The sequence below is a fragment of the Dromaius novaehollandiae genome, chromosome 2 (genome assembly GCF_036370855.1).
Source record: "Dromaius novaehollandiae isolate bDroNov1 chromosome 2, bDroNov1.hap1, whole genome shotgun sequence".
NCBI classification, from domain to species: domain Eukaryota; kingdom Metazoa; phylum Chordata; class Aves; order Casuariiformes; family Dromaiidae; genus Dromaius; species Dromaius novaehollandiae.
Genome location: NC_088099.1, coordinates 42,459,273 through 42,520,220, shown reverse-complemented (window position 1 = coordinate 42,520,220; position 60,948 = coordinate 42,459,273). Strand labels below are relative to the sequence as shown.

Below are 60,948 nucleotides of genomic sequence, written 5' to 3'. Positions count from 1 at the left end.
ATGCCAGCTTTCAAAGTCAAGTTTCTTATCTTGAAAGAGAGTTTATGAAATGTGAATCCCTAATCTTCGTATGAGTGTGCAAAGAAAGCTCTCCTTCATCAGGTTATTCTTTTTATACTTGAAAAGTTCAGAACATAGGAGGTATCTGTGAATGGATGTGTATTTTCCTTCAGCAAAGAACTCTGAACTCCTGTAACAACTTCTTTCTGAGTTAGGCCCTGTCCTTTCATGCTTTTGTCAAAACAGATTTGAAAATAGAAAAACTATTTTGAAATACTTTAAAATATAAATAAAGTACACAAATGTTAAAATATGTTTACTATAAATAATATGTTTAATGTAGATAATATGTAATTTTATTTACAAATAAACATGACTAATCTGCATATTATTTATGTATTATCTTTACATATTTAAAATATCTTTAAAATAAATAATACATAGATATACATAAAATATTTTCTAAAATAAAAAATTATTTTTGAAAAACTGGACTAGGAAAAATCACTACACTGGTACAAGATATGTGCAGAATACTAAGGGAAAGATAATTAGTTACAAATATTTTGACTACAACTCAGTTTTAGTCCATGAACTGTTTAAATCTAACTGAGTAAACTAGTATGTAACTTTTGGAACACATTTTAGTTTTGTTGAGAGCATTAGTAACTTAACTCAATTACTTTATTTTGAGAAATGCACAGAAAACCAGAACACCTGAATTTTGAAGCATTGCTTATAAGTGGGTAATGCTTTTAGCCTGAGTGCAATCAATTTCTTGGAATTTACCCTACTCTTTACTGCTAATGGAGATGACTAAGAAGTGATTCAGCCTTCTTCCTTAATCTGCTGTAAGAAATGGTTGGACATTTCTTACTTTACGAAGACTTACATACTTGATCGTCTAGCTGTTAAAATAGCTTTTGGTTTCCTTTCTTCTAAGTTGCTGTTGGAGCTATGCATTATTTTAGCTCTGCAGCTGTTTGAATTAGAAGATTTGAAGGCTATTAAAAATCTCTTAAAAGATCAATTCTGACCTTGAGTATAACTCAGGATATGTTATTTATTAAAAACTATATTAGTAATATAGTAATGCCTTGGAACCTGAGTCATGGCCCAGGAACAATTTGTGCTATGTGCTGTATAGAAACACATATGTGCAAGAGAATTTTCTACTCTATTACTTCTGTCTGAAGCTTGAGGAAGACTCCTGTTCTTGATTAAAAGATACAAGGTAGCGGTTTCTTTTATGTGTTACCTAGCCACAATCCTGGGTACAACTTTAAAGCACCAAACATTTCATGCCTATCCTTTGGCCTATAAATGGAGAGCTGGGCACATGAACAGGGACAAGTGAGAAATTTTCATCATCAGTTTCCAACTCTTGACAGCAGACAAAAAGGGGCTAGCAAGCTGAAGTGCAAATACAACACATGATGTAATGTTAAAAGCATAAAATATGCTAAAAATAATGCCAAAACAGAACCCCTCCAAGTTCTCAGCAGTACCCCTCCAGTGCTTACCACAGCTTCTTTAAGAAAAACACAGTCCTTGGCAAGAGTCGGGGAGGCTGGGTCATAAACAGCCTCCTCTTTATTCAGCTGCTTTCACTCTCCCTGCCTTCCTGTTAGCCAGCTGCTGTGATTTTCACCATTTTGACTAAAGCCATGAGTTCCAAAAATTTTTTGCTTAAAACACCAAAGCCCTGTTGCTTCTTGAGTCATTGCTTGGTACCCACATCAAAGATTCAAGCAACAAGGAGCTGTCTTCTGTAATTTTTAAAAGTCTCCCCACAACTGAAAACATTGCAAAAGCTTCCAGCCTGCCCCTGCTCCTGTCGCTGTGGAGGGACAGGGGAGTGCAGGAGGCTCTTCCCTGCTCAGCGCAGGCTCACGGCCCAGCACAGCCCTCAGGGTCTGCCCCAGCGGGGTGCTGGCTCCCAGACTGGCGCTGCAGCTCCCAGACTGCGGTGCCTCTGCAAGGTGCTGACAAATTGTGGTGCTGCATCAGTAGCCTGAAGCGAGCTTAATGTTTGCTATTTGAGAGGTACAATTTGATTTCAAGTCAGCTTGTGCACTTAAGCAATGAAAAAACGGTACTTCAAGAGGAGCAGAGAGAGAGAGAAAATGTGGCCCAATCTCTTACTTTCCATGCTGGAAAGGGTGAGGGTTTGCTGAACTCTGGTTTCCATGTTGAACACTTGCCTCAAAATGTGAACTTTCTGAAGTGGAGGATTTAGCCCTACTGGCATGGTGGATTTAGGGAATGTTATGATTCAGCCTTGCTGAGTTTGAACTGCAAGTCAAAAAGAACAAAACTCCTCATTCTCAGAACATGCTTTTATTGAGGTGCTAATAAATTATCTGATAATTGTTTTTCTGACATCTTAAAGGATTTGCTTTAAATTGCTGTCATGTTCATGGACAAGAATAATTACCTTTAAAATCACATTTATATTTTAAAATTGAGCTTTTCGATATCTAAAATAAGGCTTATAGGTTGACTAAGATAAACCAGTCCTTCCCCAAAATGCACCACAAATAATATTACACAAGGTAATTGCAGCCAATCATTCGAATCTGGTTGAGCTGTGCTGTTTATTTTCTTACAGGAAAACAAGGAGAGATTACATAACTGTGCCTTTTCCAGAAAAGCCACCTTTTGCTTTTTCCGCAACTATCCCAGGGACAACATGGAAACAAAAAGGAAAAGCTCCAGTGTCAGCTTCTTCCACTTTTCCACCAGGCATTTGTTTCCGGGCTATGCTACTCAGGAGTCACCTCTTGCTTCTTACCGGAGAGATGGGGCCTCTGCAGCCACTTGTTGGTGGGAACAAACCTGAGGAGAGGAAAAGCAATCAGTTATGCCAGCACCTGTAGATTAGAGCAGGCAGGCAGCGCTCCCACGCTGTGCGCGTAGCCCTAACCTGGCCCCTGTGCCCAGGGCTGTTGAGCTGGGGTCTCGGATGACCTGTTCACTATTTTTCCCCTGTGGGAATCCAGTTCCTGGGCCCCATAGAGGAAGGGCTCTGGGGAATCAACTGCTGCAACTTGCGGGACCAGGAGATACGAGAGACATAGCATGTGCCCTTCTCTGTGCAGGAAGCCAGCAGCATTGCTGTGCCTCCTTTGTCCACTTCAAAGGCTCTGGGGGCCCCCCTGGCCCAGCAAGCAGCACAGGCCGGGACTGCCTGCGCCAGCGAGGAGCTTCAGCAAGCACCAAGCACGCGGGGAGCCCTGCCGAGAGCCAAAAAAACACTGCCCTGGGGAAGCTGCAGCAAAGGGCTTAGGCTGAGAAAAAGCGTGAGCCTGGGAGCATGACCCGAGGGCAGGCCCACGGGGACCGAACACTTCTCACACGATGCCAGCGCTGGAGGGAGGTGGCGGGTGCTTGCAGGATGGGCTGTGCTGACATATGGTCTCGTGCTACGCTTCCCAACAAGGGTTTTGTTTCTGAGGGCAATTACTGCTAAATAACTCTCCTGAAGAGTTCTCACACATAACACCGGTTTTGCCCAGCGTGTGTATATCTAACAGTTGTTTCTAGACTGTACCTTGGGACTACATTGTCTGCTGGATAAACCCCTGTTTCGTCATGGGGAATCACAGTAATAATTTGGGTGACCCAGACAACCGGGGGGGGGGGGGGGGGGTTACAGTATGTGCATGCTTCTCCATGCCCTCTCCTACAAGGGATGTTAAACTGCATAGTTAAAAGCAAAATGCATTTCTCAGTCTCAGCTGTCACTCAGCAATCACACAGCAGGACCACAGGGATGGCTGTGTTTTCCAGGCGTGCGTTACATGCCCATTGCCACTGCAGAGGTGTTGGGGACTGTGGATCCCAGTATCCACCATCAGCTCCCAGTCAGCAGCAGCTCAGAGGTTCGTGCTGGGACATCCTACGCGACGTGGCTTTACACCGAGAGGCGACATTTGCTACTTGGATCTGTCACTCCCCCAGCTCCTGGCTGCCAGCAACTTGATTCCTCAATCCAAGTAGCTCATTTAACACTTCAACATTAATGATTGCCGCTGAAGCCTATACTCAGCACTAGCACTTACAAGACTTGAGTGCCTGTTTCCATAGTGTCCTGGCTCCCATTGCTCCAGCACCTTTCACCCTACAGGATTGCAAAGGAGCTTTGCAAACTGAGGCCCTGCTCCAGAACTCTGCTCACCAGGAGAATACACCTGTGAACACTGTATTTCTCTGATTTATGAGCACACAGGGATAAAAAAAAAAAAAAAAGAGGGCAGATTCAACCCAGAATGAACAAATGACTGTACTGTACCATGGCAACTTCATTTTGACACATGCATTTGTGTTGGAACCTCTCCCAACGCACAGTTGCCCAAGAGATTTTTCTATTTATTTTTTTCCCTAAAGAAGTTTATGAACAGCCATGACAGATCAACATAATTCTCTCCATATCATTACTATTTGTTGCTGGGATGCATGATATTTGCATAATGTTGGCAGCCAGAGGAAGTAACAAAACAGTACTGTTGAGGTATCCAGGGATATGACCAAAACAACGTTTGTAGGCTGACATGTATTATTAGCCCAACCAGTTGAACTGGGAAAAATCAATAAGCTTTCAAGGGCATCAGTCCCTCTCCAGGTCAAAAATAAAAGCAGCAGCCTTAAAAAATACACACAAGTTCAGAACAACTGCTTTAAAATTTAGATTTGTAACAATAAGATCACCTGAAAGAAAATACAGACAGTACCTATGAAACAGAAGGTTATTGCAGAGGGACTAGGTGGGCAGAAGGAATTTACAAGGGGACTATCTCTGTGGAGATGGAGAGAGGCAGATCACTTATAGCCTGTGGAATATGAAGGACATGAAAGGTTAAAAGATGCCCCCAAATCTCCCTCTCTTACTATGCTGAAAACCTAAAGAAGTTCAAATATGAGGTAATGAGATTCAGACTTCTCCACCTTAGCCCAAGGGTTGCAGACAACGCTGCATCAGCTGGCACAAAACGAAGTCTGCCACGTGGCTGGGATCCTGGCAGCAAGTCTGTCCCTTCCTGTGGACAGACATGGCGCAGTCCATTACCTTTTTAATCCAAGCCCTTGTGGGACTGCCAATGCAAAGACGTCTTCTGAAAGAGCCTGAACATGAGACTATACTCCCACAACCAGAAGTTCCTCTCCTGTCATGAGAGGGGAGCAGTGTAGGACAGACCTGCAAGACTGAATTTTTCCCACCTTTGGAATGTAAAAACATTTTTTCCTGTGATTTTATTGAGAAAGTGGGATTCTGGGGTTGACAGAAGTAGAGTTATACTTCTTTTTGCTATCACAGATTTCATATCTTCTGCATTTTGCTTTGAGCTTCAAACATTGGTGAATCCAGAAATCTCTGAACCTGGAAAGCTGTTCGGAAAGAAACCATTAAGCCTAGTTTCAAATCAAAAGGTATCTCATCCTGTACCCAGCTGTGAGTGCCCTAAATTCTTCCTCCCCTCACAAAAGAAACATAATTCAACAAATCCAACATGGAAATGCCTTCAGCTCCCAGAGACATCCTTTCTCACTTACTGCATAACTCACCTTACTCTCCCTCACAGACTGGCCCAGGTTTCCAAAAAGGCTTTGGAGCATTTTGTCACCCGCAGCCCAAATTCTGGATCTGCTCAGGGAACGGAGGGCCAGGGGGAGCTGGATAACTTGTTTACTCCCAGGCTCCAGCAGCCTCAGTGTGGAGCATCTCGCCGTGCTCCTGTCAGTGCTGCTCCCCGCACGGCTGGTGCAGGGGCCAGCCGCAGCTCGGCTGGTGATGGGGCATTTCACCGGGCTCCCTCGGTGTCCCCTCAGCGGTGCAGGCTCCTGGCAGGGCCCAGGGCGAGCAGAGCGCAGGAACTGTGTCTCTTGGCACGCTTGCTCCATTGCTCAAGGAAATCTGCGTTGAACCCAAAAATAATCACGGCAGTCCGTCTTGTACACCCAGTCTCTGGGGATCCCAAATAGGGCAGCATCTCCTCAGGGGAAAAGTCAGCACCTGGGAAAACTGTGGGGAGAAATATTCAGTACCACTCATGAGAGAAGACAAACAATGGGAAAGAAAGTTAATTTGGAATAACTGCATAAATCACGGCCAAATGCTGTCACTTCTGCACCAAATCACACTTCCACGCTGCTCTCTCCTGCACTGCCTGCTGTTACAGTCGCACCATGGATCACTGCTACAGTGAGCAGAGGACTGCTGCACCTCCTTTGCTTTCCTTCTCTTTCAGCTTTCGACTGTGTTTTGTGCATATCCAGTTTCCTGGTTTCCTTTATGTGTTTTCTTAGTTTTGTTTGTGTGGGTGGTTTTTATTACTTTTATAACTAGTTATAGTTTAATGATTTGCTACATATATTTTACTATATTTATGTTATGATTTAATGGCTGTTACAGTATCTGAAATGACTTTTTTTTTTTTTTCTTTTTTAAGGAAACCTCCCTAGAACAGCAGCTGATGGTGCTCCCTCAACCGAAAGATTCTGAGGTCAAAATGCAGCTGGTATGATGCAGACACACATCTGGATGATTTATTTAAACTTAAATAACATGACCTTCCCTTCAAGGACAGAAAAAGCAAATGGCCACTCATGTATGCTCTGCCTGTGTGCAAACATGCCTTTAAAAATTACTAAACTTGAATAGGACAGATGAAATGCAAGAATCAGATGTAGGTAAGAAAATTCAGCATGAATAAAGTTATATGAATATATCTACCGAAGAAGTGCTAAAACAACTGGTTCTCATGACCCTAAACTCCAGATGATTTCCACACGGTCTGGGGAAAGCTGTAATTGGATACGGATAACTGACTGAACAGGGACACAGGGTGGTGCTGACATTGCAAAGCAACCCTGGAAACTCTTAACATGGAAAAGGCACTGAGGGAAAATCTGGTCTTCTTGTGAATACTAATCCTCAGACAGGAAAAAAAATGTACAAGTTCTCTGCATATCAGGGAATGAATTCACTAGGGACAACTTAAATAATGTATGTGGGAACCTAAAAGAAAATTATAGGAAAAGCATAAAAGCCTTGCCTTCTCCAAACATAAATGAGAGAGTGAGAGCAGAACAACATCCTTCCAGCTGAAATCCTGCAGCAGTGGGAGGGTCTGAACCATGCCGCCTAGATGACGTTTAAGCTGAAATTTTGTTTCCATGAGGAAATCATGCTAGCTGTTCCCACAAGATGTCACTTAAAATGACAGAAATCCAGAGATATTCTGGAATTCCCAAAGGTTCTTATTCCACCCCATAAAATGGAAAGGTTGCAAAACCAGATACTCCCCCAAGATGCAGGCATCAGAAGCAGAAGCTCCTTCCAGGTTTGGAAAGGGTAATTAAACCTGTTACTATAATCCTGACCTACCTCCCACCAGCTATCATTTATGGCTGTGCTAGCCAGTAATGAACAGAAATACATCCTTCTCCAGAGGCAAAATAACAAACAGCATGATCCAGCTCAGTAAAATACAATTACATAGATCTGATAAAGCACTGTGAAAAAAAAAACACTATTGACTAAAAACTGTCAAATAAACGTGCTCTCCAAATGTGGAGGTGTCTACATCATTTGGTTACTGCAGAGCACATTCCTTCCACACCAGTATGGTGAACAAAGCAAACATACATTTTTTAAAGAACTGTCTTAGCAGCTTCTGTAGTTAAGGATTTACAGAGTGTTTGGAGTAAAACTGTACTTTTGAGGGATCTTCTATCTCATTCTCTCAGACCTGTGACCTTCCCGTCCTTTGGCTCAGAGGTGGAGACGACACTCAGGGCAGACATCAAGATACTTGGAAATACTGCATGAATTTTGATAGTGGAGACTTCTGGGGATGAGACGGTTGGGTTTCAGTCCCAACACAGATGTAGCACTGAGAACTAGATGAAGGAGACATGACGTCCACTCCTGCTAGGTACCACAGAGGCTAACTTCTTAGCACCAGTAGTCAGAATTAAGACTGGAAACAAAAACTGACTTGCTGTTGATAGGGAGAGGGCCATAAAGTCTACCCGGCTTTTGTTAGCCTGCTTCTATGATAATATGACTTGTAATAGTGATAATGGCTATTATCACTTACAGCAGGGATCACACTGAACACCCAATGTCTCCGCGAAAAAGCACCACGGTACACTCACACGTGGTCAGTGCGCCAAAGCTGTGTCCTCCTAACATGACTGACTGCTTGCTCTATCTAAATTACATGAAGAAATATTTCCTGGGAAAAGCAGGCTTAAAGAGCAATTTCATTCAAGCATACCATTCATTTAAGATTGGATCCTTGAAAGATAGGTTGGTATTTAAAATGGCTTGCTACTGCTGAAAGGGCTTTGGTTTTTGGCAGCATCACGGTTACTACAGCTCTGTGAGCAGTTGTGTGTCTCTGAGTGGCATCAACAAGGCAAGCAGCACTATGTACGCTCCGGGCTGGCACAGCTCGGGCTGCTCCAAGGGATCTGTTCGCCATCCACAAACTCTGATACACTCCTAGAGGGAAGAGCTGCTCCTGTGGTGAAAGGCTGGCAGCTCCCAGAGCTGACATCTCTCACTCATACACAGGAGGTGGAAAGAAAATGAAAGATGGCATCGAAAAATGCTTTCTAGCTCAGACTGAGAAGTAAGCTAATTATTTTTAACTTGAAAACCCATCCATCACTTAAAATTCTCTCAAGTTTACATTTACATTTAGCCTTGTTTGGGATTCAGAGTACCTTCTGTAAAGCACACTCATTGGAGATTTTGCTCTCGTGTGGCGATTCTTCACCCATTCATTTTCTTAAAAGAACAGAAAAGAAAATAGAATGGCACAAAACCCTCTGTGTGTCCTTCCTTCATCCCTTTCTGCTTGTTTCTCTTACTCCCTCTCTCGGGTTCCTGACATATTTGAGAGTACATAATTAAATAAAGGCTGTGTTACTACACTAAGGGGACCCCCTTCTTTTTTGACTATGTAAACTGCATAGAAAGCAGATGAACAAACAGGAATTAACAACTGGATGATTCAGATCAATCCACTTCTGTCTGACGGCTGTGTTGACCAGCATTGACTAGCTACACGGGAAACTGCAGCTCGGAAGGCGTGAGCCCTAACGTGGGAATGACAGGTCATGCCAGCCGGCAAGCCAGGCAGCAGAAAGAGGCAGAGGCTCTCTGAGAGAAAATTCATTTGGTGAAGTATAAGTCATGTTCTACCATCTTTATCTTTCTTTAAGGGAAATTGTAACAAGCCAGTTTAACCGACAGAAAATTCCTGTATGCTTAAGGCATTAATTACTTATTGCAAATATCTGTATCTGACTGACAGCTTACAGAAACATCTCCCCTTCTCCCCTAGTCAGTCTTTATGCCAGACTACATTATGTAGGAGCTACATCTCCTCGGCCTCAGGTAGATGGAGAAAAAAAACAGATGTCTGGGGATTGTGTTTTTGCTCTTCTGTGCACATAAAGGGACATAGTCAGTGAGCTCCCCTGTGAAGGTTGTTTCTTCTACCACACTTGATCATGGCAGTAAATGCACCCTGCAATCCACAGTGATAGACACTGGCAGAGAAGCCAGTGTCCACGCTGGCAGTGCCAGCAGCTTGGTGGGATGCTCATTCAGGCAGGACCACTGCTACAACCGCAGCTGCCAAAATCCAGGAAACCTCTTCCACACTGAGTCTGTTCAATTTGCCAGCACTCAGGTAGAGGGATTTGGTCCTGTGTGTTTCCAGTGGCAAGATTTTCTTTTGCAACAAGACAGCTCCATTAGCCCCTTCTCTGTCCCACCCAGCCCTTTGGCAGGAGGTGACAGGAGGTGGCTGGGCCAATCTAACAGCTCAGCACTTCAGAAAGGAGGAAGTCCAGCTCCTTCCTCCAGCTCCAGCTCCTGCTCTTTGCCGCTTATTGCAGGACAGCCCAGCAGCTGGCAGCAGGATCTGATGGGTGCTTGAGCAAAGGAGGTGGTGGGATCAGAGAGCTGGAAAAGCAGGAGATGGTTGGGGTCCTTGGAGTCAGGCAAACCCTGTCCTGTTTGGCAGCTTGCAAAAAGACCTCCAGAAAATTGAGAGCTATGCTAATATATAAACATATTCCAGAACCTTCACATTGCTTTACATTTTTATGTGAGGGCTAGATACTCATTCAGTGCTTTCAAGGGAAAAGACCAAATGACAAAATTCCCAGCTTGTTCCCAGCTTGTGCACAGGTGATGATGGTGATTAAGCAGAAGAACTGGTTGGCATTGGCAGACTGTTTCGCTAACTAGAGGAAATCCAGCCATAGCTATATGCTCCTCATGCACACTCAAAAGTACTGCATTCACATCAGTATCAGTTCATGACTATAGGTCTCCTCATTGCAAGAAAAGAAGGTAGGTTGTTCTAATAAGGAAATATTTTAAGGAAGGATAAATTGCTGGGGCACAGAGCATTATTACTGAACCAGTTGCTTCAAAATTTATGTCAGGCTTCTAAATTGGTTCCGAGACTAGTTTAACATAACAGTATTAAAAAGAAAATTGGGTTCTTTTAATTTTTCTTCTGAATTCTGAGCCATTAAATGCTCGTATTTTCAAAGATTTTGTTCACAACAAAGTGTTCTTTTTCTATTTCTGAAAGATTTGCACATCATCACAGGACTGCAGCAGCTAACTTTGTTACAAATAAGCCACAGTAATGGAGCAGGGTGAACATATTGCCTGTAAATTATAGAAAATGTAGAAAGAAACAACAGATGCACTAAAATTTGGCATTCTATCTTTCTTTTTTCCCTCTGACTTCCTTTCATCTGGTGACTGCTAATTTGGACCAAATGTCTCTAATTATCTCAGTAGCAAAGCAGGAAGTCGAAGGAAGTATCAGCACATGATGACATGGGCAGAAGAAGGACTGCTCTAGCTCCTGAATGAATGATGCAGAAAGAGTTGGCGAGCAGGTCTTCCTGTGTACTCTGTCTGCTTTGCTCTCTTCTAATATTTCTGAGCTTTTTATGATAAGATAATGTGTTTTTTTCCTCAAGAAGCCCAACTAGTCAATCATTAAACACACCACATCATAAAACTTATTTGCATCTCACCGAAGACCAAGCTCTGCCCAGAACTCCATGCATACTATCTCGTTGTAATCAGTCTTGTGAAGGGATAACAGAGCTGACTTTCACTTGCACCACAACTTAAATCAGGCCCTGATTTAAAAAGCTATTTGCTGATTAGCATTAAGCTAGTGCTGTAGTGCTGGGGAAAAATACAGCATAAGTTTGCAACTCATGCCCTCAAGAAAAAACATCAGTTGGGTGTGTTTTAGAATGAGCTTGCTTATCTGAAGTATGACACAGAACAATTAAAAGAATGAGGTGAAGCTGAAATGCAACCGCTTTCTTTTCTTTTTTTAAAACCAAACACAAACTTTTCTTAGGCAAACCATTCACCCTCTTTTTTGAGCTACACTTAGTTTGTGGCACTGGCCTAGCAAAGGCTGGTGCCCCAATTTAATACAGTTTTGCAACACAGTATCCTGTAATTTTTGGATTATGAAGCAAGATAATCTCTAATTGTACTGGCTTGATACAGTAATTGAAAAGAAAGGTCTGGAAGGGATCATCTCTGAATCAAGCAATGCAGTCACCAGATTATCTTGCTTTCTGAACTAACTATACAGACTTCCCACATCCTCTTACCTACCAGGCTGCAACACATTCCCCATTGTACTGCTGAAATTTAAAAGACTAAGACTCACAGCTATGGTCTTTTGCCACAGGAAGAATAAAAGACAGAACAGGACTTCACCATGGGTGCTTTGGGTCCAGCTGGGAATTTGTCAGCTTGAAGCATTCAAGTGTTGCAAGGAAGTGGATTATGCCCCATAAGCAAGAATGGGCAATGAGTTAGCTACAGATGACTTGCCTGGGCATGGAAGAATGGCATATAGAGGGCAAAGTTAAAATCAAAGTTAAAACTGGTCAGCAACATGATAGGTAATATGACGGGCTTTTATAGGTATGTCAGCAGCAGAGGAAGACCAAGGAAAATGTGGGCCTGCTGCTGAATGGGGCAGCTGACCTAGTAACGAAGGACCTGCTTTCTTTGCCTTGGACTGTGCTGGCAAGGTCTGCTCTCAGGCCTCCCAGGCCTTTGTAACTTGTAACAAAGTTTTGGGAAAAGAAGTAATACTGTCAATAGAAGACAATCAAGCTAGGGGCTACTTAAATAACACACACAAGTCAATGGGACTAGACGGGCTTGCATGTAAGGGTGTTGTGGGAGCTGGCCACTGCCATTGCAAGGCTGCCTTCTATCATCTCTGAAAAGTTTTATTGTTCAGTGGAAGACCTCAATGCCTCAAAGAAGGCCCATCTTCAAAGGGTAAAAGAAGGATCAGGAAACCACAGACCTCAGTCCTTGGAAAAATGATGAAGTAGGTCTTCATGGAAGCTGCTTTCAAACACATGGAAAACAAGACAGGGTCTGGGGAGAGCCAGCACAGATTTATCATGGCCAAATTGTGCTTGACCACCCTGATAGCCTTCTATGATGAAATGCCCAGGTCTGAACAGAACTGTGGATGTTGCTTACAGGAACTCTACCACAACTTTTGACACAATCTCCCATAGTAACCTTGTAGCCAGACTGGAGAGATATGGGCTACAAAGGGGGTGAAAAACTGCCAGGACCATTGGGCTGAAAGGGTCAACAATTTGAACAGTCAACAGTTTGAAGTCTAACTGGCAGCCAGTCCTTCAGGGCTCAGTACTGTCTGATGCTGTAAAACATCTTCATCAATAATCTGGAAAAGGAGGCGGTAGGAGGAGGAATCCTCATCAGGTTTGGAGCTGATACCGTATTTGGGAAGCAATTGCCTTGCCAGAGGACAGAGCTCCTATTCAGAGGGACCTCGGTAAATTGGAAGAACGAGCCAACAAGAGACTCATGAAGTTCAACAAAGGTAAATGCAGAGTCCAGCACCCGGAATGGTATCACTGCAGGCTAGGAAATGACAGGCGGGGGAGCAGCTCTGAGGAAGGTCCCCCGGAAGACCTGGTGGAAAAGCCGAACACGGGTCAGCAGTGCACCCTTGTGGCAAGAGAGGCCAACCACATACTGGGCTGCATTAGCAAAAGCATGAGGAGCGATTGATTATTCTCCTTTATTTAATATCCGTGAGGCCACATCTGGAATACCAATTTTTGGGTTTGGCTCCTCAGTTCAAGAAAGTTATTCACAAATTGGAGAGTCCAGAGGACGGCCACTAGGATGGCTAAAGGGCTGAAATGTATGATGTGTGAGGACAGGCTGAGGGAGTTAAACTTACTTAATCTGGAGAAAAGAAGTCAGGGTAAGGGGGGGAGGAGGAATCTAGCTGCAGTCTTCCACTCTTTAAAAGGCATTTAGAGGGAAGATGGAGCCAAACTCTTCTCAGAGGGACACAGCAAGAAAACAAAGCAATGACCACTAGTTGCAGCAAGGGAAATTCTGGTAAGGGGAAAGCTTTCACAATGAGAGCGCTCCAGCATTGGAACGGGTTGCCTCAAGAGGCTGCAGAACCTCCATCCTTGGAGATTTTCAAAACTCAACTGGACAAGGCCCTGAGTGACCTGATCTTAGGAATTAGCCCTACTTTGAGCAGAAGGTTGGATCAGATGACCTGCAGAGGTCCCTTCCAACCTACATTTTTCTATGATCCTGTGACAGTGAAACTTCACAATGCAGTTTGTCAAAAAGCTCAGCATAAACAGTGACACAGCCAACAGACAGCCAATGATGAGCACTTAACTAAGCAGCTTACTTGAAAATCTTGGTTCTCACCAATCCCTAACTTTCTTTTGTGATGAAAAGCTCTGCTCCCCATCTTTCAGCTCCCACAGCACAAGGTCTTGCTCAGACCTTGCTCTGTTGCTCTTCTATATGATCGTAAACTTTTCAGATTTTTGCTTTTTAGAACAAAGCTGTAATATGATGCCCGATTACTTCAGGATGTCTTGGCACTCTCTCAGGGAAGCACCTGGGAAGGCATTTTGCAGATGGCACCCATCCTCCATTGGAGCCAAAACCACATGGTAATGACCTCTACCTGAGCAGGACAAACAGGAAACCTTTGGGATTTGATGGTAGTGAGAATCTGCAGCAGAGAGAGGATAAGACCAATAAAAACTGCAATTAATTTGAAAACCATTTACTCTCCCACTGTTTACATCCTACTGCTAGTGCACAAGGCGTTACCATGTCCTGTTAATCTCAGAGTCATAACTTACATTTAACTTTGAAGTTTGCTGGTTTTATGTCAGACCTGAAGAAGGGAATGTGCCCCAAAACTTTCAAACTATAGCAGCTGCTCTAATAACAGACCCCACTTCTATTTACAAAGCTTATTTTTTCTGAACATCATGGCTAGAACAACATTATCATTTCTAAATTTATATACAGTGTTTTTTGTTGTGGAAAGAGAAATACCAGATACATGAGCTAGAATCCATTATGGTGTATTATCTGAACAATGCATCATATATTCTTCCTCAGTTAAAATTTTGGCTCTGCGGATTTCATAAAACAGAGATGAAAATAAATGTAATATATGCATAAGGTTTTCTACTAGAAAAGTGGTACATACATCAGTTGCGTATAGAGATATGTAACACTCTATATTCAAAGCAAATAAAAATTCTCTCACAAGCTTCCCCTCAAGGAGTCCAAATGAGATTCTTAGTTGGACTACGGCAATCTTTGGCTTTCTCAAGCACAGCTCATTTTCCCATGTACAGTAGAAAGAACAGTATTGCCAACAGCACTGAAATGTTCTAGCACAGTAGACTGGGAAGGTTTTCATGATATCATCCTTCCTGGAGCATTTAATAAATGCTTTTGTGAGCAGTAAAATTGTTGGAAGCGATGCCCAAAGGACACACTGGCATCTAGGCAAGGACTCATTGAGTAGAGCTTGTATTTTTCCACCTTTTTGCAAATGTGATCAGATGCAGGTTACTTGGTTGTGCTTCAGTCACTTAATTCTTTTCCTTCTCACAGGACAAGAGCCCAACTTCACTTGATAAGTTTTTTTTAAAAAAAAAAAAGCACAAAGCAAGATGAGTAAAAACATGACAGCAGCTTGGGTGCTGGCACATTGCACTGATATGAATGATCCACCCACTTTCCGTTAGAACGGAGCATGATAAACGCTGTCTCTGGGAGGGTACACCTGCAGCAGTTACCTGCCTCTCCAGAGAGACATGCAAATGCCTTACCTTTAACAGCAGAAATAAGTTGGGATTTGGCTGCAGGAAGTATTAAAGACCACTTTTGCTGTTTGAGTCTTGAATACTGTCTTTTTCTCTCCCAGGCTAACTAAAATAAGACCATTCCAGGACATCCCCAGATCCTGGCCTACACAAGCAGAAGAAACGGGCTTTGGGTCAAGCCTCTGATGTGCTACTATTTAAAGTATCATTCAGTAATGTTATTTTCAGCCTCTGGTTGTTTGCTTCTTAATACGTTAGGTGAAATGAACTCTCCTTATGCTAATCCCCTCTCTGCTTAATTCAAAGTGGATTTTAAATGTATCTAAAGGCAATTCTTACAATTAGACAAGAACTTCAGAAAATCCCAAGAGCTTGCTTCTGAACCTATAAAATAATATCTTCTTGTTTTACTTTTTTTACAAGGCTGACCTGTGAAATACTAGAAAATTTCCCTTTAAAGTTAGTGTCCTAATGCTGTTTCAGTTCTTTACTTATTTTTTCCCCTTAACCTGTCTATAAACAAAACAGTAGACAAATACTAAGTATATCTTTTGTCTGGCAAGCAGTATGCATGGCATGGTTCAAAAGAAATGGGTATTAACAGAATTAACAAGTAGACACGCTATTTTTGCCCTCAAATGCTGTTTTCACCCATCGCATGGTAGATGAGGCAGGAATTTCTAACTCATGGCTTAAAAAGCTAGCCCAGACATCCAATGGCTCAGTTTGGAACAATGGTTTCATACTCGCCTGCAGCTATTTTTGCTTGATAATAGCTTCCCTTCCAGGTAGTTTTCTAACAGTGATTTAATTTTCCGGGTTTAACTGAAGTTTATGCCTTTTTGATTTCAGTCAGAAAGTTTCTCAAATACCTGCAGCACCTGTCTTTCCAAGAGCAAAGTTGCAATACACTGTTGTTTCACCACTAATCATTTTTAAGCACTTGTCAGAATTACTAAACTGAACCCTTGCTACAGCTTTGTGCCTTTGGAGGAGCTAATTTCTGACCTAGTGGTGCATTGTTCTGGCCACTGTACTTAAACAGCATATTTTCCTGCCCTAATTTCCTTCTGTCAATCTACAATGCTCCATTTTACATTAAAAAACCCCAACAATAAAAAAATGCAGGTCTTATACATGTTCTCTTCTATGCAAAGAACAACACAGGCGAGTTTATTCTGCGTGCTAGAATCGTCACTTTCTTGTGTCTGGGTTCTCATGTCCATCAACACAAGACATCATCTCACCACCTTGTGTGTCTACATCTGGCACACATAAAATGGCAAAGATCCATGCAATAAATACACTGTCCTACGCTATTTCTGGCCATCTGTTGCACGCTGCCCGAAAGAGCTCCTTTAAGACTGGGGGGTGCCTTATGGCACAAGCTTAATAGTAGTGCTGGTAAATTGACTTTGTTCCAGGAAGCGGAGAGAAATTTATGGCTGCATACAAATACTTATCATGACACAATGAATCCATTACAAAACAACCCAGTGAATAACTGGGGTATGTCCACAGGACATTTGCACTAAATTTAGTTCTTGTTAAAAAAAAATCTTGATTGTTACTGCAGGCAACACTTTTAGCATATGTTTTATTGACTCCATATATTCTACCTGCTGCTTTCCTGGTAACTAAGGTGACTAATTGACATCACTGAATAATCAAGGTGGCTCAGGTGACCAAGGTGACTCAGATTCCCCTTCACGGTGCTACAAGAAATGGCTGGATATAGGAACCTCTGCTTTCCATGGACCGGCACAGTTGATCATAAACATAATTTTTATAGATTATCATTATCATTTTTATAGATCTCTGTATAGATTATAAGCATCATTTTACTTCACAGACTTTGTTGACTGTTGACTGTAATAAGGATCTCACAGTTACTAGCAAATTTCAGGCACGCTCACTCCAAGCGCAGGAACATGCTTTACTGGCCAGCTGTCAAGGCAGGACAAGCCCTTCTGTTACTCCAAAGTAGTGAAAAACTGTCCATTTATGAATATTCACTATACACCCAACATAAAGTTTAAAAATGTCAACTGAATATTAAAAATGCTTTGAATACAATTTAGACAGACCACAGATGTTTGGCTGTTTTTTCAGGGCTGATGCAGTAAGCTTTAAAAACAGTCCTATGGGACATTTTTACAAATATAAAAGGAAAATGAGAAATTCTCTGTGCATCCTCATAGCCACAAGTACGACATCACTGATTTTAACAGTCTCATTTGTAGTTTTCCTATAGTGCCTTAAAACAAGCAAAAATACTGAAGCATGACTTTAAAAAACAGAAATACCAAGACAAATATAGCCAGAGAAGAAAACAGTGCAAGATGTATTTTAAGTTTCTTTAAAAAAAAGTATGGAATTAGCAAAGATTTTAATAAGCCTGATTGTCTTGCAACACAGTTCATATCATTTGGACTCATTATGTATATTTTTCTTATTATTACAAGTATTTTGTTTACACATTTAAGAAGAGGAAGTCAAATTAAAGTCTAACTGATAATAATTACAAAGTATAGGGATTGCAAGCAGCACTCCTACTCCTGAGAACACCTGGCTTTTTTTTTTTTTAACCCTGTCTTTCCCCTCCCTGATTTTGATGTGCATGAGGGACTTCATACAAACAACAGGGGAAGAAAAATTACAAGGCAAAGAGTGAAATATACTACCCAAAGTGCTGTCAACTGCTCATTGTAAACCTGGAAAAATAAAGTGATAAAAATTGATCTCTGCAAACAACGTTTCACTGGCAATGTTTTAGACACTCTGTAACAGTATAGAACAAGGAAAAAGGGATCACGATGTCTTAATTTTAAGACAATAGTATATACTTTATGACAATTTGTATATACTTAAGCCATCGGGTTTCAGATTTGTACCTCAGACTTGACAGAGAATCCTAGAACAGAATCAGGAACATAATTAATAAAATAAAATGGGACCATAACTGAATGTGGGATCACAGCCTACGGAAACAAAAGCAACTTTGCCTAAAAGCAGAATTTGCATTGTGAGTGCGGTAGCAGAAGGCCCCATGTTGAAAACCTTCCCAAAGTTACAACAGTTGACATGAGCTTTATATGGAAATGAGTAGTCAACTACCCAAATGGCTTCATTTGAAGCTCTTCTGAACTGTAAGAAGTGTGGTGGCCCCAAGCTCCGATATCTGCATTTTCACCACCCTGTGTGTGAGCTCATGGCTGCCCCAGCAACAGTAGCATGACGAGTGCCCCTGTGCTCTCCCACTCTCACAGTTTCCCATAAAAGAAAACTGTTCGCCCATTGCCAGCACTGCCTTGAAAGACACCAAAGAAGGGCAGGGGAACAAAGACTGTGCAAGGGAGCGGGGCACAAGCATCAGAAGAAGTGAGGGAAGAAAAGGAAAAGGCATATTCTGTTCTCGGTTATGCCAGACAACTCTGGATTAATGTAACAGGCAGGACTGCAGAATTTGTCCCCTGTAGACAGAAAGGGTGAGGAGAGAGATACTTAAGATCCTCACTTGGACCTGCTGTTTAAAAAGCTAAGCCTTAAAAAAATAATAACAATAAACACTATCTTTGCTTTTGCTACAGAGAAGGAAAGATTTCTATCCAAGTGCAAGAGAGCTAATGCAGAGTGCAAGAGAGTATAAGTAACTCTTTGAAATTATCCATTTACAAAAAATAAGACAATTTAGTTCTAGCCAGAGCCAGATTACAAGCAAAGCCCTTCAGCCTGATTTGGGATAGGAGCACAGATGTACTTCTGACCGCTACCAGAAATTATAGCAGTTAGCACAGCTGAATGTTATAACAGCAATAATTTTATGCTAAATCTAAACCAGATTGTCCCAAGTTTGTACTATAACTTGTGAATAGAACTGGAGGAAAAAAAAGACCTAGACCTCAGGTATGTTCACTTAACTGAAACTTCTGATCATTTACACTAATATTAAATATTTACATATTAATATATTTATATTTTTTTATTATATAGTTGAATTGTGCTGCACAGAGTTTGCAACTGCCAGAGGTAGGTACAAACCAAGTTGCATTAGACATGGTTAGATGAATACTTGTATATGAAGAACTAATCCTGTAATAGGTACTTCCAACCCACAAATGACTGTAGGACTAGAGTCCCTTAATAAGAAATACTAGTATTAATTAAGAAAGCAGAGGTACACCTTTTAATAATTAACAGTGAAAGATATCTTTTAGGAAGGGCAGTGGATGATAATATTGAATAATTCAGTGCTATAGCAAAAGGAACAATGGTACAGTAACTTTATAGGTGAGTATTTGCAACAGAATCCAACAAAAACACTTGATATGCGGACAGCTTCTTGTGTTCAGGAAAGGCTATACGTTCAAGATACTATTTCCTATTGAGAAGGCGTAAAACAATTTCTGAAACTGGTCTTTACAACAAAATTAAAAGCAACTGGTAAAAACTTTTGAAACAAGTGAGCTTATCCTGGGCTTATTCTGTGGCAAATTTGGGCCCAAAATTTCATGAGCATGGCCCACTAAAGGCAGTAGCTTGAGTCAGTAAATCCATAATCTCTAAAGGCTGAATTAGCCACAACATCAAGTCAGTTTAGTTAGCAAGGGAATACCCCCACCCCCTTATTTTTCACTCACTCTGTCACTTTACAAAGCTTCGGCAGCAGGGAGAGTCTATGCCTGTCAAGTTTGCAAACAAATAAACAGAAAACTTTAGCAGCTGTTGAGCATTCAGATTTAATTTGTGGTCACAAATATTGAAGAATTTTAATTTGTTGCCTGGCTAGCAGCTGAGAGGTAGATATCCATCAGCAGGAAAACTAAGAGTCTTTATTGCTGCATGAGAAAAAATGTGCATTGTATTTAATTGCAGAAGTCTGGCAAGATATCAAAGACCATAGAAAAAAAGATCTTAAAAAAAAAAAAAAAAAAAAGAAGAGGAGATTTGAGTGACAGGCCAGGAAAGACAAAGCCTGCTGCTGTTCAGCCTTTTTGTCTTACTGCTGGCAAGGATCATTAGCCTGCTGCGGCTTTCCTCAGCAGAGGCCAGCCAAATTACATAAAACAAAATGCCTTTGGAATTTCCTTCTTAAATTGTTTTGATGACAAGTTCCTATTAAGAATTGTCGTGAATTCATCGGAAAGTAGATGCAGCTTCCTCTGTGTGCTAGGACCTGATAGTCACAACTTTTTCGCTGGCACCAGACCTTGACAAAATAACGCTACGGGGCCATGCACCCTGAGCGATCACAACCAAGCAGCGCGCGATGCCTCCTCTCTCTGCGAAGCCCAGCAAAAAGATACAGAAAGATCCTGGGCGCTGATCCTGCAACACATGTACACATTGAAGTAGCTTGCACTTACTAAATCTGTTGTATTTATTGTAAAGCATTATACAATAAAGTCAAGCCTGTTGGGTCTGTAGATTCTGGAGAGGATTAGTGAACTGGGACACTATTCCAGTCAACGGTAACAAAAACTTGGTAAGACCATGAGGAAATGATACAGAGACAGATGGTTTCCTTCACTACCTGTAAGTTTAAATATTTAACTGTCAAAGTAAGGACATATGTAAAGACATAAACATGTAAAAAGATACATAAAAAGATAGGCAGAAAACCTAGCCTGTTAATAAAAATTTTTTTAAAAAGATAAGTATGGAAATGAAAAGCTGGTAGCACCATAACCATGCTTGAAATACTTAAATGCCCTGCAAAAACAAATCTCCAGGCACTTTTTGATTACACAGTGAATTTAGTCATCACTTACAGATACATGGCAACAGGGATGGGGGAAGCTGCTCCCGCTTCCTAAACAACAAAATGGCTGAGGCGATGCCAAACCTCCTCAAATTACCCTAAGCTACAGTACAGGCAATTCCCTTTTTCCTCCCCACTCACTCATTGCGCACACAGCAGACACGGCGAGGGGACACCGCTGCCCACCTCCCGCAGAAAGGGATCGGATCGGATCGGATCGGATCGGATCGGATCGGATCGGATCGGATCGGATCGGATCGGATCGGATCGGATCGGATCGGATCGGATCGGATCGGATCGGATCGGATCGGTGGTCGCCACGGCCTTCCTCATCCCTCCCCGCGCCCGCTCATTTGCGTATCTGCACCTTTGTGCCGGGGCGCAGCCAATCAGCGGGCGCGGCGGCGAGCCGCGGGCGCCGCTCACCTGCTGTGGCCGCGCCCGCGCGGTGGGGGGCCGGCGGGGGCGGGGCCGGGCGCTGGTCTGGCTGCGGCGCGGGTCCGTGGTGGCGCTGGTCTGGCTGCGGCGGTGGCGAGATGGTCTGCGGAGGCTTCGCCTGCTCCAAGAACTGCCTCTGCGCCCTCAACCTGCTCTACACGGTGCGTGGCCGCCGCCCGGCGCGCTGAGGCGAGCAAAGGAGGCCGGGGGGGGCGTTCCTTGCCGTCCGCGGCGGCCGGGGCCGGCAGAGAGGCGGGAGCTGCCGCCCCGCGGTGGTGGGGGTGGGGCGGCGCGCGGGCTCCGCCGGGCCGGGCCGGGGGGCGCCGGTCTGGGCCGGTTTGGACCGGTCCGCCCGGTCGCGGCGTCCGTCTGGGCCGGGGGCTGCGTCGCGGCCGCCGCTGCTGTTCGGCCCGTCGAGTGCTGACCGGCCCCGCCGCTTGCTCCCCAAACCCGCCCCGGTGCGAGCGACCCCTGCCCTTCCCGCGGGCGGGGCGCGGGGTCGGGTCGCCTTTTGCTGCGGGAGGCCGAGGCCGCCGGTGCCCGCGGTGTCTGGAAAGATCCTTGGGCGAGGGAGGCGGGAGCGAGGGAGGCAGCGTCGCGCTGCTCGTGCTCCTCTGCCGAAGCGCTTAGCTGGGGCTTGAAACGGGTGCTTTTTCCCTAAGAAGTGCCATATTGGTATATTTTGAGGGCATACACAAAAATCTGCCTAGGCTGGTTAGGCTCATTCAGGAAACACTTAAACTTTGGAGAGGGAGGAGTGTCAGCCGAAATGTCGGCCTGCGTTAGCGATGTGGGTCGGTGAGGCTCTGAATAATTTTGCGAGGGAGCTTCACTTCTGCTCCTTGGAAGTGCTCGAGGAGTTGCACAGTGTAGTGCCTTTGGGCAGTGCGAGCTTGGGAGGAAAAAGGAAGAAATACATTAAACTATAATAACTGACTTGCTGGAGAGATTAAACTTTAAGGCAATTATCTACCCTTATTCCTTCCTTCAGGTAAGGTTAAGGACTCATTTTCAATAGAGAACAATAAAATCTGCTATTGTATTTTTTTTCCCCCCCATTTTAAAATGACACAAAAGTAGAAAGAAACTCAGCTATGTGTAATGGCTTCCTCTCACAGCACTTCTGGAGAGGTAATATGTCCTTCAATGGTTAATGTCAACAAACGTTGCTTGGACAGCTATGTATGAGGATGACTTACAGCTGACTGAAACTGAGGTGAACCAAAGCTTGCAGGTGGCTGTATTAGTGCTTTTGTGAAAATATTGCCGAATCTTTCACTGAAAGTAAGACAGGAGAACAAACAGGTCTACTGCCGTTCATCAGAACAAACAGCTCTGATAACTACCAGTTATTGGAGACCTGATGGTAATCACCATGATGGAGCATAAATGGATGTGCCTGTGCTGAAGCTGGAGTTGTGTGTTGTTATACCACTTTGAATATGAAGTGACCCTTGTTCCCATGCCCCCCAAAAAGAGTGGGACAAGGAGAAGGAAAGAATAGAAGGAAGCAGGTAGACATCACCAAGTTTGGTATCTGTAGTTGGCAGTATGCTTAGCATAGTCACTTGCAATGAAGGTAAATTGGATAGTCCAACTCAAATTTCTCTTTAAGGAACCTTGATGTAATGCAAGACTTCCCCCCCTCCCCCTTTGAATCTCCTGTGTGTCAGGAGAGAGAGAAATCTGGAACTTTCTAGCATGATGCATGCAAAAAAAAACCCTATGGAGAACAGGTGTTTTTTCTGAAGATACCACCACTTACTCCTGTAATCAAATATTAACCAAATCTAAGGGGGCTGGATAGCTCTTGTGAACATATTTGGCCTCAACAAGGGTGGATTCAAGACCTCTATAGTTTTACTTTTAACATCTGTACTATAGACCTATGACCTTAATCTTGCTCTGATGCATCTGTGGGTAAATTTACTTTGTAGGTAGCACTTAATGTTCTTTCATCTGACTTATGCAGAACATACACTTTTCCTGAAAAGAAGGAATAACTTCATATTACAGTAACTGGAGTATCTAACTATTACTGGTTGTGTTGCCTATTAATGATAGGCAAAGTTATGAGACTAGTGCTTTTAATTTCCAAGTTGCAGAAATAATATTCAAGGTGTTTAGTTAACCTGAAGGAACTAATCTTGCAAAATGTGTGGGCATCTCTGTTCCTTGGTTAGTTAAAAAGTTGACACAAAACTTGGGTTGGAAGAGCACAATGGTTTTAGGGGTTTATTTTTTCCAAGCTGAAAAAAAATACAGAAAATAACCAGAGCGAGAACTTCATCATCCATATTTAAAAAACATTACAGTAATAATTGGTGGGAGAAGGAAGGGAAATAAAGTTAACTAAGTATCTTTTCCTGAAAGTTTTTTGAGCTAGTGTTGAAGTGTCTGTTTGTATCGTGTGCTTGGAATCACATAACCCTGAGAATTCTATATTGTATATAATTTGTGTTCTGCTTTTCTTTAAAACACTTCTAGAATACCTTAATTTTCAAAACAGCAAGGTAGAGTATTCGAGCTTGGTTTTGGTGCTGTCTTGTTTTAGTTTGTACAGCAGTACCCCAAGCAATAGTGTATGTCCTGGCAGTAGTAAATCAGTTGCTGGTTTAAAGCAAAAAAATGTGAAACTCAGTAACCAAGTTACCTTCTTTTCAGATGGTACTTTGCTGATGACTTCTGGTTCTTGTCTGGACTAAGTTAATGTTCTTAGGCCTTGATTCCATGCTGAAATTTATTGTATATGAATAATTCTGGCACCTGTGCAGAGTCTTGCCCCTTATGGGTATAGGAACAGTGGGGAAAAATAATTGAGACTATTCATTGACTTAGTATCTGTATTGGGAAGTGTATTGCTGGATTAAAGTCTTACGTGGAAGAACTGCCTGTCTGCATACCCAAAGCTAGTATTAAAAATTCTCGTATTGGCACAATTTTGTCTTTATTCATTCGTATTTACTTTTTTCCCCCGGAATGGCAAACCTGGACAAACTGAATAAAATGACATCCACAAATTTAGTTAAATTCAAGGATGTGAATCTGACTTAAGTTTTCTAATCTTCCAGGCATGAGAACCCTAGATGCCTGCTCCACCAATATTTGCTCACATGAATCAGACACTGATTTTCTTAGGTGGACAGTGTTCCTCTCAAGGAATTCCTGAGTAATCGGTTAGTGTGAGCAGCTAATATCTTTCTTTGATCAGATTTTCAGAAAGGAAAGGGAAATTCCTGAGTCCTAGCTAGTGATGAAAGACTGAAAGGGTAACTGGGCTGCCAAGATTAAATGTATGTATTAGCAACAACAACAAAAATGGCAGTCAGTTCATTTTTATGAGCTATGCTGTTTTTATCACTTGAGCAGCCACTTAAACAGTTAATGTTTGTGGCTGCAGGAATAACTGTGTATATAAATGTCTTGACTTTGTTTTGATGAGTAGGCTTTCAGATTTTCTCATGCCTAGGGTGCCATTTTAATTTAAAGGAAAGTATATGGTGTCTTTGTATCAATATTCCCATTAAATGTGTGTATTTTTTAATAGCACAGAGTTCACCACATATGAGTGTCTGCATATCTTTAAACACTAAAAAGGTCTATATTAAAATAATTTACTTTTTATAGTACTTTGCTCTCTGAACTTGTTTCTAGACTATTGTGTCCTCTTCTTTGCATTGCTGTTGAAAACATTACAGTTCATGCTCATGCAAATTTTTCTTTTCCTGCATGGTGTTCTCCTGACTGAAGTAATTATTGATAGTAGAATTAGCACATTCATGTTATCTGCCTTCTTTATCAAAATTACTTTCCCTGCATTATGTTAATATGCAAAAATGAGGACAGAACTTCTCAGATTTGAACCACAACTGTTTGTCATAGTACGGTTTTTAATAATGCTTCTGTTACTTGCAATGTGCTCATGCCTCTGTGGTGGACACTCTCCATTTTCCATGCTCATCTGGCAACTCCATCTCTCTTCTGTCAGTCTGCATAAGGGAAACCTCATCTGAGAGGCAGCGTAAACATCTGGGTTTTCCTAGGTGAAAGGGAATGTGGCTCTTGTCCATGTTTTTTCAATAATTCCTGACTGCTGTAGTGGTCACATGGAGCCAGGTCCTGGCAGGCAAAGCTCAGAGAATCCCAGTCCCTGCCATAAGGTGGAGAAAGCTGTGGCAATTTCTTTCATAGTGGTAGACCAGTCTCTGAGTACAGTTCCATTTTGGCTTGTATGAGCTTGTTTTCTTCTGTAAGAAGCAACCCATAAATAATCTGCTGTTTGCTGTGTCGTCTGGTCTTTAGGCAGCATTTAGGAGTGCAGCTGGGCAGTCTGAACTCCACTTCCTACCTGGATGCTTAACAGATGCGGTAGGTTGTTCTAGTGCCGTTTTTGCCTTCCCAAGGTATTTTGAAGGTGGCAGTATGTCTGCGCTGTCTGGTCTTGATGTGTAAAGAAAACAGGGGTATGGAAGCTCCCAAGTACATGACAGGAAAGCTTAATAATGTTGGTCATGTCAGTCCAGCCTGGATTTTCTTTGGAAAGTTTCTATGTTCATACTTGAGAATACGGAACAGTGGCTGCAGCAAAAATATAAGTGTATTTCATGACTTTTTGTCAGTGTTTGGAAATGTGCTCAGCTCAGTTTGCAGACAAAATTATAGCAGTTCTTGGTAGTAGGGCCTGAGTCTGACCTACAGAACGACCACGTGTCTAATGTAAGTGATTTTTTTTTTTTTTTTTTTTTGAAACTTACCTTGTGCAGAGTTTATAGTCACATTTAGAGATAGGAATGCAGACCATATTTAGTGAGGGAACTGGGGAATGATAGAGTACAGAGCGAGACTTTTTGGAGCCTGATGTGTTTTCGTCAGCTTCAGCCGTTATAGCAGTGCAGGTAGACACTTTAAAGACAGCACAATTTAGAGAAGCCCTTAGATTACCATTTAGGAATCCTGTAGCTTAAATCATCAATTGTTCTTTGTACTGATGCTTTCATGTGGAGAAAGGGTCTGTGAGATCATTGGTCTTCCTGAAAATGTTATGCAACTTCTTAACAAACAAACAAGAGAAACCCAACCCAAGCAACAACAAAACTAGAGCGGTCTAGTTATACAGCAAAAAGCTTGCATTTTCAAAGATCAGGAAGTATAAATATAAGTATAAATCTCTCTGCCATTTTAACATTCAAGCTTGTTATTTCATCAGAAACAATTTGATCCTGATTATTGGCCAGTAATATGAACTCTGTATTGGCCAGTAATATGAACTCTGAACTAGACCATCAAATCAAAAGGAGAATCGGCTTTCGTGATAAGAGACAGGAATGCTGCCCTGCATGTAAATTGTTTTTTCCACATCATGTGTTCAAGGCTGTTCAGTAACCAGGCTACTGATCATTCCTCATTTAAGTCAGTCACCTAAAGGTGGAAGTTTTTCTGTTACAAATTCTTTGAAGGTATCCAGAGCCTTTATTATAGTTGCTTTACATTATTTTAGATGAAGCTGAAGGAGTACTGTAAGGAAACAAAGTTGCATACCTGTTGTCTAGCTTGCAACTGTGATAGAAGTCAATTTAGCTAGCTTTATTTCACTAAAGGTGCTTAGCTGTATGCTGTCTGATGTATTGATGTGATGTTTTTAGATGATGCACAGAGAACCAGAAGAACTGTCTTCTAGATTCTCTACGTCTGCCAAGAAATGGTTGGCCAAGTTGAGAGAGAGGGCAGTAGAAGTTTCTATCTTTAAAGCATATACCATTTCAGGTTTACATTTTAAAGCCCCCTTAAAACAAATGAAGTATGAACTTATATATGGAAGGAGGGGTTAGGGAGGATGTATTTCATCATGTGTGTAATCTGTCTGCTTTTAGTTCCTGTTCCATATCCAGCCTGACAGCTGTTCTGTAAATATTTCCATTTGCTGATACCAATGTAAATGTTATTTAATCTCTTTACCCGGGAATGGTGAGAACATACTTCTTGAAACTTAAGTGCTGAAATGCAGTTTTTACCAACTCTTTTTTGGTCTGAGACTGTAAGAAACTGTTGGGAACACTAATTTTGTGTGTGTCTTTCTGCCTAGGAAGTAGCCCAAACCGAGGGAAATACTGAAGAATTGCTAGCTAGTCAAAATAAGACTTGCTTGTGCCATGCCATTGAGGAAATGAGGAAAATTGGTTTTGGAGTTTCAGTTCTCAATAGTGTTGACTAGTGAAATCATTCCTCTGTATCTTGGTTCTTTTTTGTAACATATAGTAGACGTTTGTGCAGAAATACACAAAGAGTAAATAAGAGGATCAGTGCATTTATTGAATACAGCAGGAGGGGATATGAGCAACTTAGAGAATAAAAAATAAAACAAATGGAGAAGAGGTTCTTGGGATGGGTTTTTTGTTTGGTGGTTTTGTTTTGTTTTAGCTTTTAGATGGGTTAAAAATAGAGATTTATGCAGCAGTAAGGGAAGGGGGAGAGTACTCTAAGGGCTAATGCTTTAATCATGATAACGATAAGTTAACTAGAGAACAGGACAAGCAAACATGTGATCTTCTGTAACAAATTCTTCGTTGTGTATAAATTGTTATTTTTTTTGAATACATCTCTGAAGTTCAGGTATATATATTTAGTATAACGGAAATCACTTAAAGTGGAGCCTGATTCTTTATACTGTTCTTGACCTTACGATCCCTGAAATCTTTCCTGTAGAGGTTCAGACATTAGAATAATACTTTGTCTTTTATCAATATACTTACTTTTCTGAAGTACTTTTTTCAGACTCCGTAGAAAGAGTCCTCAGCCACATAGTGAAAACTCCTTCCATAGTGAAAGCACTTAGGGCTTGTGCTACTTATAGGTTTGGTCCAGTAAAGCACTTACTTAATTTCAAATTGATGAGTATATGCATTGAATTATACTAAGACTGTGCTTGTGTATTTAAATAAGATTAATAGAGGTTGTGTTGGTAAAGAAGGTAGACTATAGTGGGTGAGCGTTAAATTTAGAACATAAGCTGTTGTGTGTGTCCCCTCTGCTCTCCTTCCCCCGACTCTGTGTTTCATTTGTTGTTCATGGATAGTATGTGCTCATAGCACCTTTCTGTGAGGCAGCTTGCTCTATTTTGAGATCCTGATAAATTTTTCTGCTTGTCTGCCTGTTTACTTGCTTTGTAAGCAAGCCTTAAATGAAAGGGGTGATGCAGAATGGGTTGTTGATCAGTGCTAAATGTGGCCCTGATCTTTCTGTTAAAATCTTTGATTTCTGGTGTGAAGAGTGGCAAAGCTACCATAGAAGGAAAAGCTGGGCATGATGTATGAGAAGTCGAAGTCGCAGGGGTGTTGGCTGGAAGGGGTTTCGGGGGTTTGCCTGCTTCACCCTCCTGTGTGGAGCAGGATTATGGCTAACACTGGATTGCCACTGGCTGTGTCTTTTTCTGCTCAAATCTTCAAGACTTCTGAGAACAGAGCTGCCATCATCTCTCTGGGCAAGAAATAGATTCCCCTTTTGGGAGCCCGCCTGCTTTGGCTCTGTACTACCTTGAAGATGTTTTTTCTAATGTCCAGTCTGAACCTCTCAAGCTGCTGCTTGCGGCTGTTGCCCCTTGTTTTATTGTTAGGCAATACTGAGAAGAGTTTGCTTCTGTTGCTTTTGTAATGCCCCTTCAGCTTTATCTGATATTTAGATCGCCCTTTTGGAGAGTCAGCCACTCCTTTATTTTTATTTCTATTTCTATTTATTTAGTGTCATCCACAAATTTTCTGGGTGTGCATTCTGTCTAATCACCTGGGTTGTGGATGAAGTTACTGAGTATTATTGGCCCCAGTATCAACCTCAGTGGTACTCCTTACCTGCTACCAGTTGGATGTTGGGCCGTTGATTACTACCCTTTGAGTCCAGTAGTCCAGCTAGTTTTCAATCTACAGTCCATTTCTCTAATCCATGCTTTTTCAGCTTACTAATGAGAGTGCTATAGGAAACAGGGTCAGTCCTGAACTGTGATTCGATCTATTTCTGCTAGATTATCGGGCAACTATAGGGAACGCTAGTAACCAAGACTGGCTTTACATTGTGAATCTGTAGGTAAAATGGAATTTCCCTTTGTAATTCAATCTTCCAAGGATAATGCTGTTATTTTCTGAGGAGTTCTGCACTGTGAAATGCGATTTCAGTAAAATAAAACATATTGTTTAGAAGTTCTGTAGAGAAATCTTTTTCCTTTTTTAACAGAAATACATGACTTTTTTTATTAGTAAAAGAAGCTTGTGCCTTTAGAATGTACATATTACTCATTTAAAGGTGGTTAAGGTCACTAATTGGTTTTCTTTCAAGCATGTTTTACTTCAAAGTCTTAGCAGCTCCACTTTTTGAAGTATCGAAATCCTTTTGTTTCTAAACCTAAATAAGTGTTGTTTGCTAGTAATTTCTAGTGGCTAAACAGTTATTAAAGCTACCAGCCTTGCGTTGTTTTACAGACTTATGAAAACTCTTCCCAAAACAGCTTAAATTTTTTTTTTGTGTTTACGGTAGTGTGAGTTTACATTCGCTGTTTACATTATGGCACTGTAAAACTATATATCTAGTTTTATAGCTTAACAAAATGAACAGTAAGAGGAAAAAAATAAACCAGTTATTTCCGGGGGGTAGGGGTGGGGCAAAGGAACTGACGTCTGTTTAGCTGGCAAGACAGGGAGTCCGTTTCTTGAAGGTCTACATTTGAGCCATTAGTTCTACCACCTGGATCTGACAGCAGGAGAGCTATTGCATTGTTCATATGAGACGTTTCCTATACAAGCACCTATTAACTTGGTGATAAAGTCCAGAGGAACTGATTCTGATTGTCCAGTCTAAAATTGAAAATGAAGTTGTAACAATGAATTCAGCTTTCTCTCAGTAGGCAGAGAAGACAGGAGTTTAATCCCATATCTATTTCCAGAATGGTTTATAAACCACTATTGTCATTTCAGCTTTAAAACAGAAGATTGATTTTCCTACAGAGGATATGTTTCCACAATTTTAAGTGGCCATATAGTTACTTTGATCCAAATTGTGGATCTGGCTGATTGGATGAAGCATTTTTACACAGCTTGCCGACCAGAGCCCAGTAACACAGACCTGTGATTATACTGAACCTCAAGACATTTTAAGGAATTAGACATTGGACAGCTTTCTAATTTAAAAGAAGAGAAAACAGTATTGTGGAGGACAAACCTGAAAATATGAACACTGTTGGCTCTATAACTAGAAAGTACTGAAAAGAGAATCTAAGCTATTCTATTATTTTAAAAGATTTTTTTTTTTAATGTGTCTTGGTTATAAACTGATCTTGCTGATTTATAAGGTGGGCACCTGATTCTTGAACATTTGAGGTTCAACAGCAGGCTTAAAAGCTTGTTTTCCACTTGAAAATGATAGCTGTTCTAGTCAACATGTGGTTGTTTCTGCCAGAAAAGCTTTTTGGGCCAGAGGAAGAGCATGGTAATAATGTTTAGTGTCTTGCATGTGAATTTCCTGTACATATCCTGAAAATAATGGAAGCTGAGATGATTAACAGCAGCAAAAAAGTAAATGGTATGCTGCAGCTCATACACTGCGTTTATGTAATCGATGTTTTAGGTGTAGATTTTGTTTAGGTTTCCTGGTTTGTTTCTGGTCAGTTCTGATCTGAACAGTAAAACATAACTCATAAGAAGCCTAGAACAATTGAGTGAAATTAATGAGCAAAGATTTGAACAAACATACATTTTGGTATACTGGAGGCCAATAGGTGAAAATAAATACCTACAGTCATAGCTAAGCCTGGAGAAAGAAGCATTGCTGAAAGTGATTAGGGGCAAGGTTTGTTCTGCTTTTCTTTGAAATAAATTGAAATATGACATAATATTTGAGATCTCATATAAGAAATATGAGATAACATTTTCAGGAGTTGTGTAGTATCTGTGTGAGTTCAGTACTCTGAAGCTGATGCAGATATGGGACACTAGCCTGCAATGTCTAATTGGAAAGTGGGCTGTGAGATTTTTTTGTTCTCTTCTGACACTAAATGGTAGAATAAATCTCCTCAGTGGTTTGAGACAATGAAGTAAAGTGAATAGACATAGATCAGAACAGGTAGACCTTGCACTTAACTGTCTGATTAGCAAGGCTAATTTTTAACTTCATAACATTGAGAGACTTATAGCCTCGTGCAATTTACACTCAGAAAATCTGCCACTGGCACAGCCAAGGGTTTTTTCTCTGTCTCACTCCCCCTGTCCCTTGCTTGGATTCATGACAGCTTGGCCCGGTGTTTTGGTTTTAACAAAACTTGATGATTGAGGATTTATGTTTTAGAGGAACAAGTGCTAATGTGATTTAATCTTAGAACTCTTCCAATATTGAATAATTCCTTCAAGTTTTATTTTGTTCTGCTGTCTGTTCACATGCTGAGAGGTGTAGGTGTGGCAAGCATCCTCCTTTTCTCCTTGCAGACTCTCTTAGAATTTCTCCTTTGGATTACTGGATTTGATAAGCTTTTTGCAAGGTGTGTTCTTGTGTAAACACAGGAGAAAAACATCCACTGTGTTACGTGATCTTGATGAACATTACTGCTTGTTTTAATGGCTTTCTTGATGTCATTCTAGATTTCCATCTTTAAAAACAGCATTATATGGGTCAGGCTTCTAAAGTCATTTAGATGAAAAAGATACACAGACATGTTTAGTACTAAAAAGCAACAAAAACTCCCTGTTCCAAGGCAAATATACTGAAATGAAGGATGAGCTGGAAATACCCTCTGTTACTGTTTATTTGTGAAGTATATCTTGTTTGGATGGAAACTGGTGAACAGGTGTAAGTGCATGGTTTGTATTTGGTATTGATTAAAGCCAAGTATTTGGACTAGGCCAAATGCTTTTTTTATAATTACAAAAATTTGGGGTGTTTTTTTGGCAAGGTCAAGGTTTGGGAAAGTTAAAACTTCCATACTAAATTAATGATACTTAACAGAGTATGCACTTGGTGGTATGTTACACAGAGGTCTAACTCTTTTTTGAGTGAATGAGTGTGTTGTGCATCTCCTGTCTGAGAGATCTGGTTTGGTTTTGTGTGCTGCTTCCCTCCTGTTGTGTCTCATTAGATTTCACTGCAGCTTTCCATGATGGATTTTTGTTGTTGTTGTTGTTTTATGTTTTTGCTGTGGAAACAGGAAAGGCTGGAGCTTCCTGCCCATATAAACAGTAAATTCCAGTAAACTAACTGGGACAGTTTCTGCTTGCCTTCCCTGAATACCATCTTTAAAAGGAAGGAAATACACAAGTGTTTTGAGTATTGAAATAGCATTGACTTCATAGTAGAGCTGTTTTCCTGAGAGACAGATCTAAAAAGTGTTTTTGTATGACCTCGTTAACTGTTGTGTCATATCATCAATTACGTAGAAGCTTCTCCAATGCATTAACACATCTGTATTTGTGATTAGAATCAGTTTTGGGAAAGTGCACTTTCTTTATGTGCACAGCTATGGAGCTATATACCCTATTTTCTTTAAATATAATGTCTGTATTTCAGAACACATTTGGAATTTTCATTCTTCTGTCGTTTTTATTAAAACTGATGATTTTAGCTTATCTGTCAATTTGGTTACCATCCACATTTGTATTTCTGGGCCTGACTAGAGACACTGAATTGAACGTGGCTTGGGTTGAAGACAGTTTAAGTTGGAACAGCCGCACATTAACAGTGGGCCTTTAAATACCTGGAACTAGAGTCATCTCTAGGATGAAGTGGAGGGTTGGTTTGTGGGTTGTTCTCCTCTTTGAACTGGAAAGAAGTATTCTATCTTTCTAACAATGACTTCAGTGCAAAAAGTGTAGCTGTATGTAAGTCGATTCTGTTTTTTAATGTAGAAACTAACTTTTTGTTTTTTCTTCCCTCCAGCTGGTAAGCCTGCTGCTGATTGGAATTGCAGCATGGGGTATTGGCTTTGGCCTCATCTCTAGTTTCAGAGTTGTTGGAGTAGCAATTGCAGTAGGAATTTTTCTCTTCCTAATCGCCTTAGTTGGACTGATTGGTGCGGTGAAACATCATCAAGTATTGCTATTCTTTGTATCCTTTTGATGTATTTCTTGAATTACAACTTCTTTCAAGCTACCTAAATAACTTACTCTATGGACTGGGACTGTTGTGATAGATGCTTCAGAAACAGAACAGAAATTCAGTCTATTTTGATCAAGCACAGTCTAAACCTCCTTTCCAGTTTATTGTATTCTAAATTCCTTTCATCTCTGTTGTTTTCACTCTGCAGACACAATTACTAACCCTTCTCCTTTTGAAAATTATAAGATGTTAATTTTGCTGAGAGCTGTTTATGGTAGATCACTAAGTCATAGGTGCTTCTTACTGCGTGCTTGATCCTATACCATTTTACAAGCTAGACATTCACAAGCTGTTAATGTTTAACAGTGGAGGAAGATGATACTTCCAGACAGTGAACTAGTGATAGCTGGCAGAGAAATGCATCACTACCAGTACGTGTTGTCAATAAGCACTTTCTTTTCATACCTAGCCCTCATTTGTAATCCCCGATTAGAAATGAGCACAGGCCTTCTCAGTGTGCTTTGCTGCCCCTTTATGCTCATTAACACTGCGTAAGCAGTCTGTGGTGCTGCCTTGCATAACAAAATTGCTCTGTTTGGATGAGAGAATAGATTCATCAGATGAGATTCTTATTTTTCTGGTTGCAGTCTACTGATAAGTAGTCTGACAAAGTGACTTTACAAATAAGTTAACTGCACGAGATGAGTATCTACCTCAGGAAAGAGCAGCTAAGGTACAAATCCAGTGCCTGACTTTCAAAACTTAATCTTCGATATCTATGCCATGATTTGTTGTCTCTTTTGTTTTGTACTGTTTTTAGATGCATCACTCCAAAACTGTATGAGGCTGAGTTCCAGAGGCAACTCCTCTATTTTTTTCTAATCTAGTTCAAAGTACCTTTTCTAACTAGTCACAAGACCCCCTCAGTGGAGAGAAAAAAATGTATGTATGAATATGAAGTACCCAGAAAAATGTTTTCTTTATTACCTCATTTGGGTAAAGTACCTTAAAGTGACAACATGAGTCCCCAAAGTTAAGGGATTTAGCTGTAGGTTTCTCTCTCAAAAACAAGACTGTCTTTGATGGACACTGGAGAGACATTTTTTGCAAATGCTGTCTTATACTTCCCCTGATCCCTAAACTTTCCTATCTAAAGAATGCATGGCAGATACTGAATGAAGGTATATTGGGAGGCAGCCTCTCCAGTGAGCAGACTACATCAATTCATGTATTTACAGCTAATAATGTTAATCTATGAAATGGGCTCGCTGTCTCCTCTGTCATGTGGGATACTGTGAAGAAGTTCTTGGCCTTCATTCAGAGACAGTAATGCCTGTATGATTTGGACTGCAAAAGTGTGAAATCCTTACTACTTTATGTATCTGGAAGTAGGTTAGGAAAGATGCACAAAAGAGCTCCAGAAAATCACTTGCTGTAATATAACCATTTACAGTGAACTGCCTTCTAACTGTTTTGCTGCTGGAGATGTGAATCTTAGGTCTTGGACTTACCTACAAATATGCAGAAGCAACAAAATTCTGGGGCATTTGTGCAGCAGTGTGTTTTGTCATATCCTTCCTCAGGCCTCTGAAAGCCTGTTGGAACAGAAGCTGCTGCATACTGTGTTCAGTTCTTTTATCTTTCAGTTGATTTCAGCTCTGTTCTCAAATGCGTACAGGCACGAGGTAACACCAGTCAGCGGTATGTACCAGAGAGGTGCTGCTTTATTTATGTATTTATCCTGCAGAGCATGTTATTCTGTGTGCATGGTTTCAGCTCTGCAGACACTGAGAGTTCAAACGAAGTTGTATGTTTCCAGAAGTTAAAAAGAACGGCTGCCTGAACTGAACACACACGGAACATGATTTAAAGCTAATTTTGTTAGCTTTAAGTCGTATTCTTGTCCATATCTTGAATAACAGCCACGGCAACCAGAAGGAGTGAATTTCATTGTAAAGAAAGAATTTCTGGTCTTTTTGTAAGGTACAACAAAAATTCTAATTTAGGACTGTGCATTTGCAGGAAATTTCAAACTCTGGATTGTACAGTTCAGAAGCTGCTGCTTCCTGATGTCCTCTTAAATCCAGTTCCTGTTACATGTTCAAGTTCTTTGGGGACTGAAGGGTATGAATTAAAACTTTTATAACAAAAGTAGGAAAGGGTGATTTCCTACTGACTTGTTCTTCTTTTATTACATCCCTGCTCAAGTCTTCTTGCCAGGCAAAGAACACGTAACCCAGAAATACAAGGTTGGTATATGATTAGCCAGAAAGAGATAATAAGAGGTGGTTGATTGCTGGGGAGAGTATCTTTTCCATATCCACCTGTTGTTATCCAATTAAGTAAGGAATGCTCTTAGGCATATATGCTATATAAGCAAAATTAATTTGAGAGCATCCCCTTAACTACCACTTCCAGTACATGATTATTCTTTTGCTCATCTTTATTGTACAGTTTTCTGTCTCCTGTGCCTGTCTGGCACTAAACAAGGAACAGCAGGTAAGAAGTGTTTCCTGACTTTTCAGTTGGTCTAGACTATGTTATTTTTGTATAAATTTTCTGTCTTCCACAAAATGTGTTTTACAAATCTTATTTCTGTGAAGAGCAGAAATCTTTAAATGGAAGCAAATCAGCATCTTCCTTTTAAATAAGTACTAGACCCCAGGCAATGCTGGGTTTTGGTACCCAGGGGAAAAAAATACTTCTGGGTTCAAAAATGCCTTTCAGCTATGTTTTTATTTTATTTTATTTTTTTGCTTTTAAGCTTCCTGTCTAGGTTTATGGTCACAAGTTTAGCTCCATGGTATCTTGACTTTATCATGTGTTCAGAAGTTCCAGATAAGCTGATGAAATCTACAGTAATCATAATGTAAAGATGATAAAGCCACTGAATTGTTCTTTTGTTACTGAAAAGGTGATGACTGCATGAGGTACAGAGGTGACCCATAAATGTGAAAGTAAAATCATGGGATATGGTGAATAATTTTTACAGCACTAGAAGTAGGCAAGGAGATAGTGACTAAATGATCAGCTTGCTACATGTAAGCCCATGTTTCATTTAAAATCTGGGCGGTCCCAGTTAGATTAGTCACGTGTTCCATTATTAATGCTATTGCTGGGTTTAAGAAAAAGAACAGAAGAAAACTAATTGTGGCCATAAAATGTACTAGGTGCTGCTATTTCACAAGCTATTGAAGTTGTTTGAATGTTAAGGTCATACTTTATTAGTATATTATCCTGTTAGACTTGGGGATCCCATGGTTTTAATTGTGAAGTAGTACTTAATTGGTGGAACAAGGCTAGGATCAGCACAGCAGTATTTGTGATGTGGTGTCTTTTCATTGAATGGGTGCAAACAAATGAAGCCCCTTTTTAGGCTATGCTTTGGGAACCCTTGGTCTTGATTCTTTTTATCAAGGTAGGGAGAAGGGGATTATCAACTTTACCTGGTGTATTGCTTTCCAGTGAAGTGCAAGAATATAATTTCTTATTTATGTGCTTATGCCTCCTAGAGTCAACTTCTAGAGGTTGGATGGAATAACACAAACAGTGCAAGAACAGATATTGAGAGAAATCTGAATTGTTGTGGATTCAGAACCTTTGATCCAAATGAAACCTGCTTGTCTGTAAGTTGTTTAAAGAGTGAAAATACTTGTAACCTTCTCTCGTGTTCAAAAATGTACAACTATTTTCATAGAAGCCTGAGGTTATTAACAAATGTACAAGTTAGTTTTTACAATGATACTAAGGTCTCTAGTTAACTTCTTGGAGACCTAATGATGGAGCATCCTGCAGAGTTTGGGTTCTGTTGTTATTTGTATGTTTGTTTTTTGTAGACTTTTAAAAGTCATTTGTCCGTGCTTGGCAGTCTTTTACAGAGCTAGCTGGTTGCTTTCAGTCAGTGAAATGTGTCAGAAAATGGAGTGTGGCTAACCAGTCATAACGTTTTGTTACAGGATTGCTTTAGAAGTCACCAGTGTCGACCATGTTTACTGGTAATAGAAGAATATTCTGGAATGGTGCTGAGATTTGTTGGAGGCATAGGACTCTTCTTCAGTTTCACAGAGGTGAGTGAGTAGGTTAGAAAATGGAGGGCTTTTCCCCCCTTTAATTGTTTCATAGAACAAAGCCTTAAATTTTAGGGGTTTTGTTACAGGTACTTCCACTATTGTTTCAGGAGTCAAATAACTAATTAGATAGAGCTTTCTCAAGCTAGCAGTTTGCTTAAGTTTGCCAAAAGGAGGGCTTGTCTTTTTCAACGTTGAGAGTTTTCACAAACTTTTGTTATTTAGATTACAAACTGCAACTAAATACCACCTTTAAAATGTGATGCTGTAAACATGCTCAAGTTTTCCAGAAAGTTAGCCATTTGACTTTACCTTTCTCTTAAAATAATAAAGGAATGATGCTGCTTTTAGCTTGTTCCTTTGCCTTCCCCCTGTTCCTTCACACACATTTCTGTTTTTTTTCTTTTTTATTATTATTTTTATTATTTGTTGGTGCCTCCCATAGTGCAAAGATACAGCTTTGTGGTGAGTGAAGCATCAAAAGAGCTGTGCTATGAATTGTATTTTAAGCATTAAGTTAAAAAGATATTTTTGACTCTTTGCTATAGTACCTTGGTGGTACCTGAACTTGTTTATCCATCACTGAATGAAAATCGTCATGGCAGGTCTTTCATAGCTCCACAACAGAGCATGTGAAAATGTTCCTCAAGCTGTTTAATGCAATTTTCAGAAGATTCATGGGTATTACAGCAGCAAGAGCTATACAGCAACTTAAGCAGAATCACTCTGACTTCTGTCCTGGTTTCTCTAGTAAAAATATGAAGCAGTTGGGGGTGGGGGGAGATTTGAAAATGTACTGGAAAAATAGCTTTATATTAAAATGGTAGATGTAAAAGGAAACAATCTGAGGGATATTATTTTATTTACCATTGCAGTAAAAACAGATTTATGAATATGTATCCTTTTGAGGAGAGGGGAAAAAAAGAATAATTTTAAAGTAGACATTCCATGCTAAATATTTTACTTAGCGTTGTAGGAACAGTGTTGGCATTTTTTTGTTTTTCTGTAATTGCTAGATCCAAATTCTTTCTGAAAAGGTGCATTCCTTTTCCTAATGGTTAGGAAATCTGGTGGGTGTAATTTTAACAGTAGTCAAGTATCCTAAACTTGTGGACTAGTAATTCATTATCTGGGTTTTATGAGTAAGACCAAATTTTGTAAAACTCTTGGAAGTTGGGATGGTGACACTCTACTTAATAATGTCCTTGCCCTTTGTTTTCAGATTTTGGGAGTCTGGCTGACCTACAGATACAGGAACCAAAAGGATCCCCGTGCAAATCCTAGTGCATTTCTTTGACAAGTTTATAAAGGACTGAATCTTCTCCCTGTGCCCTCCACTTCAAAAATACTAATTCTCCATAGTTTGGCATTTCTCCATAATAGGGAATCTCCATGTGCTCAAAAGAGAACTTTCTTTCTGAAGAAGTTCATAGTTGTCATCTTTAGTTTCCTATTGTTCCCTTTCTAAGAATCTCTGCCTTCAAGTTGATTAGTGTGTACAGTAGCTAGACAGAATCAGAATGCTGCTCAGAGCTGGTTAGATAACTTTGTTATTACTTCAATAATTGGTGTGGTGAACTGTATTCAGTGAGTTTTATAGCACTACTTGCTTCTTTGGTGTCTAAAAAAACCAAAAATATTTTCTGCTATATTCATTGATTACAAAGATTCATGTGACTTCTCATTAAGATGATAAAAACATGTTGGGTGCCTGGAGCTGTGTGATTTGGTTAGCCATTAGGATGAATAACAGTAAACTTATTTTCATGTCTTAATAATGGTCTCCCAATCTCCTATTAGGGTAAAAATAGAAAAATAGAACCTGAATATATTATTTTCTGTAGTGCACATAAGTGCATATTAAAGAACTATCGTAGTCTTCTCCACTCTCCCACCCCTCTTTCCTGTTTGTTTTGTGTTTCTGGTAGCTTCAGAATTCCTTTAAGGGACTAAAAATACTTTTTTATTTTTAATGGTATCTTCACTAAGAGAAGAATGAATGAAGAAGACCAAGACAATGTAATCTGCAGCTGAGTAACTTGAAACTTTTGTCTTTAAGTAGTGAATGAAATTTGGTATCTCCACAACATCAGAATTAATAGTGGTCTGTCATCTTGTTAATGTAAGAAACTTGACTTGATGTCTGGAAAGTTGTTGTACAACTATTTTTACAGATGGTGTAAAATTGTTGTGATAACTTAATGTATATGCCTCTGTCATCCAGCTAAGAGACTTAATTTGATGAGAGATTGAAGTGTTTAAAAACAATTCTGGTGTTTTCAGTAGTTTGTTTAAAAAAAAAATAAAAAAGTTTAAATGGTTGTGCAGTATTCTTGTACTGTCTGAGCTGAAGGAAAGCATGGTCCATCATCCAGCCTCTGATACAAGTTTGGACATCTTAACACTAGAGGTGCACAATGCTCCAGTTGTTTTTAATCACACTGAATTGCAGATCTGTACTATCTTTTCTTCATTAAGTACCTGTTTCTGGTATGGTAAGCAGCTGCTGTAGCCTGAAAGGCAACTCTGAAGGAGGTGCAGGAAGAAAAGAGGAAAAGTATTAAGGCCATCTGCTGAGGAGTACTGTAGCTGAGTGAGGTGGAAAGGGAGACTCCTAGGAGGCAGTAAGTGCAAATGGAAGTAGGTTCTGATAGAGTCTGCCTTTACTAGGGAGCTACCTTCTTTCTTTTGCAGGGGAGGCAAAAAAGTTTGAATATTTGTTCATCAGAACACTTCTGGATTGTAGGTGCACAGTGCTCCTGAAGAAGAAATTGTTTTTGGAGAGTCAAAGGGAAAAGTTGACCCTGAACACAGAAAGGGATGTGAAGAACTTGGTAAGAACAGCTTCTCTTCAGTGAGTGGCAAGTTCTTGCTATTTCTTCCATGTCTGCTATCAGCGCCATCTCCTGGTGTTTAATCTATGAATTACTGTGCTTCATATGTCTGGAAACATGGGTGTTTGTTTCAAGCATGTACCTCTACACTCGGAGTAAAATTGCATTCCTATACTAAAAGAAAGGGGACTAAGAGCCTTGAGATTATTCTTGAGGTGTTATGTAAATGTACACAGCTGCTTTTAGAGTGCTGTCCTGTTTATGCAAATAACCAGCCATTTGTGATACGTGTCAAGAAGATGATCATCTCATGGCTGTCTGTAGCAACAGTTAATTTTCCTAGTCTAGACCGGCTCTGCGTTTTGTACATAAGTGTAATAAATAGAAGAGGAGGCTTATGAAGAGGATGTGTAAGGGTTAAAATAATACCATATGGCTGCTACAATTCTAACTTTTTGCCCTTAATCATTTTTAGCGCTTGGTTTTGAGTGGTTCTGGTTTCATATATGTGACTGGTGATCCTGGAGTGTGAATGGGTTACTGAGAAAATACTGAACTTATTACTGCCTTAAGAACTATCATGTCTCAGAACCCTTAGTGTGAGTTTGTTCTAGTTTTCAAGAGAGATGTATGGATCTGGTGGTTGCATTAAACTTTTTCTATCCTATTAATAGTTTCAGCCTCTAAAAATTTGTGATTTAAAAAAAAAAAAAAAAAGAAAAAGACTTGAAATCCACATCAGATATGTTCTTTTATAAACTAATTCCTAAGGGGGCAGTAGAACACATTTATCTTGACTCAGTTTATTTGGGGTTAAAGGGAGTAGCCTCTGTCATGAGAAGTCTGACTTGCATGTCAGTAACACACATCAGAACAGTACACTTCTTGTATAAAGTAGAGCGTTGCTCTAACACGTATTCTTGAGGATTTTGGTCTTTGACATTTGCTTTGTGCATTTCTTTTTTTCTCTCGCAAAAATAGTTTTGGTCATATAGAGATTCTGATTTCTAGAGAGGGGTTATATTTATTTTATATCCAACTGTTTGAGAATTGGACTTGATTGTGACTGAATTTTTTAGAAATTATTTACAGCAGCAGAATGTCAAAAAAACATAGTTTAATTTGGAACGTTCTTAATGCTTGCATTGGATGCCTTTTGACATTAGTTGTGTTGAAATGCTTTCTTATTGAAATGCTTTCTTAAAGTTGATTGCTTTTGAAACTATGGAAACCTGTATTGATTTCCTTCAAGATTTCTACATGTTTTTATACACTAAAAATAACTAGCTATAAAACAAAAAAAAATAATTCCTCTGCATCTTTGTTTAAAAAAAAAAAAAAAATCAGTCCTGATTTTAATTAACATGCTGTTACCATTGAACAACATTTGACTCCTTTCATGTGAACATAACCCTCTATTGCAAAAAGAAATAGACTGCATACCTTAAATTTATCTTTGTAAAGATGTACTTTACAGTCCATAACTGGTAAGTGAAGAGGAATGTGCTGGTGTTATTAGGTTGCACTATTGCGATTTTTAGGCCTAATTATCTATAGATTGAAGTCTAGTGGAATTCCTGAAACTCCATCCATTTTGTGCTCTTCAAATTACTGAACATACTTCAGAAATGCCTTCCCAGGTTTTCTAAAGATATGAAAAGGTGTGTTTTTTAAGAAAACTTAGCTTGTCTTGATGCCTCTGTAAACTTAAATAATCAATATTTGGAAAAGGGGAGGAGGAGAAGAACAGAATTAACTGGACAGTCTGTGTATTAATATCTCTTGAAAATTTGGCTAAGGTGAAAAGCAAGCTACTAAAGCATAGCACTCAGTGCAATGTAGTGATTAAAAATGAATTTCTTGATACGTGCAAACTGAATTAGCTTGTGTTTTGCATCTGTAGCATATAGACTGCTAGACTCTTAAAATCTGTTTTCTTTTCATTTGCTGAATAGCTGATATAGTTAATAGCATCAGTACGTGTGTTTGTTAAAGAAAATGGTACTAATTCACCAATGTTGTAAAAACAGACTTTTAAAATGTGATGACTCAGGCAAGTTTCATTTCATACTTTTATACTTTTCTAGCATTTTGAGTCAAGTAGATAAAGATGACTCTAACAACCAATTGGTCCTGCTTCCATATGTGATGGGTAACATTCCTAAATCTCTTTCCTTGGTATTATAAACACCTTTTTCCATTTTATGACTGTTGGTAGCTTCTTCTAGATAACACTTCTTCCCTCGCTGCCTCCTTTTCTCCTGTCTTCTGCTTGAGAGGAAAGGGAAAGATCTTTTTGTAACAAAGAACTTCCTCATCACAATTATAAAAGATGCTCGAATAGAAAGTCTGTCCTTTCTTTCTGAACTGCTGAACAGATTTTGAATTGCTTGTCTGGACCATTTCCAGGTATCACTTGAGATTTTCTGACTGGTAGGGTTTGTATAGTTTGCCAAAGGTGTTGTAACAAGTGTCTTTTAGATGCTTCTAATTTTTTGAACAATTCCCTTGAGTTGAATTCCTTACAGCTTCTCTTGGCTGCCCTGCCCTCCCGAATGTATTCCTCGCTCATGGTTATAATCATGACTGTAGTGGTAGTTAATGATGGCTGGAATTGCTAAAGAGCTGAGGCAGTAATGAATGAATAGTCTTGGGCAAAGAGTTTCATGCTGCTGCTGCTTACTTAGATATTTGACACTGAAGATGGAAAGTCTCCTTTTGACCTAAATGTTAAGGTAGATGGTATGTACTCCTGTGGTGTTCAGCTGCAGGGTTTTTTCTAGCTCCTTTAGGGCTAGTAAATAAAATACCATAAGCCATAAAACAATAATGAAATCAATTGTATCTTAAATACAGTATCACTCTTATTAATAACCATCACAAGGCTTTATTGAATTTTGATGTAGGCAGGAATCTTTTAAGGGGTACTCATGTCTTCTTCAAGTAGATAAGATGCTGCTGAGATCACCTTTGGCTGCAGCCAATTAAAAAAATGCATAAACAATCACATCCTCTAGTTTCAAGTACTTTTCTGTATTTGAGAGTGTCTTCTTAAAGACTGGACCATTGTGCACATTACTATGTAATTAACTGCAAGATACAGAAATTTCCTGTAAAGTAGTTGCACACTTCATTATCTGTCTTTACAGAAAGTACTGATAATGAGAACTAGAGATAGATTGTTTGCTGTTGATGCTATTCTTTCTGAGTGCTCCAAGAAAGAAAATGGAGAGAAAGTAGGATGAGGAATACAGAGCTTAGCCAGTTGCTAAAACTGGAGATAGAAAAAGCTTCTTTCCTTTTCCCTCTGTAGAGCTTGTGTATAAAGTTGCAAGCTGTGGTCCTGTAACACAGTGATTTTACTCTTAGTAATAACAGCAGATAGGAATGAGCTAGGAAAGAAATACAAAACACAGTGCCATCTTTGTAAACACTTGAAATAGATTTATTAAAAAAAATTTTTTACAGTTGGATCATACAGTATGCTGTATGCCTTCAAAATTAAAAGCCTCCAGCTTTTAGAAATGCTACCCAGTATAAAAGTGCTAGTGTAAAACCATAGTGTTTATATATATATATATATAGACCAGCACTATATATCACTAAAAACCATCTTAAGTAGTCTCTTCACCAGTGTCAATGACTGGAGAAGAGATGGAAGATCAGACTTCCTGGTATTCAAGGGCTTCCTTCTTTCCCTTACAGTTCAGTCTTCAGGATCTTCAGAGCTTTCTGCATATTTGAGAACACTAGAAGGGAAATATTCATACATGTTATTTTTGTTGCAACTTCCTCTGCCACTGACTACAGTTATGTTAGAGAAGTGTCATTTTTATTATAAAAGTCTTTGCCCAAATCCCTACTGGTGTATTTACTCCAATGCACTGTTCTGCAGGCTATGCTGAGTGTTTTATGAACATCAGTCTGTTTAATTGCATCTGGGGAGAATGTGTTCCCTTAGTGCAAATGCACAATTATTCGTAGTTCAGAGACATGAGCTGTGCAGCACACATGATACTTGCATGGTAAGGGAGGGCTATTGCATGTGACCCTTTACTGCCTCCAGAAAAGCTCTGCTGACCTGGGGTTAGAGTGAACGCTACTGAATTATGCGAGTTCCTACTACCTATAGCTTCCTTCAAAGCAGAACGATGTTCAAGGTTCCAGGGCTGTACTGTCATTCTCTTCAGCTCAGTGAGTCTGAGTCTAGCACTCCAGCACTCCTTTTAATTTTCTAAAATTTTTAGATTCAGACTTTAGAAAGCTGAAGTCAAGCAGACCCGATGACCTCCAGTGGGACTAAAAGATCTAAATGAAATGTGAATATCAACGCCTAACAAAATAATGCTGAGTATTTCTATCGCAAGAAGGTATGAGTCATGTAGTTACATTCTTCCCAAACCTGTCCTTACCTTGTGTTGGATGACTGTCTTCCAGCAAGTATTGATTGCAAGTGTGTAATGTCTAGTGTTATTCCATGTTATATGAATAATCTGGCTACTTTGAGAATGCAGTACTTACACAAAGAAATATCAGAGGGCTCATATGCATAAAGACGGTTTGAGTATCTTCCAGTAATATCTGCTCTCACAGTCAGGGTGGGATCTGGAGAAAGATGAGAAAAATTGTAGAGGACAGGATTAACCTTCAAGCATAAGATAAAGTTTTCTGCACTTCTGCTTGCATCCTGAACATTTCTGCAAGACAAGTCTGCTAATCTGTTTAGAGTATTGTTCTGCTTCCACTAATGGCCAGCAGCACTTTGTTCTAAAAAGTAATTGAAGTTTTAGTTTTAAGTCGTGTGTGTGCAGGCTTACCAAGGACAGGATAGGTTTAATTCCAATTAATGTTGATCAGCCTTAGGCCCTATGTCATTGCAGAGTATGTGAATTAACTCTATAAGCTAAGACATCTTTCAAGCTACAAGTTTAAAAAAAAAAAAAAAAAAAAAAAAAAGGCAGTTGCTTTGGTCAACAGAAAATAATCTTCCTCCAAGTCTTCTAAGGGGGTGTGATGAATAGAAATGTGCATCATGACCTAGGTTTATGAAGGTATGTGCTAATGGTATGCATGTGTAGTATATGAGGCTACATAATTCCTCTGGGACAAGGAATATATGGATTTGTGCATGCATGGCCACTAACATGTCCAAAATGAAAATGCTTATGAGGTGTTAGTGCAAGTAAGCTGAGCACAGAACTAGGTATCAAGCTTTGAAAATCTAGCCTGTGAAACATACTGGGTCACTGCTGTTTCTATGATGCCCATGAGATTATGGGCCAAAATGAAACCTGTCTGCTTTATGATAATTCTAGAAATAGCATAATGAACAAGGCTGGTCAGTGCCTATCTTTTCCAGTGATTGTGGCATCGTATAGTTTTAATGAAGTTGTCGGGGGTTGAATTCTAGACTTATGAAGCTAATGTCATGGCTGGGGTTAGTCTGAATTTTAATCCAAGTTAGACAGTGAAAGCTTCAAGGGCTAGAGCATGGTGCTCTCTCCTCTCTGGAGGCACACCAAAGGCAGGTTGGGCAGTGGTGTGCAGGTGAAGCAGGGCACCAAGTTTGAGGCAGCAGCAGCATGCCGAGAGGGGATGGGTTCGTGGTGAAGGGGCTGTATCCTGCCTACGCCGAGATGGAGCTGTGATCAGCCACCTCACCTCTGCCAGTACACCATTCCTTTTCCATCGCTGCTCTGTTTCTTGGGCTATGCAAACCTCCTTCAAGAGGAGATTCTTGCTTGGCTAATTCCTTTTTTTGATTTTTCTCACGTGTGCAGCAAAACACAGCCAGAGATTCTGTATTTCGCTTGGAATAAGTTCCTGTTGATATGCCTGAGGATTTGAGACTCATAATGCAGCAAGGCCTTCAATTCAAGATCAGCATTAATGCTTAAGGTACTCACCTATGAACAAAATCCTAGGGACGTACTGGCCATCAGGTGAGAGATTCTTGTCTGTTGTTTCATACTTAAAGAAAGCAGATAAGGTTCTCATTCAAGATTGCAGAAGGGTATGTTACAGAAATATTTTTTCTATTTTATACTTTGTGTTATAAAATACAGCTTAAGTACTAAATTTTACAGCTTAAGAAATTTGCTAATTGGGATATGATATTTTAACAGCTGGAGTTGCAAACCGATAGTAACATAGTTAAAATTTAGTATTTAATTAAACTTCGAATCCTTTTGCATTTTGGGGTTATGATAGCTAGAGATAAGAGATTTATTACTAAATCTCTTATGTTTCAGTACTGACCATTTTTCCTAGACAAGCCTAGCTATTAAACAGACTAATTATAGCTAAGTAAGCTGTAATTAAAAATAAAAGCTTATTGCTTTCAGTTAATGAAGTATAATTGGGAAAGTTACCACAAGATTCAGGAGAATAAACTTTTCAGCTAATTTCTGTATCTCTTTATGTTCAGCAAAGACCTTCTTCAGTGCTATAGTGAAAGCAATGAGGAATAACAGTTAAAAACAACAATAACCACCCCCACACACAGACAAAATATGCTTTGAAATATTGGCCTAAAAAAATCTCTCAAAAGAAATGATAGATTTAAACATGGCTGGCTGGTAGACTTCCTAGTTTACAATTACAGCAGATAAAGATTTTTACTTCATTCAGCTTCATTATTCTGTGACAAAGAGTAAATATAATGGTATGGAATTTCCCCCTTCTTTCAGTTAGTGCAGATCTCTTCAAAATTTCTCTGCTCAAATTTGAATTTGAGTATTTGACCCTTTAAACCTATTCTAATATTATGGCTTTGGGCTCCAGCCCTTAAGGTGCTGACAGTATAGTGTGGAGGTATAGGACCTCAACCTGAAATGTCTCAAGAGATCTTGATGCTTGTATCAAGTTCCCTGCAGCATTACTGGGGCTATTGATGTACGCAAAGGTCTTGCTGCATGAATCGGCTGGTAGGATGAGGAGATCTCAAGTAAGTTCAGAAATACAGAGAATAGAGCAGTCTGAGTTACTAGAAATCCCCCCAAAACTCATTTCAGCCTTGTTTGATTTGTTTGTGGTCAGTCACAAACATCAATGGTATTGAGAGCTGAATACTTCTTTCTCTCTCCCTTTCCAGAAAATTTCACTAGTTATTACAGATGAGAGTCTTGCAGTCGTTTTCAGCTGATTCTAAGGCAAACTAACAATACACTTGCTACAGGTCAAAACCTGCTGATCTGTGCTCTTTCCTGTGTTCATCAAGAGATGCAAGTATTGCGTAATACTGAAATACAGGTATTTTTGTGTCTGCTGAAATAAAATAAAAAGTTATGTGACACTGATTTTAGAAATATTCTGCCTGCTTCTGTAAGTTAGTATTTCACTAAGGCTTATTGAGCAAGTAATTTTTTTAACATTATATTAAGATTTAATAATTTTTGACATTACATATCCTGAAGTCGAAAAGCTGCTGCTTTTCTGTGCAGAATCATTACCTTGACTGTGTGGGCAGTCATCCAAGTGGTGGATAATCATCAGGGGTTTATTGCTGAAAAAGAAGGTGTCTCGTTAGGGGCTGTGGGGAGTGGGGACAGGTGTGGGAGGCACTAAGAGGGGCCATGGGGCAGAGGGGGGCCTGGCTTTCAGGGCTTGGGTACCTAGTCTTGGAGCGGAAGAGGGCTTCCTCATAGGTCTGCGTCCAGATGAGCTGGTCTCCCCAGCCTGCAGGGGGGAAAGGGCAGGGCAGGACAGTTAATGAAGCAGAAATTAAGTTGTTAGAACTACTATAGGAATCTAAACTGTAGCATGGCTGCACTTTTTAATTATTATTATTATTATTTATTTATTTATTTTTACCTCTGGAGAGTGTCTGTGGCAGTTTTGGCTTAGTCTCCTTGGTCTCCTTTGTCTCCTTCTTCAGTGCATCCTTAGCCAGAGCACAAGAGAGGGCAACAAGCAGCAGGAACACGGACATGTAGCTCTTCTCCATGGCTGCTCCTGGGAAAGGGAGAAATATAAAATTGCCATGCCTCCCAAACTGCTGCCTGCGCAGAGGTGCAGTGCTCAACTGACAGCTCAAGTCACAGATATGTAGCAGGGTAAGCCAGTGCCAAAATTAACTATTCCAGGAAGATGCCTGTGCTGGTGGGAACATGAAAGAAGAGTGAGGTTTGCTCAGCAAATCGTTGCAAAGGAATCAGTCACTTTCTACTGCTTTGTTCATCTTGTTGGGTCATAGTCCTCTTAGATACTCAGTTTGGTGCTAGTTTCTTCTTTTTACAAATATTGAATTTGTTCTGTAAAACAACTGAGTTCTGGCAACTTCTACAAGAATCTAAAAGGACTTTCAAGTCCTACATGCACAACTATATCTAGATCTCAAAATTATAGTAACCAAGCACTCCAGCAGCATAGGTGCTGAAAAATTAACTTTTCTAGACTGTTCCTGTATTTTGCATCTACAGAAACTCCAATAAGTAGTAAACTGTAAGCTAGGTTTTATAGTGAGTCTTTGGCATGGATGCAACTTAATGCTGCGCTTCAAACTTCAGAGCATGTCTTCCCCCTTAAAAGTCTTATCTAGTCCTTAAAGATAAGGAGTTATCAGTGGAAAGGTGAGAACAAAAATGCAGTTTGCAAGCTGAAGCAAGGCAGAGCGCAGAGGGCTCTTCCTGAGCCTGATACTGGGGTTTGGGGATGGAGACGAGGTGTATCTGATGGGAAGCTCCTCAGTGGAGCAACTGGGATGCTTCTTTAAATTGTGGGAGAGAGGGGGGAGGGAAGAACATGACAGCAAGGTGACCTTATCTCTTCTCGTTAAATTTCCTCCTGAAAACTAGAATACCAGTTCACTGGCTACCAGTTTAATAGGAAGACCTAAGATATTCCAAAAGCAATATAGAAAATTCAGAACATTCATGCAAAAACTACAGTGGGCTGGAAATTTTTAAATTCAGCCAATGAAAATGAAAGTCCAGAGAAATAGAAGCATTCCTCTAGACTTTGGAAGGAACTGCTGGAGGAGGCATTGGCTGAATTTGAATCACTGTTACAGTGCTCTTTGCGACTGGGAGGTTCAGTAGACCTTCAACGTCCACAGAATCAGTTTCAAAGGCACGAAATATGATTTTGCAACGGACTACCTTTTGCCCTGAGAAAAGTCTCCATTGCAAGGAAGAAAATTGCATAAAGTTAAATTAAACCCAGTGGATTTTCAGTGCTGCCTAGAGAGTTGTTCTAGCTAGATCTATACTGAGGAACTAATGCTAAAAAAAAAAAAAAAAAAAAAGTAATTGCCAACAAGGAAATCAAAGACAAAGAATCATTAAATCTACTCTTTTAAAAGTTCACCTCTGCAAAGCTATGTGCATTTTTGCTAAGTTCTCCACCCCACAAAACCCCTCCCTTCCTGGTTCTTTTAGCCTGAAAAGACAGTGTTTTCCTATACATTTTCCTTTTAGTAAACTGTTCCAAACTGTCCCCAAGTTGCTGCGGTCTTTTCTTTCCATTGATTAGCTGCTTGGCTTTAGGTAACCTGAGCCCATAGTTCACAGGTTTTAACAGGTCCTTTCTAACGAAGTGCGTATTGCCTTACCTTGTTTACTCTCCCAGATGCTTGCCCAGGTGAGAAGGTGGCCGGAGATACAGTGTGAACACTACTGTTCCTGCTGCCTATTTATGCACCTTCACACACCCCAGCTCCACCCACAAGCTTTGGATTTGAATACTACTGCCAAAGGGCTAAATCTTCCAATTTCCTCTCCACCAAAACATTCTTGGTTAATTTTGTAATTAAATAACATTAACGCTTCCTGTCAAACACCATATATAAAGCTCAGAGATGTTTCTGTAGACTTTTGGAACATTTTTAAAGGGTGATTTTTAAATGCTGGCAAAGATCCAAGTCCAGGTAAGCTTAAATCAAGACTCCTGATTTGCCTGAGGAGTGATTTGTCTTTTTTCGATTGGTTGGGAATTAAACCTGGCTCGCTGTTCTTTTAGTCCTCTGAAAAGGCTAGATGATGACTCAGAACTTTTGGTGTTAATTATCTATTTAACTGTGCACATTATAGCAATATATATGTACACATGCACATATAACACTATATAGGAAAATTTTTAGTGGAACCTAATAGAAAGTTTATACAGATCTTCACTGAAAACATACTTAGAAGCCATAAAAACAGACTGTGTTCATAAACTGAGGTCTAAATAAATATTGTATTCAAATTTCATGTTTAATTCTGTAGAAACTTATTTTAGCTACAACACGAAAATCTATCATTTTGGTTTCAGATATGTGTAGTACAGTGCAACACTCAGGAAAACTGTAGACCATTTTACCTTACTAGAAGGTCATCCCTAGTATTTGCACACACTGCAGATGGTACTTTTTAAGAGATCACAGAAATCCTGTCCTGGGTAGTATATCTTGAAATTAAAGTACGTTCTCCGTGGTGCATGCCTCATATATCTTAGCGAGACTTAAATCACATCTTCACAAGCAGTGAGCACTTAACATTACTCAGTTGGGTAGATGAAATCAATCAGATATGGATTTTTCTTTTTGAAATTCATTGTGTTTTCTGATAGCTGCTAATGACATACTTTTTTTGAATATATTTCAGAGAAAATGGTGCTTTGGATCACTTTTTTTTAACCTTTTCAAAATAGTAGTTAGGAAAATGAGGAGCAAGATAGTGAACTCGAGCAACAAATAATTACTGTTCCTTACAAATGTACAGTTATGCGCTTTGCTTAGATGCATGACTTCAAGTGTTAGAAGGGTGATATAAGAATTCAAAGCTTCTGGGGAGGCTCATCATTTTAACTCCCATTTCTGTGTTTCATGCTGCGTATAGTGTGATAACGGAATGAAATAAGAGAGATTGCATATGCATTTTTGCTCCTGTTAGAGTGCTTCTCCCTGAAGATTCAGAGACGTATTTTGTCAGCTACTATATTGTGAATCCAAGTCACTTCCACTCTAAGCTATTTTTTCTAAAACTTTTATCAAAATAAGTTCCCCAAGTCCATATTTTGAACAGCTGTCTCTCTGAACTATCAGGCTGCCTCCCTAGTCCACCTCAGTGTGGATTTAGGAGTCAAACAATTGAGTACCCACTTCTGAAATCTTTGTCTTATCTCTGGCAATTTAAATTGTAATTCAACAAATTCTTGCTGACTGACTTCTCAGGTTGCACCTAGTAGCATATATTTGGTAGTTTTAAAGCCTGTAACAGAAGTTCTAGTTACCTCCAAGTTATGCGAAGAGATGATGAATGGGTAGGCTCCCATTTACACACTTTTTTTTTAAGCAGGCTTGTCTAAAAATGCATTCTAAAAACTAAGTCCCCACCCACTCTTTGGCACCTGCCTTAGATGTATTCCCCTTAAATTTTTACTGTTACTTTCTCCTGTTTCAAGGAGATATGTTTACCTTAGCCTATTTCTATATAGCTTCATGATTCACTTTAAGAATTATTTTCTATCAGAAACTTAAAAATGCAAAAGTAGCTACTCACAGGGACTTTCTTGTCACCTCAAATCCAGTGATCTCAAAGGAACTAGTTGAAAATGTCTCTAAAGCAGCCCTGCCTTTTGTTAACAAAGAGAGAGGGGAGCTCAGCCTTTCCTACAGCTCCCAGCTTAGGTCCTGAAACTGGCCCCAGCTTCTGACTTAGCTTCAGGCTGCTTATCGGAGACTTTCCCTGCCCCAGTGACTATGTCCTGCAGGAACTGCTCCAGGACAGCTTGGAACAAAGTAAAACTATCCCAGAAGGTTTTTCCTCTTTCACTGCAAAGATTTGATATACCCCATTACAGTTAATATTTAACATCTTTACAAAGCTAGGCATTTTCTTTTTTTCTTTCTCTTTTTTTTTTTTTTCTGATTTTCATTTCTCTGGTCTGATGGTACCCTTGTTCATTATGTTATATCATTACAGCTTTGGTGACCAATATTGTAGCAATTTTAAAGATATTTCCTGAAGTGTTCCAAGTGTTCGGGTAAATACCAGCTATACAGCTGATGATTTGTCCTGAAGGATGATAATTTCCCCAAACACATCAGCCTAACACTTTCCCCTTTTCTGCTGAATGAATGCCTCTAACTTGAGGTACCTACAGTTTTTTTGGTAATATTTTTCAAATTTGATAGCAGAAGATATGTTAGGATTTAAGATACTTATAAGTATCTGACCTTCTGATGACTGCTTCCAAAAAATGCTTCTAAAGAAAATGTACCAATCCATCAGGATTTTGGTATCTCTAAATGCACTGTTTCCCACTTGCATATGCATGTATATAATACAAATCACCATCACTTGATATAAATTGACAGGCTGGAATGTGAGCAGGGAACGTCCTTTAAATAGCTTCAGATAAAGGCTGGCATTTATCATGTAACCGGTTCCTATATTATACTCTGTTTTGTGTTGTGAAGTACTGGGATGTGCTGGAAGGAACTGCTGAATGACATGTTTTCAAATCAGCAAGTCATTTGAACACCCATAGTACATGTACCTGTTCTTGTATCGTTTAGTGCACTTTTCCCCAATGGAAACTATCATGATCTATTGCACCAAGCAGTGTCAAGGTTTTTAGCATATATGGGGTTTAATTGCTGAGCTTGAGTTCCGTAAGAGAAAGCCTGATCCTGACGACTTTTAGAGTTAATTTTCAAATGTTTCATCCAGTCCCACAGAAAGGCACCAAATGAATGAGGAGATGCTCTTTGATGAGAGGGATTTAGAAGCTGTGGGTGTCTTGCAGCCTTCAGAAAAGACTTACCTAGGTGCCTTAACTGAGCAAGTTTGTGGTGATTGGGAAGTCTTCATGAATGAAATTCTTGTACTTAATTTCATGTAAATGCATTTTAATTAATAAAATAAGTAGCTGTGTTTAAAAACAGAAAATCTTCTGTACTCAGGGATTAAAGTCAATGACTTCTCCCCTCTCTGAGCATATTGATATTCAGATTTCGATCTTGCTCAAAATCTGTAAACCAATGGTTTCCTATTTTTACTGTACTGTAATATATGAGGATGACAGGAAGACCTTTGCATTTGTGGACAGCTTAATTTGTACTATCATGTGGAGAGTTTTTAATTAACCTTCTCTGTGAATCTAGCTTATTTGTAAAACTTTCATTTCCTGGTCCTCAGATGATGGTTTTCCGTTATGGATGAGTAGCTAAGCTACAATATTGGTAATTTCAGTGAGTCTCCTGGAGCTGCCATCTTGCACTCATTTTACTGTGATCTCTCTTTGTGCCTCCTTGTCTTCATTTTTGTTATTTTGAATTTGTTTGGTCAACCTTAGCCCAGGACCTCTCAGTTTTCCTTATGTTCTACCTCAAAGATCAGAAGACCTTGGCTTCTAGTGAATATCAGGGCCCTGTATTTTTCTCTGGAACACGTTAGGTGCCAAAACCTGCCCACAAGATAATGAGAGAAGAAACAATATCTCCTGCAACTGATAGAACTGTGCACCATTATGTGCTCTGCATCTCTAAAGGTCCCTGACAAGAGACCACTGACACAACCAATACAGAAAAAAATGCATGATGTCAACTCTGACTCCCAGAATTGGTCCCTGAGTAACACGGAAGAGTATTTTCCTTATTCATAATATCTTACCTGGGATGTTTACACAGATAAAGAGTTCCATCCTAGGTTTTTTACAATGGCAAGTATGTATGTCTAGAAGTACTCTAGAAGTACTGTAGGAGACCTATGCAACTAACACTAACACAAATCCTTTTTCAGCCCCAGTCTTAAGGTAAGAGGATCACTCTTGCTTGTGTAATAATATCACACTGTAAATGTTGCTTTTGTTTTCAGGCCAGTATCATAATCAAAATTACATTTGCAATGCAGCCTATTCGTTCTGCAGATTTCCTCTCTGTTACCGGTGCTGTTGGTCTTTTTCTCCAAGCAGTACGATCTCTGGTAGTGTTGGCACCTCCTGGCCATATGATGTGCTCCATGGCATCTGCCATCTTCTCCCAAATTCCTGATGCTGTCTTGGCTTCTGTATTTGTCTCAGAATGTGCAGTTCCAATGCACGCAGATTGTGCAGTTTGGATGGACTCCAGATTCAAGGTTTTCTGCAGCAGGTCTCTCAGTTTTCATGTTTTGGATTTTCTACCATGTCCCTGCTGTGCCCAGGTAACAGTGGACTTTGTGTTCCATATATGTCAGTCTGAACTGGATGATTTGTTTGAGTGGATTGTCTTTTTTTTGACAATTCCAGTTGTCTTGTCAAGGGTTAATTTGGGGTTTCAACAGTCTCATTTTCTGAGTTGTCACAGATCCTAATAGTTATCTGGTCTGTCTTTAGGGTCTTAGCCACAAAAATTGTAAAGCTGACTCTCCAGATCAGTGATAGGCTCCTGTATGTTTTCACTTTCTTTTTTCTCCTTTTTGGGGAGATTTCCTTTTCTTTTTCCCTTCAGAGTGAAACAATTTCTCTAATAATTTCGTAACTGGCCTCCTCTACTAAAATTCAAGACGCTGAAGAAGCTGAGCTTGTTCAGTTTGACAAAGAGAGGGCCAAGAGGCAATCCAATAGCAGCCTGCAACTATCTGAAGGGGAGTTATAAAGATGATGGATCCAGACTCTTGATAGCAATAGCAGGTGATAAAACAAGGCGTGAGGGCCACAAGCTGTGGCTTGGGAGGTTCATGGTGGACATCAGGAAAATCATATTCATGAGAAGGGTAATGCAGCACTGGCACAGAATACCCAGAGAGGTAGAGGAAACTGTTTTCAGATATTTCCAAGAGTTGGCTTGATGAAGTTTTAAATCTTCATGCCATTATTCAGTGATCATTCATAAGGATGCGGTTTGAAAGAGTACCTTTGTTCTGTGTCTGACTTCTGTTTTACATTAGCATGAGCTTTGAAATAACACAGCAACCTGTTCCAGCTGGTTTGTGCTACAAGATACAGTTCCCAATGCTGATTGTTCAACGTGCTTCTGAAGGCTGCTCACTACAATTCTTGTCTGCAAATATTGGTAGATTATACTTCATATATACGTAATAGAACCTTGTGAAGTTCAACAAGGGGAAGCGCAAAGTCCTGCACCTGGGCATGAATAAACCTAGTACAGGCACCAGTACAGGCTGGGGGCGGAGTGGCTGGAGAGCAGCTTTGCAAAGGAGGGTGTGAGGGTCCTGGTAGACAACAAGTTGAACATGAGCCAGTAATGTGCCCTCATGGCAAAGATCAATAGTCTCCTGGGTTGCATTAGGCAGAGCCTTGCCAGCAGGCTGAGGGAAGTGATCCTTTCCCTCTGCTCAGAACTGGTGAGACACATCTGGAGTGCTGTGGCCAGTGCTGGGTTCCCCTGTATAAGAGATGCATGAGTCTAGTGAAGGGCTGTGAAGATGACAGAGAGCTGGAGCATCTGTCATATGAGAATAGGCCGAGAGAGCTGGGATTGTTCAGTCAGGGGAAGAGAAGGCTCAGGGGGGTCTTATCATTGATACTTTACTCCTGATGGGGAGAGAAAGAAGACAGAATCTTCTCAGGGGTGGCCAATGAAAGAAGCAATGGGCACAAACTGAAATACAGGAAATTCTACTGAAACATAAGAAAGAACTTTTCCTGAGGTCAGGGTGGTCAAACACAGGAACAGGTTGCTCATAGGGGTTGTGGAGTCTCTGTCCTTAGAGGCATTCAAAGCCTGACTGGACATAGTCTTGAGTAACCTGCTATCACTGACCCTGCTTTGATTAGACTATCTCTAGAGGTCCCTCCCAACCTCAACTACTGTGTGATTCTATGTATATAGCACATAAGAAAGAAAGATTAAGTAGTATAAAGGTGAACTTATAATTGGACCCAGACACATCCCACCCTCAGCTGCAGCTGATCTATGGCCATAAAAAAGCTAAATTAATCGAAAAATGCCGTACTGTGTTTACAGATTGGGATATTATAGCTAGAACAGAATGGTTATTACCTTCTCTCCATGAGATGCTCAGGTTTTACCAGTGTGTGGGTCATGCCACTGTACAAATACAGTTGTAATATCCCTACCAGAATAATTAGCTGGCTGATCAATTAGAATGACATAAGGACACGTGTACTAAAGTCCTGTTAAAAGTTATGGCCTGGAAATAGCAAGCACACTCCCTCAGGTAAATAGGCAATATCAGTCACAGAGAACTGATAGGAGAATGTGTATTACTGCTCTTATGCTGGCCACATTCCAGTTTGTGTCATTACAATAATGATGTTCCATCTTTACATTCAGATACAGCGAAAAACTTTCTTTCTGCTCCCTTAAAAGGACATTTTTTGTAGCTGGTGCAAGAAACACAATTCTAAATCTTGTGAATTACTTAGCTTATAGTGGTCCAAGGGCTGAGACATGTTTGAACAGTGCTTAGCCTGGCTACACAGAAGTCTGGACAAAGCCCTCAGGTTCAGAGACCAGCCAATGCTTGTTTTTCCTCCCTCCCATGAGGTCATTCCAGCAGCTGAGAATGGCTGAAATAGTAGAGAGCTTAGGCAATGTGGTCTTCTGCCTCCAGCTGCTCCACTGTATCCATCTCCACCATTTGGAGATGTTCTGGGGCATAGGGAATTCCCAATTCATCAGATCACTGGTGTTCTGGCTGCTGTATGCCCATAAAATTGGGTGGGAAAGATGGAGATTTGAGAGTGATCTGAAAGTGGAGCACTTAAAATCTCATGAGGGGTCATATGTACGTAAAATTACACATACTTGAATTGTTATGTCAATGATCTTTTGGGAGCTGCTTGTCTTTTAACATGTCTGACAGAAAAAGATGAAATAAGATGTCATTTCTTGTCTGGTGAAAGATATGTAGCTAGCGTAGTTGGATTAGTTAAGTTTTTGGAGCTGAATGCACAGACTCTTTATGAACTCTGACAGGCTGGGGCTTCGGTTCCTGTATTCCTGTTTCTTGTAGTGCAGCTGCAGAGGCAAACAGGCAGCTGATGCTGGGGCTGCTGGCAAGCCAGCTGGGTTCAGCAGGTGTTACCTGGGGGAATGAGGCCATTTGGTAGCCCCTACCTGCTTTCTAGAGGGGATGAGGGTATGGGGAATATCAGCAGTGGAGTAGGAAGGGGGAAAACGTCCATGCATGCTTGGTCTTTGCTTAGCACGTGTTGAGCTCTGGTGGTGCAGTGTTACTGCTGGTGCTAATTTGCTGCGTTGGCTTACAGCGCTGAGATCTGAGTTACTACTTCAATACAGAGCGCTGTTCCCTCCACTGACTATAAGTTTTAAATGTCAAATATCTTGCTGAAAATGAAAAGAAAAAAAACTCCTGAATATAACAAACAACTGATTCAGGTAATTGATGTCAGGTTCCTGGAGTGAAACAAAAAATCTAGGCTACGCTTGTCAGTAATGCATGATTAAATGGATGCTGCATGCTTCAGCCAACAGAGCGTTGATGTGGCAGCTGTATGCATAAGCTATCTCATCTCTGAACTGAAAATGATGAAAATTCCTATCATTATAAGTTTATGTGATGGCAGTAGCTTTTACCTGTCTCAAATGATGGTCAAATGAAAACCTGCAAAGGGTTTGGAGGCTGCACTGTCAGTCCTCGCTCTCTGTTTTCTATTTAAGAATCTGGAGGGAAGAGGCAGAGGTGTCATCTAAAAGCCCAAAATGACTTGCAGGTTTAGATGAGCTTGATGTGGGTGCTTGGGTGTTGTGAATATTCCTGTGCCTGTGTACATGAGAAGCCATGCTCTGCTGCTGGGAAATAAAATTTTCCTCTTCTCTCCAGTCATCCTTTGGAAGTCTAAGTTACAGACAGTGGGTTGAATTAATGAGGACTTCATTGTTGTTTTATTAAAGGTGTTCATTACAGTCTCGTTTCTTCTTTCTATAGACCAATAAGGTTATAGCACCTGTACTTCCTTGCAAACTTCCTGGTTGATGTATGAGATGTATCAGCATGTGTATGTTTGACTTTGTCTCTTATGCAGGTGTGATGCAGGAACAGTCTTACTTTCTGCTCTTACCACCCTGGCTCAGCCCAAAAAATAAATAATTAACACTTTTATAACTGATTCATTAAAGCAGAGTCATCACTAAAGCCTAGGAATTGATGCGAACAGTAGCATGTTACATCTTGAACTAGGAGACCATCTTTTTGAGGATTGACACTGCTTTGTCAATGAAACTTAAGCATGAACACACCATGGTAACGGAAATTTTCAAACTGTCTTGCTGAGGCAGTCAGGTTTTGAAATAAAACCAACCCAATTCTTCCTTTAAATACAGGAACGTAGGAATATAAAGCTCCTTATGCAAGTAGCTCTACCTTTTGCCTATTTCAGTGGACGTTGTAATTGTAAGAATCTCTGGGAGCTGCAATATTGTTTGAATCTACAGCACGGGCTGGAGCAGTCCGAGCTCGTACAGATAAAATCCTGTGTGTCGTGCTGTATATGTTGTGCAGTGCTCCAGTGCAGTCAGTGGGACCATTTGCTACATGTGCATTTGGTTAGCAGAACTAGGGTCTGGAGTACTCGCAAGCTTTTTATTTCCTTCTGATTCTGGAAATGAGGAAAAATGCTCTAATTTAATAGATCTTTCCCAGATAACTGACATGTGCCTTGGAAGACTAAAGATACTAAAGATATTCATTTAGGCAAAGAAGTGTCAGCCTTTCAACAGTTTGGGGAAAGCAAAACTGTTAGTTTGTGCTTACACATCACTTAAATTGAAGAAAAGAAATATTCCAGATGTATGATTTTTACTGCATGATTTTAAAGTTTTCTTCCTGTCACCAGTGTTGTTCCTGTAAAGCCGAATGTTTCCTCTTGCTCTGCAGCCCCATCAAATAAAAGTATTGCAAGAACTTTTCCATGAAAAACTGTGAGTTTTGCCTTCATGAGAGCACTCCATGTTGCAAACTGTCAGCTTTTTCCCCCTTGTCTGTTTGGTGATCAAACAAACCTCCTGCGAGTTTGCTCAATGATCCAACCCATACTACGCAGAGGGGTGTAAGCTTCAGACTTCCCTATTCAAGTCTGTCTTGATGCAATTTCTAAAAATTGTTAGGTTAAAACCAAGCTCTGTTCTTGACCACTTGTCAAAAATTCATTTTTATAAAGCAATGCTACTGTGACAGTGGTGGTCTGTGGGGGGACTCTGAGCCTGCAAACATTTGTTTTTACACATCAACCCTCACTGAGGGAATCTCAAACTGTACACTGCTTGTTTTTTCTGACTTCATCAGCTGGTCTAGTAAAGTAATTCACCTCTCCCTACAAACTGTGTTTTTATTATTTTTTTTTATAGAATTCTTTCTTGATAAAATATTTTAGTTTGAAGCAGAGGCACATCATGACAGCAGCTGAATTCTGCAAAAACACCTAGCCAACAGCATGAAGATGCTGCCCTCCTAATTTCACTATTTCACTGATTTCTGCTCTGGTGGAACAAGCCTTACCCAGGACTTGCAGAACTGGCCAGCAGGAATCACTAGCTGCAGCAGCCCTGGGTGTTGGCTGCCAGCTCTTTAGCACCATGGCAATTGAGGAGTGGCTTTGTTTAATTAATAATATAAAAATACTCCACTTTCTGCCTTCAGTTTTATTAAGGAAGCAGAGAGAGCAGTTGTGACTGGTTGCAGTAGTTAAAGTGGGAAATGAATGGCAAAGACTTTTTGTCTGTCTGTACGCTCTTCCTTCCTCTTGTGTGTTTTATGCGGGATAGGATTTCATCCTGAAGGTACTGACCAGCACATCCTAATGCAGCAATGCAGTTCTCAGTTAACAAAATTGAGATGGCTAAAAGTTAATGCTGGGTTTATTGGGCTGGTTACACAATAGCTCACAGCTAAACTATACAAAGAATGTTCCGGCAGTTTTCCCTAACAGGAAGTGAATTGGATATAAAACTAAATGCAAATAGAAGCCCCACCCCAGAATTTCTTTTATATATATATATATCAGCCTCCATTTTAAAAGTTGTTTTCCAGTTCATGCCAAGTCCATGTTAAAGATACTAACGATAGACCCAGCAGCACTTCTTTCCCCATAAGCTGCAGTGCCAATATTGATATTTTGGAAAACTAATGCTATATTTGGAGGCTGTAATAACAGCTCTAGTTCCTTGTTTTAGTGAGGATAAACTTTCCTCCCTTTCTCACTACCCCCATGGCTTCTGTACCATGTACATCTTCAAAAAAAGAGTTGAGCAGTATTTGATTCCTTGCATTTTGTTCATTCATTTTTATTCCATCTTTTGCAGAGAGATTTGGAAATCTAGATTGTTATTTGCTGTCAACTTAAGAGATATGACATCTTTTAAAAGCTACAAGAAAAATCAACAGCAGTTCCCATGACTTACGTCACATTGTAGAGCCACAGTCTGAAGCATAAGGTTTTTGTGCCTAATATTACAGTGCCTGAAGAAAGAATAACATTTTTGCTGTGTCACAAAGTCTGTCATTTTGAAAAAAACATTTTTCCATTTTGGAATGAAAAATAAGGTTTTCAAAATTTATCATGCAAAAGAAATAAAAATTGTTTAGAGAAAAACAACTTTTGCTTCCTTCCCCTTCCCAAAATGAAACTGTTGCAGAGAGCTGTG

General features: G+C 40.1%; 2 protein-coding genes and 1 long non-coding RNA gene across 4 annotated transcripts; 1 reads left to right on the top strand and 2 right to left on the bottom strand.

Annotated features, from left to right (window-relative positions):
- Window positions 1-1,394: 1,394 nt before the first annotated feature.
- LOC112986073 (uncharacterized) lies at window positions 1,395-21,558 on the bottom strand. 2 transcript variants are annotated; one of them, XR_010387653.1, is made up of 3 exons: window positions 21,419-21,558; window positions 5,566-6,022; window positions 1,395-2,838 (listed from the first exon to the last, which is right to left on the bottom strand). It is a non-coding gene; the product is annotated as an uncharacterized LOC112986073 (long non-coding RNA). The 2 variants fall into 2 exon arrangements; XR_003259918.2 differs by lacking the exon at window positions 21,419-21,558 and adding an exon at window positions 21,003-21,374.
- Window positions 21,458-39,881, top strand: TSPAN13 (tetraspanin 13). The gene is made up of 6 exons (XM_026105111.2): window positions 21,458-21,591; window positions 33,335-33,502; window positions 35,912-35,992; window positions 37,006-37,119; window positions 37,450-37,560; window positions 38,783-39,881. The coding sequence occupies exons 1-6, from the start codon at window positions 21,529-21,531 to the stop codon at window positions 38,855-38,857; spliced, it is 612 nt and encodes a 203-aa protein (XP_025960896.1). The 5' UTR covers window positions 21,458-21,528; the 3' UTR covers window positions 38,858-39,881.
- A 3,932-nt stretch (window positions 39,882-43,813) lies between these two features.
- AGR2 (anterior gradient 2, protein disulphide isomerase family member) lies at window positions 43,814-50,019 on the bottom strand. The gene is made up of 8 exons (XM_026105155.2): window positions 49,945-50,019; window positions 48,207-48,347; window positions 48,008-48,071; window positions 47,846-47,898; window positions 46,766-46,839; window positions 46,301-46,364; window positions 44,916-44,999; window positions 43,814-44,143 (listed from the first exon to the last, which is right to left on the bottom strand). The coding sequence occupies exons 2-8, from the start codon at window positions 48,337-48,339 to the stop codon at window positions 44,094-44,096; spliced, it is 522 nt and encodes a 173-aa protein (XP_025960940.1). The 5' UTR covers window positions 48,340-48,347; window positions 49,945-50,019; the 3' UTR covers window positions 43,814-44,093.
- Window positions 50,020-60,948: the final 10,929 nt, after the last annotated feature.

Excerpts from the sequence above, each read along its gene's own strand:
- AGR2 (XM_026105155.2), bottom strand. The coding sequence starts at position 48,339 with ATGGAGAAGAGCTACATGTCCGTGTTCCTGCTGCTTGTTGCCCTCTCT. Across the intron at positions 46,840-47,845 it reads TGACTGCCCACACAGTCAAG|CACTGAAGAAGGTCTTTGCT; the intron begins GTAATGATTCTG and ends CTTTCACTATAG. Across the intron at positions 44,144-44,915 it reads GCCCTCTGATATTTCTTTGT|TGTTCTCAAATATGCAGAAA; the intron begins GTAAGTACTGCA and ends TTTCCCTTCTAG.
- TSPAN13 (XM_026105111.2), top strand. The coding sequence starts at position 21,529 with ATGGTCTGCGGAGGCTTCGCCTGCTCCAAGAACTGCCTCTGCGCCCTC. Across the intron at positions 33,503-35,911 it reads ATCAAGTATTGCTATTCTTT|TACATGATTATTCTTTTGCT; the intron begins GTATCCTTTTGA and ends TACCACTTCCAG. Across the intron at positions 37,561-38,782 it reads TCTTCTTCAGTTTCACAGAG|ATTTTGGGAGTCTGGCTGAC; the intron begins GTGAGTGAGTAG and ends CTTTGTTTTCAG.